Raw genomic sequence first — 72,089 nt, 5'->3', positions numbered from 1 at the left:
AATTTTAATGTGTACTTTTGTCTCTTTCCATTAGATTATGGGCTCCATGAGACAAAGATCTGACTCTGTTAAGCTTTCTTGTATATGACCAATGACTAGACTAATGCCTGACACTTAGCAAACTTTCAAGAAATTTTTTTAAATACATTAATTTACATAATAATGGAAATCATAACAATGGCTAACATGTTGAATATTTTCTATGTGCTAAGTATTCTTATAAATTTGCTATACAATTTAAGACATTGAATCCTATAAAGAAGCCTAGAAAATAGGTATTATTTTTTCACTTTAAAAATTAGAAAACATGCTAAGTTCCAAAAACTGATAAATGGATGGTCCAAGGTTAGTGGTAATTTTCTTATTTATATTATTTTGTTTTTTAAAAATTTTACATTGAATAGGTATTTCTTTTTTAACCTACACAAAATATTTTAAAGTCTAGTTACTCCTCCAGTGTTACCTTATTCAGTAATTCTTCACTCGATGCATTTAGCTGAAATCTGTGAACCTTTTTCTTATACTATTTATGCTTATTTTCTTTTATCCCTACAATTAGCTCCTGTGGTCACAACTATTTTTTCATATAAACCTCACATATTTTAATATAGTACATATTTATTGATGTCTTGAATGGATATTGGTTGACAAATATTTGGGTTTGCCCAACTTTAATAAGAACGTGTATGTTTTCATGTGTGCATTTTGAAAGAAAGTTTTTTTGAAAGTCAGAGTTATTAATACATTTGCTTCTGTTTTTTTAAATTGAACTATAGAATAATGAAGGCTTTAAGCACTCTAAAAATTCCCTAAGCAGTCCTTTAAAACATGTCAACGAAATAATACAGGATAATTATTTTGTTCTATTTTTAAAGATGGCACATAGAGGTTAAGTAATTTTCTTGAAAGCAGAACATTTACATACCGTATTTTTAATTAAGCATCTTAAAGTACTTGTGCAACTTACTCCTAAAAATTTTATGAATGTACATGTGGTTCTAAGGCTAGCAACCTGATGATTCAGAAGGCAAAAAGCTAACACATTTTTGTTAAAAAAGAAAATAATTAACCTACAACTATTACAATCTCAGGCTTCTAAAATGGCCTAGTGATATGTAATTGTAGTCGTTATTTAGATAAATTGAGTAATGGAAGTTAATTAGAAATCAGCACAGTACAATGAACAGTAAACGTTGGGTTGGTTAAAACAGTCTTTTAGAATCAAAATTCTATAGCAGATTAATCTCTGCTAATTTATCTAACAAACTAAATGAAATCTAAAAGTATTTTTTTATGTTACATGGGCACTTATTAGGGAATAGATCTCTCATAGTATTAATCTGTGCCTTCATAATGTGAGTATGTGTGTGTGTTCCTAAAATGAAGCTCGTATGAGTGGTAGTTTTTGTAAAACAATAAAAACAAAACAATTTAGCGACTGACATACTAGTAGTTTGTCTTTCTCTAACATGATTACTAAAAGTAAAATGTAAATTAATGAAGAGAGGAAGTTAGTAAGAGGACTGAAGTGATGCAGCTTTTTATGCACGATGCATACATACACAGATAAAATTTATTATAGATCTACTTCTGAAGTCTGCCCATTCTGGGCATCGTTCTTCCACTGAATTTGCACACAGTCTTTGTAGTAGATAGTTTTCAAAATGACTGTCATCATTTCCTTCCCTTTCTGGATGCATAAGCTACTTTTCATTTGCTCCTGTCTAGCCCAACAGACTGCAGTGCAAGTATCATTCTTGGTATTACAAAATGAAGTAAAAAAAGTCTTGCAGGTTCTATCTACACCTCTTGAGTGCCTGCTCTTGGGATGTTTCCTCTTTGAAACCAATTCCCATGCTGTGAGAAGTCAATGGAAGCGACATGGAAAGAACATCTGTAGCTGCTCTGGTAGGCAACACAGATGAGCTTCTAGGCATTAGTTGGCACCACTGACAACCACATGAATAAGTCATCTCAGACATTTAACAAAATAAGGTCTTCACATAAGTTCTTGTAACCACACCCTCAGTCAGAACATTGAGACTTCAGATCACTTCAGCCGCAGATTCCAATTTATTTTAACTTCATAAGGAACCTAAAGTAACAATCAACCAGTGGACACCAGTAAACCTACAAAACCATAGGAAATCACAATAAATTGTTGTTCTAAACCTTTGAAGATGAAGCTATTTCTATTTTTTAATTTTATTTTTATATATTTTTTATTTATTTGAGAGAGGAAGGGAGAGGGATAGAGAGATAGAAAAATCAGTGATAACAGAGGATCACTGATTGGCTGCCTCCTGCACACCCCACACTGGGGATTGAGCCCACTACTTGAGCATGTGCCCTGACTGGGAATCCAACCATGACCTCCTGGTTCATAGGTCAACACTCAATCACTGAGCCACACTGGCTGGGCAGGTTATCTTTTTTCACAGTAATAAATGACTGCCACAAAATTTAGTACCACAAGTTTTTTCTATCATCACAAAACCTTAAACCATGCAGTCATTCTTTGAAACTGAGAGGCAGGCACAAACTGGAGAGTTCTTAAGGAGATTATGGTAGACCTGAAGGCACTGAAGAAATTCTGTTAGAGGTTGAAGAAAAGTGACCCATTTTATAGAGTAGCAAAATGTTTGGCAATTCTCTTACTTTAGATTAAGTACAAAACAGAAAATAGGTATAATGAATTTTGATTAAGATTTCCAGAACCATAAAACTGCAACTGTTTCTTGAAAGCCATGTATAATTAGGTACAGATAGAGAGAAGGGGATAAAAAAATGAATTGTTCCTTCTTAAGGATAATTTTGAGAATATATAAAGTAGCCTGGAAATGTTGGATCAAACTGTTTCTCTTATCATACTTCACAATAACAAAAAAGCTTTCAAAATAAGAAAAATGAGCTCAAGGAAAATATCAAATACAAGGTGTTGCCAGACAATTAGGTTCAGGGTAGGGGTAGCAATTTTATGTCTGAGGGTCTGGGTTATGAGAACTTACGTTAAGACCTTATTATTTTAAATAAGAAATATTTAAGGCAGTGCTTTGTGTACCATCTCAGCTAGATGAAAAGACTTCTAAGAATCTTAAAAGTATACTGCCTAGACATTTTCAGCATGGAATTCTAATAAAGATGTGTCTTTAGGCTCTCTTTCTATAAGAAAATATTTCTAAAATCTGAATAGCACTGTGCCATAGCATCATGATTTTTAGTCCTAACCAGAACTGAATTGTCTCAAAGAAATTTTCATTATGTCTTCAGCTAAGTAAATTGTACCCCAATAAGATTTATAAGAAATATTTAACATTTTAGAAATAGTTGTTTTAAAAAATGTCATCACTTTGGAGTAAAAAAGGCAGAGGCATTTCAAAGTGAAAGCCTTCAGGCCTCCCAATCTTCTATGCTTTCTAGAAAGCAAGATGATGAGCTCCCTTCTCATACACAGGCCATTTCTCACGGATGACTTGGATTTCAGAACTAAGAGACCAGAGTATGTATTCAGGAGACACAGAAGATTCTTCCCAGGGAGTAGATTTTAAGCTAAGCAGGTAACTAGTGGTATGTGCAGAGCTGGATGTCAGAATTGCTATAGACTGCTGAGGGCTGTGTGCCACCTGTCATTTCACTCACTTTTGAAATAGGAGTGTCTGTTGCAATTATCTTACTCCTGCATCACCATTTTATATTGGGTTTGGAGGGAGGAGGGTGGAAGGGGCAGATACATAGTCTTTCTAGTTCACAGGTTTTCAGACCGAGAGGAGTCATACCTGATGACCTGGACTGGAATCTACTTTGCATGAGTATTTCCTGAATTTAGAACCAGTACTACAATGAGGTTAGTTTTAAGCTCTTGAATGGAAAATAAGTGAATGTTGCCTCTGGAAGGGACATGAATTATGGTCCCCACAGGGCAGTCGTGGAGGATAGTCTCATATGCTCATCACCAGTTCCTCCCCGTGCTATACATGCCTACAGCTCCTCACATCAAGAGGTCAAGTTCCCTCTTTCCTAAGTCTGCATTGCATATAGTGACTTATTTGACTAATATAATATGTTGAATGTGACATCCTGGGGCTAAGTAAAAGCCTTGCAGTCCACTTGAGCATCTTGAAAAACTGACTCTTAGAAGTCACCTTCTTAGAAAGCACTCACTGTACTTCGAGAAGCACAAGCCACAAAGTGTAGCCTCTGCACTAAAAACCCATCTGAGTTGAGAGCCAAAATCAACTATTGGCACTGGGAGTAACCTATCTTGGACACTGAGCCCTCAAATGACTCCAGCACCAGCCTCTGTGTGACTGCAACTGCATGAAAGATTTTAAGTAAGGATTGCCAAGGCAAGCCTGTCAACAGAGAACTATGAAAGAGCTAACAAATGAATGTTTTAAACCAGGGAATGCTGGCATGCTTATTTACAGCAGTAGATAATTGGAATACCATCATTGCAGTAATTTTGGACTAGGATAGAAGACCAGAGAGTTTATCCATGATGTTAGTAAACAAGGGGTAATTATTGGATGTTGATGGACAGGCACAAATGAAGATATGTGTCCTAAAAGAGGGCTGGTAAACCAAGAATGGATAGAGTGAAACATAGTATGAAAGGCAAATAATAGGATATGGTATAGCTACCCAATAAAATAAGAGGAATTCAAACTAAATCACAACAAATTTATGCAGTTTTTACCACTTCTTTATGGGTAGAAATGGACATTAGAACCATGTAGACACCTATTTATGCCCAGGTTAGCACTGTTGTCAATATAATCCTATTCACTAGTAGGTTCAGGCATTTTTTTCTCTCTCTCTTTCACACACACACACACACACACACACACACACACACCCTTTATAAAGTCTGGAGTTATATCTGGTAGATATTTAAGCAGAGTTGAAATAGTTTACAAATTTTATTTAAAATTGTTACTGCCTTACAAAATATCACATTGACAAGCCATATATCATTCTATCTCTGTTTACACATTACAACAGCACATTCCCTTTTCCTAACAACCACTAAGATTTCATAGTGTGCTATATTTGACTTTGTGTGTATACACACCTTGCTACAGCCCATAAGCATGCTATTAGTAATTACTTATGATTTATTTTATTCCTCTATAAGAATCTTATTTTTTTCTTACATTGACCAAAATTTCTCACTTTTCAATTCTCATTAAACTTGTATTCATGTGTATTGCTCACTTATTTGTCTTACTTCAATTGTTTTAAAATTTGACAGGCTAAAACTCATTATAGAATTGCAGGTAATACCCCCGAAAAGGGCATAACTTCAGAATTCATACATTTATTATAATAATATCTTATGTTTTAATACATCTAAATATACAACCACCTTATTCACAAATGGAAATAAATTTTAAAAGGGTACAATAGTCAATGCTTTGAAATCCTCACAATGTGAAATTTAAAAATGTAATTAACTTAATATCTTCATTCCTCCAAAAGCTTTTAAGCAATGACTTGCTATTATTTATTTTCTTCACAAAAATATATACTTTGGATATGTAATTATACAATTTCTATAGATTTTATTTAAACAAGAGTCACTTTAAAATTGGCTAAATTATGGAGATTAAATATACATTATGATTCTTAGATGAATTAGTTAGAAAGATTTATATTAACAACCTTAGTATTATTAGTCACTACTACATATATATGTATATATTCCTGTTATAGTCCATTTATAACAATAATCTTACTCTATATAATTAATAATTATTATGTCTATCCCTATCATTAGAATGTATATCTAGGAGAGTGTCTGATTTATGAAATTCTTGAGCCTAAATATTTAAAGAATGAATGCATGGATAAATAAATAACATAAATAAGTTAGTGCATCTACCAACTATTAGGTACTGAATACTATAACCAATATATGTACAGTAAACACTTTGCACTAAAAAACAAACAAAAATAAGTCCATCTCCCCCCCCCCCCTGATGTGGGGCAGCCTCATTAGCTTTGTATAACTAGGTGACAAAGCAAAAGTATCTTTTTTTCACCCATTCCCGTGACATTTTGTTATGTGATGCAGTCTAACATGTCTAAGATTTCTTCCTGTCTCAACTATATACATTTTGCTTCTCTTTTATTATTTAGTTTTCATATACTCACATCATACTTTCCTTGTTATTTCACCGCTTCTATCCCTACACTATGATAGTTAGGTTGCCTGTACTGAAGCAAATCTATTCATGTCATCATGTCCTTGGAGATAATGGACAAGATAGACAGAATCTGGATAAATTTACCCAACATCTGCAATCATTCTTCAAGGTTTTTGTTGTTTTTCCATAGCATTACACTTTGTTTCTTGAACACAAAGAACTGTTTTAATGATGAAGGATCTACGTATATTATTGAAAAAAATAGTCTCTTTGGTAGAATTCTGTAGGAATGTCTTGCTGCCCAATGGAGATTCCCATTGACTTTAAAAAAAGCCTGGTAGAAGCATCAATTATAAGATTATTGCTAATAAATATTTTCCATCTATAGAAAATATGCTCAATTTTGATAGAATTGTTTAGTAATTTTTTTTCTCTGCAATAAATTTTACCTGGAAGTAATGGTAAATGTATAATTAAATTTTAATTCAGACATAATTTAATGATGTTTTATAAATATTAAAGTTTCAAAATGTTATAGGTACCAGTGAGGGTTATGCTTTATACCTTTCATCTTAGAGAGACAGTAATACATTTATTGAATTAGTATCAATTTTGTATCAAATTAGCAATCTGTCTCATGAATATACATATGTGTGCATATTTACATGTGAATAAAACATATTGGCAACTAATTTGTACACAACTAGGCATCTTTACTGTCAAGCTTACCTAAACTAAGATAAAAGAAAAAAAATTTTCAATTCAGTTCAGTAAGTTCAAATCCATCTGGTGGCAAAGAGAAGTGAATTGGCAATCAGTGAATTAAGAGGAAGCGACTCTATATTCCAGTGCACTGAGCCAAGGCATTATTTTATTATTTCCTTAAATGTAAGGGCTGAATAACTTATTTCATTAAAAATATTGGTGCAGTAAGTTTAGACTCCCTATTTGCATATTACTTTTGCATCATGAATTAACATTTGATGCACTCCCTTTAGTCAATTTGTGAATCTGCACAGATTTTCATTAGATCTACAGCAAGCTGCTGCCTGCAATCCAAAAGTCAAAGCGTAGAGCCTTCTCTAATGGTTTAGAAGAAATCTTTAAGATTAATAAAATGTTAGTTGAGTCCTCTGGATTGAAGAATTAAAGATGAAAGAAGAAGAAAGATAAGAAAAGGGGAGAAATATTCGAGATCAGGCTCTGTGGTGAGCTTTCCGAGCCAATTAAATATTGCTCCAGAGTGGAACAATACAACGCCTAGAAAGGCTCCGAAAGTGTATCAACTAGAAATATAAAAACATTCCTCAGGAAGCCCCTGTGACTTTCTAAAATGACTTGTTTGAAAACAAACAAAATATAATACAAAGGGAGTGTCACCATTGCCCAGCGTAAATAGTTTTTAAAAAATGTTGTTTCGGTGGAAAATCAGTGATTTCCACTGGTCCTGAGTCTGCTTGAGGGGTCCAGCTGTTTCACAGAGAAAATTACCTTTCCTGCCCTATGTGCCCCATGCAGAAACTGGGCAAATTGCCCCGGCTGCCTGCTTACCATTTGCAGCTAAAGTGATGGTAAACACACTGGCTTCCTTCTTACCTGTGGACAATAGGCTTCTTCAAGCACATTTCTCATAGGATATGTGCCCGCTTAACTACTTTAAGCACTGGATAGGAACAGTTAAAAATAGCTAGTCTTCTAGGTTAAAAAATAAAGAAATCTAAAGTATAGTTGCTACTCCTATGTCCCACCTTTCCTGAAGGTGGCTTTTTTTTTTTAATGTTGCTTTAGTTCTTTCCCAGCAGAGTGGAGGTTAGAATTCACAGTGCAGTCCCACAGATTCAGTTTATCTTTTCTAACAATTTACTGAACAACTGGTTTACATAGTAAAGATGCTGCCCTAAAGGGTGACTTGCAAGGCTTAGAGTTATTAAAGCACATGCCACATGTGCACTCCATACTTCCATTCTTAATATTTTAATTTGTTAAACAGAAACCTTTTCTAATATCATTTGTGAACGGCTACCAGGAAATGCTCCACACAAGTGTGTGAGTAACTTAGACCGAGTGAGGCAGGAGGACATGAGGGAGAAGGGTAAAAAGTCACATTGTGCTGCAGAGTTACCAGGAAAAATCAAACTCCTCAAATTGACCATCTCAGCTTTTTAAGAATGGGAGTGGGCATCTAGCAGAAAGTAGCTCTGCAAAGAGCTAAACTTAGGTCCTTTCTCTGAACTGATATTCATCCAGGAATATTAAGCTTGCTTGCAAATGTAGGAAAGGCCAGAATGTGTTCCAAATTAAAAAAAAAAATTAACATAATGAATTTTGGCATACAATGTGTGCCGGGGTGTCGATAATTAGATTTTACACTTTTTACATTTTACATGAAGAATTGGATTATTGAAAGCAACCAGTAATCACAAATACAAACATCTTGAAATTGCAATTAAGCCTACTTATTTTTGTAAAGTTTGAACTTTTTCAAGGAAGAGCTCCCTTGAATATCATTGGATATTGTAGCTGTTTGAGTCTGTTGCAGCATGTTTCTTATCTTTTTTATTACCCTTTTGGGGGGTGGAGGAAACAAAAGGATTATGCAGGCTTTGGAAAGAATCTGGGAAAAACACAACAGTGCTAAAGTCCTTTCATCTCCATCTTCATAAATCTCTGGCCTGGACAGAGGTATGGCAGCTTTTCTTGCTTGTAAAGAAGTCCTAGTGAACTAATCCGCCAAGCATGGCATAAAAAGGCAGGAGCCAAACCAGGCTCTCACCTCATCCTCACGCTGTTGGATGCCATTGAAAGAAATTAATCTGAGCAGATTTAGGACTGAGGGCTTTGTGTCCATATGGATTGGCAGTTGGTGAGACCTTGCTATTAACGGTGCACAATTAATAAATAATATGTCTCTGTTTGCTTCGGTAGCTGTTCAAGCATTAAAAAGCTTATTAAAAGATTGCTTAGACAAACATCCCACATATGGGCAAGGTCTTGATCCATGCTGGACGTCTTCAATTCAGGAATCCCATTTGCATTTTGCATGGTACATCGCCTCCCAAACACCAATTTGTTATTCATTTACCAAGATGAACTAGATGAGTTGGGCACACTTATTAATAATTCCTATAAATGAATAGCATTAAGAAAACAAAAAATAACAATCATATCCTAGAATGTTGCTGCTCCAGCATGCAGGCAAAAGTTGGGATCTAAGCAACCACACAGGCTAAATCTGTGGCTTCTCAGAGGACTTCTATTCTCCCCCATGATAAGTTACCCTAAGAAATCAATTCTGATTTCAGAAGCAAATTAAACTTCAAAATTAAAACACAATTAATTTTAAATGTCTTTTGGATAGCACCTATCAATAGCAGACCTTACCAAGAAAAACTGTAGGCTTTGTGATCCTAGGAGATTTTTGACCTGATTTAAATTCTGGCACTAAAAAGATAAAGACACCAACTAATGGAGACTTCTGTTAAAATATCTCAACCAGCATAATGCTAAATAGGTTTGAGGGTGCTTTATGTTTGCAAGTTCTTAGCCCAAATTATATACAATCCAATCCATACATCTCAATTACTTTTATTTTGTATTGATAGCCACTGTGCACATGCAATGCTGCTTAAAGGATAATCTGATCACCTTACACTAATATTAACTTTGTAAATAGACTGAAATGGAAATGAAAGCACCTGAACCTTATGTCTCCAAAGATTGGCTCAGATGCCACGGACATATGTTGACATTATACAATATGGTATTATAAGGATATTACCCCATTTTCTGACTTTTTGTAATTCTTCCAGGTGAGAGTACATGCCTGAATTTCCTTTTTCTTTTTCACTAAATCTTTTTTATTTTAATTTTAAGGAAATGTGTGCTCCATTACAAGTCAAACTTTCCAGGAAAGCCCATATGGCATTGCCGTTAGATGAGTGACATTTGCAAACATTGAGCATAATTCAGTTTCCTTTGAAATTGGTCACAGTTTTTCTACAAGAAATTCAGTTTAACAGGTAGCTTGTAGTGAATCTGCAGATAAATTAGTTAGGTTATTTTGGATGTACTAAATAAAGCCCCCATATTCTCTTACACTCTTTATTGTGTTACTCTATAACACACACAATTAAGGCTAGCCTATGTTTGGAAGGAGCGCATGGTATTTCCTTTCAAATTAGTACAATAATTTCATTATTTTGGTTGACTTATTGAATTTATCCATTGCCCAAAGTGTGGGCAAATGAACAAACACATCCATTAAAAGAGAGAATGATGAACTCTGCACTTCTTTCTTTGGAGTCACACTTCCTGGTTCTTCAGCAAGCAATTATTGAAATAGTTGCTGCATTTGCTTAGAAATTACATGGTTGCATGCGAACAGACTTCATCCAGGAGTGTTAAATGCAGATTTCTAGGAGGAACTTTACTTCAACTGGGATTGGGAAAAACTATATTTTATATTGTAAAATGTGGCATGTTAGAAACCCTGTCAGTCATTGATTTACTGCTTAACGGTAGGAAAACACTTTTAAACAACACCCCCAGGACTGACAGAAGCTCTTCTTTATTATCAAGGTGTCCGAATGCTACATCAGGTAGCCACTAACCTTAAAAGTGATTTATGGTTTGAAAAACCCAACTAAAAATTAGTTTAGTTTTGTCATTTTTAAAACTACATGAAAAGATCTTTTAAATTATGTCTGTTTTTTCTGGTCTGTGCAATACAACCCACAACAGAGCAGTTAGCTCATAAAAAGAATGAACACTATGAGAACCTTCTAAATTTTCACATTTTGTTTATATTTTATTGCTTTTACTTGAGTTAACATGTGGTATATTTTTACAAAGCCTGATTGTTCACATATTTAATTTCTATGACCATAAAAGCCATATATATTTTAATACAATCCAACCAGCAGGAAACGATCAGACTCTACTAAATATTTTAATATTAGCCTGAAGTTGTGAAGTGAAATATAAAAGGGAAAGTGGTTTTAGAGCCTGTGACATTTCACACTATTCCATCAGTAATAAAGATATAAATCAACTTTTCTGGAATGTAATTTGGGAATTTTAAAATCCTAATACCAATGCTATGGAATAATTAAAGAAATATGATACATAAAGTCAACAATGAACATAACAGAGTATATTTCTTTTTGTTACTAACCCCCTTGCCATTATTAATGCAAGAAAATTTCGTTTAAAGAAAATACATGTTACACAAACAGAAATTCTGGTATTTTGTTCATTGAAATATTGTATTGTTCTTATACTTAATATATAAAATTGTTGATATATTTGAGTCCTAAATTGTAGGCATTTTTAAGAAATCACATTTCTGTTTACAAAAGCACTATTTTTACATCCTCTTTTTTCTCCTCCTTATAAATTATTTGACTTTTAAACTGTAGCTTTGTAACCATTACTATTATACACTGAGTGGAGGGTTACTGATCATCTCTGTTATTCTTTAAAGGAGGGTTGATGTAAGGAATCTGGGAAGCAGGAAACAAGCAAATAAAAAATTCCAGAATGAGTCACACTAAAGACTTTTTACTCCAACATTAAGGGCAGGCTATAGTTGAGGGACAGAACAGAGTATAAGGGCTTTTATTTATTTACTAGAGGCCTGATGCACAAAATTTGTGCAAGGGGCTCGGCCCTCACAGCCCCGGCTTCATCCGGAAGGATGTTCGGTTGTCTGGTCTAATTAGCATATTATGCTTTTATTATCATAGATTATTATTATATATTTTTTAATGAAGGAGAATCACCCATAAGTGGAGTCTTCAAATTCTCCTTTCTGACATTAGTTCATAAAAAACGTCTTTAGTAGACATTGTGCATACTATCTTCACATTGGATATTTTGGTAATAGGTTCACATTAAAGAAGAGTCCCAGCTACTGTAAGCCATTATATGGAATTTGTTTGTTCCATAAAAAATATAAACAGAAAAAAATAGCACTTACAAAAAAGAGACCCAACAATGTTTGAGAGATGCTGTGTCAAGGCTTTAAAGACAAATTGTTGAGCAATATCAGAGAGCAGGTATTTCCGTGAGGCTCTCTCCTTATTACATGGGTAGAATCCCTGTGGGTTGGATAAGGGGATAGAGAAACAGGGACACCTGAGAGAGGACAGGCTAGAAGCTTCTATACATGAATTTAGAGAGAGGAGTATTTGATAATTGCTTCTCTGCTTTTTACACCTTCAACATCTTCCTAGTTTCCTAGATGTAACACATTTATCTTGCTACATTTGGCTCTTTAACCACTTCTCTAACCACCTACCACTTCCCAAATACACCCTATACTTACAACTCAATTAACCACTTACAGATCCCAGAGTGTCGGCTGCCTCTGCAGCTCTGTGCATGCTCTGCCCCATGCTGGAAATGCCCCTTACCCCTGAGTCTATCAGGAGAACTACTCACCTTGTAGAGTTAACATGTCACTGATTTGGGAAAACCTTGTCTGACTCACTTAAGATATAGATCATTTGTGTCACCATTATGACTTAAATGGATTTTTATTATGTTTATCAGAGTTTATTAAAAATATTTAAACATATCTTTTCAACTGACTAGACTTTAAACTCTTTGCTGGAAGGGAAATTCACTTATTTTTTTTTATATGTCCGGTTCCTAACATAATGCACGATATGTGGTAGAGTTGTAATGCATTCTTATAGAATAAATGAATGGATAATGGAAGAATATTTGCTTAGGTACCACAGCTTTAGGAGATCACTGAATGAGCAATAAAAATAAATAGGACATTTGCAAATAGAACAGTATGTTACAGTACTGTATTTATTTTACACTGCTGAGACATTCTTTCGGGATACGATGAAAGAAATACTTGATGATAGACAAGAAAATTGATTGAAATAACAGTTGTGGTAATCTGTATATTTGGACTCACTTGCTTACTTTGTTAAAAAAGATCAAAGAGGATATATTATTTTCTCAAATAGTTTAGTCAAATGAACTGTACTTTTCTCTGCACATCTCTTTTTTCGACTGAACTGCTTGAATTCCATTATTATAAAGGTTATCCATTCTGAGCTTTCTACCTACTCATTCAGGCATATGCATCTAAGGGTCATTCTTCCAATGATCTTTAAGGTGGAAGGAAAACTAAATTGCCTTGTTGTTAAAGCAACAAAATTGTTGGGCTCCCAATCAAATGATGCATACATACATAACTTCTTTACAATAACAGTTAAAAATTAGTGAGCTCTCGCTTTGTAGATACTTTATGTCCAGTTTGTAGATGAGGAAATTGAATCACAGGCAGTTGCCCCAGGTCAATTAGTGAGCATTTGAGAAAATTAAGCCATAAGAAATTTATTTGGGAAAGTATGACACATGTTTTTCACATATAAACAACACAAGTTCTTCAGTGAATTCTTCTATATTTACATATGCCAATAGCTATTCTTAAAATAACTCTCCTATTTCTGAATTCAACTCTAATGTCAATTGAATGATTGCCGTATGCTATAGGGGAAAAAAAGTAAAAATCAAACACCTTTTCTAATTTTAACGGATATGAACATGTGAATCTATGCTCCCTCACCATAATCCTAAAAGAAAGCCTTTTACATTTCAAGACAGCAAGAAAACTATTGTTAATCAAATGTTAACTAATACTGATATTGAATCATATTTTTAGCTACACTTCAAAGCATATTGAGATATTTTTGTATAACCAATGTTTATTATTTATTTATTACTCTTTTGCACATATTGGACCTTAATTATTTCAAAATTTTAAAATGTTAGTAGTTATTTTATTTTAAACTTTATTATATGTTGCATATATTTATTATATACATTGCAGCCCTGATATTGTCCCTAGGTTTTCATCCTAAGTCTCCAAATGTCAGCTAGGCCACTCCAGGGATCTTTGTCCACCATTATCTAATTTTCAGTAACCCCAAAATAAATTCACTATCATTACCCAAAAACAGCTCACAACTCAGATCATTTTAATGTTATCATTCACATAATAATTCTCCCAAGAGCCTAGCTTGAAACCTTGGAACCGCCTAACTTCATTCTTAATCACTCTCTCTATAGACATGAAATCATCATGCCCTTCCTCTACTTACCTCTGCATTAGTTTTCTTTTGCACTTGACCTACCTACCTTGGTCCAGATCCTACCACAGCAGCAGAGGGCACCATTAGAAATGCACATTGACTTTCCTGAAAAACTGCTTTGACACATCTTTTCCTTAAACATTTTAAAGGCATATGGATAATTAAATGATATCCCATTTTTCAGTCTTCAACTTAGTGTCTTTGGGTATTACCACTTGGCCATTCCTTGTATCTCTGAATATATCCTCACCTATACTCTCCTCACAGTTATTCCTTTGTTCTAGCTTAATTGCATTTCCAGTTGCTCATACATTTTTTTTTCTTATTTTTGTTGTCTAAAGTGCCCTCCCTCTCCTTTCTTGCAGTCCCCTGAGCATCATCTTGTCCTCAGGGCTTATTTCAAAACTCATGTTCTCCACAAAACTCTCACAGACATGCTGAAACTCAATATTTCATTTGAGCAGTAATGTGACATTTTCTGTAGAACAGCAGTGCCCCTATTTTTCCCTTCCCCTTCCTGCCTCAGTATTCTCATCTGTACAATACTTCCTCTTCCCTTTCTAGATAATAGTGAATTTGACCAATGCCACCATCAGGCACATATACACAATCACACAGCATTGCCATTTCCTGGGTTTGCTAAAACTTACCAAGAATCCTAGTTTTCGAGTGTTGAGAGGAATGTTTTAATCCAAAAATCGGTGCAATAGGCTGAATAATGGCCTTCAGAGATACCCATGCCCTAATCTCTGGACCTTGTGAATGTATGTCACCTTCCATGGTAAAAGTCAGGACTTTGCAGACATGGTTAAATTAAGGATTGGAAGATGAAGAGATTATCGATTATCCCAATGTAATCATAAGGGTCTTTATTAGCAGAAGGCAATAGAAATACAGCCAGAGGAAGGCAATGTGCTCAATACAAGAAGCAGAATTTGGAGTGATGTAGCCACAAGCCAAGGAATGTCAATACCCTCTAGAAACTGGAGGGAACAAGAGATTCTCCTCTAGATGGTCCAGAAGAAACCAGCGCTGCTCACACCTTGATTTGAGCCACATAAGCTTCATTTCAGACTGCTGAAATCTAGAACTGTAAGAGAATGGATTTGTGTTGTTTTAAGACACTAAGTTAATGGTAAACTTATAACAATTAAAGGACACTAATACAATGAGAAATTTAAATATACTTAAGAACAAACATTGGTTCCTAGAATAATAGTAAACATAGGCAATATAGTAGTAACAATAGTAGTAGTAGTTGTAGCTTCCACTTAACTGGAATTCCATTTTTTACAATTAAATTTTCTGAGTGAATTATTCACTTCATTTAAGTTAATTCACATAATAGCACTGTAAGGAGTATATTACTATTCCCATTTTACCAAAAAAAACCCAATAAAAACAAAAACACAAAAAAGAAAACAAAACCTAGAAAACAACTGACCCACTGAATGAGTGTCAGAACCAGGATTTGAACACAGGACTGTGTGAAATCAGTTTAAAAATATGTACATTGTACAAGTAGAACACAAATTATTGAAGAGAAGAATTTAAACATGACTGAAAGAAACGTTGGAAACATGCAATAGGCAGTGTTATAGGTTGAAAAAAATGTTGGTGTCCTAATTCCATGTCCCTCAGATTGTAATCTTATTTGGAGACAGAGTTTTACAGAGTTAATCAAGTTAAAATGAGGTCATTAGGGTGACCCCTAATTCAATATGACCCCTGCCCTTATCAAAAGGGTACATTTGGTTGCAGAGACAGACCTGACCATAGGGAGAGCACCATGAGAGATGAAGGTACAGATTGGATGCTGCTTCCACAGCCAAGGTACACAAAAGGTTGCTCACAAATCCCCGGAAGCCAGAGCAGGGCATGGAGCAGAGTCTTCCTCGTAGCCCGAGGAAGACTCTGTTCCTCAGAGGAAGCACATCTGCTGACACTCTGCCTTGGACTCTGGCTTTGAGAACAGCAGGATAAGAAATGCCTGTTGTCTAAACCACTCAGTTGGCAGTACTTTGTTATGGCAGCCCTAGTGGACTAATATAAGCATCAATGATGTTGGTGGTGATAGCCATAATAATAGCACCTAAACTATGGTTGTTTTTAAAAGTCAATATTTGCCTATCATAGTTATAAAATTAAAAATGTAGTTCTTGTAAATCATATATATATATATATATATATATATATATATATATATATATATATAGCATACTTTAACATTTACTTTAAGGGGGCCTTTGCATAAAATTCTATCACATTTCCAATTTAATTAAACACCTACAAACATTATAAACAGCATTAATAAAGATAATATATTCTATTTCCTTTTTAAATATTTTACTTGTCTGACTAAAATCTTCCTGAGTACTTAAATAACTTCTAATACATTAAACTTATAAATATCTTGAATCCCAAAGTGTATTAAATGTTCCCACATTATATATAAGTGGTAAGATTTCAACTTAAAATTATAATCCTAAATCAAGTACTGAGTTAGACATTTAAATATACTCTTATGGGTTAAATTCTTTAAATCTTTCAGGCACATAAAACACCAAAAATGTACAAACTGCTTAACCCAAGTATATATAAAAGTTATGGGGTGGATTCTCTCAAACATTCCCATACTGAAGACTAAACCTTTCTCAGGCTGAGAGATATTTACAAGGGAACAGTTTATCATTCCACACCATTCTGGGGTTACCTTCTCACTTGGCTGATGTTTCCCAAAGAAGAAAATAAAATGACTGAGGTTTGAATGGGCCTGTGTCTGTGTACAAGTGGGAGTTCTAAAACTTGTTCATGGCCTGTAACAGGGACTTAAGGAAGAACATCGTCTTGTGTTCCATATGCCTGAGATTTGAGTAAAATTCTTACTTTTTAAACCAAAATAGATTCTGTACCTCCACCCATTTGGCTACACAAATTGGTGGCTGGTGTGTTTTGCTTTTTATTTTTATTATTTGGTTCTCAGAAGCAAACATTAATATGATATTAACAATGCCAAGCACAGGTATGTTTTTAAGATAAATTATTTAATCTGTGAATTGAGACTCCAGGTCCCAGTGATGGCCTCAACATCTTATCAGCATCAACAAATGAATAATGTCTACTTTGAATAACCAAAATATCCTGTAGCTAGGTGGATATTTTGGTAACAGAGCCAACATTTGTTCAGTAATCATATCTAGGATCAACACATTAGAGTTAATTAGTCTGGATATAACTAATTGTGGTAAGGAATGAAATGGAATACTCCAGGCAACAGGTCACAGTCAAAGAATACAGGCTATTCAGACTGTAATAATCCTGTATGGTACCAACCATTAAGTACTGTCTCCTTTCATACCAGCCCTAAAGCATGAGTATTGTTGTGTTTATTGATTAGAAAGTTTATTCAGAGTAGATTACATAATTTTATAATGGAAAATTTTATGGTGAATATTTAAAAAATAAATATACATAAGGGATTTAGAAGTTTGTCTCTGTAGTTTCTCCTCTTGAACCTGTAGGTGAGCAACCTGGGTATAATATGTAATATCTATCTATCTTATACTTTAATGCTTATAAAACCTCAGTTAATTCACTGATTCTTACAAAAGTTTATAAGACAGCTGGTCAGAGAGAACCAAAACTATGATTCAAACCCAGAGCTGTTTGAGTCCCAAGATAATGCTATTGAATGCTCCATTGTTCTCCCTGCCCAGCGCTTTAAATGGGATTTTAGCTTCTTGCATTAGGTTTTTGAATAGGACCTCTGCTAAACCACTATGTTCTGATTATGTGGATTTAAAAAAAGATAACATGAGAACTTGGTTAAAACTATTCCTCCTCTGACTTAATCACAAATTATGAATAAAAATGATAATCTTTTGTGACTAGGAATTAACAAATCAGAGAAGAAATTAAAAAAACACACACACACTAGATATATATGCTTACTATATTTCCTTTGGGTTGGAGGGTGGTTTATTTCAGATGAAATATAGGGAAGGGAGGGGGAGGGGCGTTGAATTTGGCATCCCAAGCTATCAAACTTGAAAAATGGCAAAGTTTCTAATCATTATCTCATAATGGCTACAAATCTTGGTGCAAATATTCCCATTTTATACAAAGATTTAATACAGACAACACCCAGAAACTTACATTTTAATAGGATGACAATTTATTGCTAGAAGTAATTTTGTTTAAGCTATTTTTACTTCTTTTTCCCCCTGTTGTGAACTATTGAAAATACCCCTATCAGCATATTCAGCCATTTCCTTGTTATGGAAGTGTTATAAACTGCTGTGGTTTGTAGCTTTCCCTTTGTTTAAGATTAGAGAAAAATTTTTGGATAATTCATTTTTATCATTGCCTTTCCAAGAGACTGTATTCATCTTTAAAGCAGTTAGCTCTCTTTTCTTTTCTGCCAGCCAATCCACAAATTATAAACATATCACACAAAAATCTTGAATATAATGAATCCATACCTTTTGCAAATTAAAACCAAAATTTCGGTTTACAACATTGTGGAAAAGCGTGATCTCTATGTTTATTCTTTTAAACTTGTTTTAATTTAAAACATTGTCAGAGTAAACAGCTAGCATACTTCAGTGCTACCCAGACTTAATTTTCTCCTCCCAAGCAGGCTCTGATCTTGCTCCAATTCTACCTTGAAGCAGGATCAGCATTTGGGGGATCCTAACTCCGCAAGATACTACACTTGTCACTGAGGACTCCATGGGGAATGAGACATTTAATAAAGTGCGCCTGTGTGTACCCCAACATCTCCTGTGAGTTCTATTAGCCACTTTTCCTCCCATTTCTCAGATACAATGGGGCCCCCAATAACACATTAAATGATTTTTTGCTGTAAACAATTTTGAAAGGATTGTTACAGCTTTGCTTTTGAAGTTATTTATCAAGAAGCGACTTACAATAAAATCACAATTGGCTCTAAATGTACTGTATGAATCATGATAATGCATTGATTCTTGCAAAGTGAGAAAATGTAACCAACATTTTTTTCTCATATATCATGGTTTTTTTTTAGAATTCAAATTTTAACAATTAATAAAGTTGACATAGGTAATGTATTTGTGGAGATTTAATTAAAATATAATTAAATATTTATTTAAATACTTATTTTTCACTATGCAGTTTTTTTTTCTGTGTTTTGTAGCCAATGCTTCTCTCAAGTCTGACATACAGATCTGTAAGATCCTCAGCATTATGCCCTTGAGTGCTAGTGGGTAAAATGCCCACACTTAGCCCTCAACTAGCATAATGTAACCAGAAAAACAAAAGCTTAATAATCTGTAGAGTCCCTGTAATACTCCTAGCCCCTTTGATAGCTACACACACACACTTGCACACACACCACACACATACATGTTCATGCACATATACACATACATTTTGTTTTCATGTATGCCTCAACATCATAAGAAAATGTAAAGTTGGTAAGAGCAAATCTTTTATATGAGAGGATGCTACCTCTAAAAAAAAAAAAAAGTGTTTTTCTTGTGTTAAAAACCTTCTCCGCAACCAGTAAATATTCCCAGCTCTCAGCAAAGCTACATAAGCTGCTTTCCCACAATATGTGGGTCCGTCATGATTGGAGAGACTCCCTGTGGCACAGGAGGAAGAGCAAGGTGGGGCCATCGCAGCCAGCAGTCTCGCTCTCCAACACAGCCTGAACTGGACCAATCTTACCACTGATGTCCCCTTGCCCCCTTGCCCAAGCCATCAAGTCTCTGTCTGTGCTATTCGGTGGCCTTCTAATTGGTCTCCTGCTATATAGTTCTTGCTCTCCTTCAGTCAGTTCTCAATACACCACCAGAGTGTGCTTGCTCAAACTTTCCCTACTAGACTATCAGTGCCAGCAAGCAGATTTTTTTGGTCTGTATTGCACAGTGCTGGACCCCGGATGCCAAAAGCAGTGCTTAGCTCATTTTACATGATACTTTAATAATTGTTCAATGAGTGGGTACATAATAACTTCCTTCTTAAAACAGTCAATGAGAAGATTAACCTGCTATTTACTAGTAATATCCAGGCTTCTACCACCTCAACACTCAAAGGCTCTTCCCCTATCCAATGCCTAATTTCCTTTGCAGGAGGGTGGGCCGGCCCAACTATGAAGCCATTTTGGAGGAGGGTTTTTCCCTTGGGTTGGCAGTTTCTACCTGGAAAAGATTCATGTTCCCTGCTCCTTCCAGGAACCCCTCAGCAAGAACCAGGGTACACTTGTTCCTGTCAGTGTTAGTCAATTCTGTGTGATAAACAAACTACAAATAGAATTCATAAAGGATAAGGCCTAGGAGATGGCACTTGTTTTCTACCTGGGTCCACATTTTACAAGACTTGAATCTATTATGAGGCCCATGATCAAAAGTCGGGAGGGTATCTGCTTATCGTATTCTACTCTAGACCCTTGCCTGTGGAGGACTGAAGTTCATGGGTGAGCATCACTTCCTGTTCCCCAAGTCTGCACCACCACAGCCAAGCTGACAGATCTCATGCTGTGTAGAAAGCACATGCATCTCCCTTTTTTTCTTCTCCTTGTTCTCTCAGAACTAGGAGAGCTCAAGAAGTCGTTGGTGACATTTCCCAGCAGTACAACCACAGTCCACAAAAACTTCTCACACAGAGTTCTGAACCCCTCAGGCCAGACTTTTCAAGTAACTCTCACTAGCATTTTGCCCAGTAGAGTCCCTGTAATTCTCCATAAAATTCTCCTGTCTCAGGGCCATCCTTTTTCTTTGGTCATGCAAATCTCTGCTGCTCTTTTAGAGGGTTAGTTAGCTCTTCCCATGGCTCATCTGGTGAATGATTTAAACACAACTCAAATATTTCTTCTGGTCCCTGGTATTTCACTCCCAACATATGACCTGTCATTTCCTGCTCTACAGTCTGCATAAGAAGATAGGAGACCCTTCAGTTCATGTGACTGGTGTTGGCACAACCTGGCATACACTATCTGAATCACTAAGGTCTCTCAGACACTGGGAAAAAAAAAGTCAAGAATGCCTGAAAATAGCTGTCATGCTGTTAATGGCCACTGGATGATTGAATTAGAAAAAAAGTGGGTGTATGTGTGTGTGTAAAATATATTTATAACATTTATAATTTGGTCTACACATTTATTTATTTAATTAATGATTAATTTATTATAGTAAGTATATCAGGAGTCCCAAAGAAAACATGGCATATTTATTATAAGATAATTTGAGACATGTTATTCACAAGAAGGTAGTTTACTTCAAAAGTGTGGGTGTAGTGGAACCACAAAGGAGATTGGAGTAACACAGAGCTAGTAACTGCCAAGCTGTTACCACTCATTGGCCTGAAGGCAGCCTGGAAAGAGTATAAGTTGGCTGCCTCGCCAGGAACAGTGACTTCTGGTAAGTGTTATAAGGGAGACAAGGGAACAAATACCCTGAACACGTTTTCCTCTCCCTCGTTTCTTCTGCTGGGATTTCCATTGGCCCAACACAACTGGATGTCCAACAACATAGAAGTCCCCCTATTTCGGCCCCTTGGAATAAAAGGGAGTATGGATGTGGAGGGCCAAGTACAATGAGTTTGTCCCAATTCCATACACTCTTGGAATTCTGTGGCAATTCATCATTCTCCAGACATTTATGTCTCTCACTGCTGTGCAAGACTATACCTCAGAGAAGAGGTCCTATACCTGCACTTTTTGCCATTTAATGAGACTTCAAAAATAAATGGTCCTTATTAAATGTTTGTTATTAAAACATAAGGGACATTCAAGAGAGCAAATAGAAAACACACTAGTGAGCATTTCTCATAACAAAGAATTAAGAAGATAAAAAACCCTACAGAGAATTTCTGAGGCTGAGATTTTAACATGCATTGAATCCATCTGGAGGTTGATTTAGAAGTGTTTATGTCTAAAATGTTTTTTCATTTAAAACTTTCATTCAGGTTTTCAGATGTTGATGTATTGCCTGCAGGAAATAAACTGCAATCCGCATGGCAGTAGGCTGGCTGCAGACTCTGCAGTCTCAGGTCACATGACAGATACCTAGACTTTGGATTTGTTAAGAGGATCCTTGTGGAGATTCGTGGTGAATTACAGGTTTCTCTTTGCATTTCAATAATGAGCACATAGATTTCAAACAGATCTTCAAGGATGTTCATATTTTCCATATGAAACAATATGTATTAAACACATTAAAGTCCTTTTAAAAACCAAATATGTTTTTTTAAGAACCATTTAGTAAAATAAAAAAAGAATCACAATCTAGTTAGTATGAGGACAGTTTTTAAAAAAAATTGATAAGATTAAGGAGCTGTCAGAAATTATATAATGGGCACTTGGGGAGGCTATTTTTAAAAGTCATTTATAATTACTTTTTAATTGGCAGACTTCATATTTTTATAGTGTGTGTGGATTTCTGTGTGCCTTAGATTAGTTCAGATGAAAGCCAACTACAAAAAAGCTGATGGGTTTGTTTTACAGATGCATTTTTAATTTGTCTCTATATAAATAAACAGATATCTATCTTTAATTTCATAGCATTTCTAGTTCATGTTTTGATGAAAAGACTCACTTCTTTGGCTTTCCTATTAACTGAAGTGCTTTTATATTAACTTACTTGAAAATAATAATAATAATAAAACAGACTTTATATTCTAGAGAAGAAATTGTCCAAGTCAAGCTTCAGAGTGATTCTTTGAGCTTGTAGCATAGACAATTTTTATAACAATGTTGCCAACCCAATGCATTTAATATTTTTAAAGTGAATAGTAGCACTTTACATATAACTTTGGGTGTAAATTTGCCAAGATATCTTAGTAATATTTCTTTTTTTCAAATCTGAAATTGTCTTTAGTATCTTCTACTTTTGTCCTATTGGAAGGGATTGCAGTCAGAATACAACATTTATTCTTTTAGAGATGTTGTTCATATATCAATAATGGTTTGTTTTAACTCTTCCTAATTTTGTTTGCTTTGATATCAAATTTTAACTTTGGCTATTTAGTAACACATTTATATATATAAAAGGCTAACATCCTAAGTGTCCATCCGGGTAATGACATCTGATAGAAATGCCTGGCTTCCTCTCCCTAGCAACATCTATATATATAAAAAGCTAATATGCAAAGTGTCCCCTCAGGAGTTCGACTGGGAGACCAGGAGTTCAATTGCTTGCTATGATGTGCGCTGACCACCAAGGGGTGGTGCGGAATGAAGGAAGGCCCCGGCTGGCAGCCAGAAGGCTCCAATGGGCTCTGATCACCCACCAGGTCTAGGGACCCTACCCATGTACGAATTTCGTGCACCGGGCCTCTAGTATATAATAATTTTCATGATTTAGCACTCAATTGCTAATTCTATAGTTTGATGCTTTTTTGTGAAGAAAAAAGATTAATGACATTAGTTTAGGGCTTGGGGAGTAGTTTTTAAAAATATAAAGGGAAAGTGACAATTTTTTATACATTTTAATTAAACACTATATATATAAAAGACATGATTAATCAAATTAAATATAGGGATAAGACTGAGAAGATATATTTTATTGTATATTACATATAAAGATTTACTAACCAGAGTATATAACTATTTTTACAAAGCAAAATAAAATATATCAACAATTCAATAAAAATATAAGTGATTAATATAGGTAACTTAGAAAAGAGGGAACAGATTTCCTAAAAATATGAAACTACTAAATTTCTATTAATATTAAGGAAGTGCAATTTCAAATAATGAGTGTGCCTTTTAGCTATTGAACTGGCAAAAACAAATATCTAATAGCAAATTTCCATAAAATTGTGGATAGCAGGAATCCTCATATTCTCTTAGTAGGAGTGTACAATGCCACAAAAGTAGGCAGAATCCAATCTAATTTAATGAAAGACAAACATGCAAATTGACCGTACCTTCACTACGCCTTAAGCCATGCCCACCAGCCAATCAGAGCGACTATATGCAAATTAACCCAACCAAGATAGTGGCCGGCAGCCACGGAGTTGGAGCGAGCAGGAGGCTTGGTTGCTCCAGTGATGGAGGAAGCCAAGCTTCCCACCCGTCCTGGCCAACTCTGAGCTCCACTAAAGGCAACAAAGTTTCAATTAAAGAAGGTAAATAAATCTCAGAATAAAAAAAGGAAAAGAGGAGAGGCTGGGAGCTTCCATCGCTGGGGGGCTTGGCCAGCCTGAAAACGGCCCTCAGCCCCTCACTCAGACTGGCCAGGCACCCCAGTCAGGCCCCCCTACCCTAAAGGGGGTGTGGCCAGCCTGAAAACAGCCATTAGTCCCTCACCCAGGCTGGCCAAACCTCCGTGGGGTGAGGGTCCCCACTGAGGGGGGCTTGACCAGCCTGCAAACAGCCATCAGCCCCTCACCCAAACTGGCCAGGCACTCCAGTGGGGACCCCCACCCTGAAGGGAGTGTGACCAGCTGCAAACAGCCATCAGCCCTTAACCCAGGCTGGCAGGCACCCAGCAGGACCCCCACCCTGATCCGGGACACCCTTCAGGGCAAACCAGCCGGCCCCCACCCATGCACCAGGCCTCTATCCTGTATAATAAAAGGGTAATATGCAAACTGATCCTAACAGCAGAAAGACTGGGAATGACTGGTCACTATGACACACACTGACCACAGGGGGCAGACGCTCAATGCAGGAACTGCCCCCTGGTGGTCAGTGCGCTCCCACATGGGGGAGCTCTGCTCAGCCACAAGCCAGGCTGCCAGCTGCCAGTACAGTGGTGGTGGTGGGAGCCTCTCCCGCCTCCTCAGCAGCACTAAGGATGTCAGACTGCAGCTTAGGTCTGCTCCCCGTTGGCAAGTGGATATTCCCTGAGGGCTTCCGGGCTGCCAGAGGGATGTCTGATTGCCAGCTTAGGCCCAATCCCCCGGGTAGCAGGCCTAAGCCAGCGGGTGGTCATCCCCCAAGCGGTCCCAGACTGCGAGAGGGCACAGGCGAGACTGAGGGACCACCCCTCCCCCCCCCCCCCGAGTTGTGCACCGAGCCTCTAGTAAAATTATAAATGCTGTTGTAGGCAGAATTCTAAGATGGCCCCATGATTCCATCCCTTGAGCACTAGAGCAAGAGAGTGGACCTGTCACTGTGTCTAACCAATAGGACACAGTCAAGAATGTTACTCATGATTAAGTTATAAAGTACAGCCAGTCCTTGCTTTGCACAATTCTGATCTGCACAAATTCCGTTTAACATAGTTTAGGTAAATAGCACCAGTCTCCTAACTAGACTAGTGTGTTTCACATTTCTCTTATCATTGCAAATAAGTTGTAATTGCAAAAAAATAAAAACTTTGCTGCTAGCTCTTCAGTCTACATATCACTATGTATGTAACAGATGCACATGATGATCAGTGACCAATCAATAGTTTTCTTTCAAAATCTGTTGGTATTTAGTAACTATACATATGTTAGTCGCTTCATGCACAGATAGCAAAGCATGAAGTTGTACGGTCCCAATGTCTCCCTGAAATAAATCATGTAGAACTTTATATAAATGGATAATTGATAGAGGGAATTCACTAACAAAGAGAAAAGCTCAGCAAAGAAATGAAAAGTAAAAACACTGGGAGTGAAATTGGATTTGATTAGAATATTATATTTGAATATGAGACAGCAAATTGGAAATAGAACAAGATTTTCCCGGCATCCAATTACTTTTTCAAGAATATTTTAATAATATTGAAAAAGAACAATAAATATATTTTTAAAGGCAAAGTTATTTTAATATCTTCAGTTTAAATTGCACTAGGAATGGAGGAGTGTTAACTTCCACTTTGGATAAAAGACTGTACTAAAAAAATTCCAATCAGTTTGTCTAACATTCAGGCCAAAGCACTGAATTAATTTCCTCTTTGAAAAAAAAAAAGCAAAAAAGAAAAGAAAGTAATTACTGGAATAACTTTTACTGCTAATAAAGGTTGGTGTCATTATTTCAGAAGTAGCATAAATTGATTTACATTAAGCTATTGGGTGAAGTTAAAAGAGCTAATGAGAAAGCAGCAGTGAAAATTGCACCGAGATTCCAAATATTGATTAAGATGGTTGTAATGACTGTCACATGTTTAATGTTGATAAGTCACCATTGGAAGGCAGGCCTTATTAATAACTTATATGAAGAAAGATACAGATCTGCAAAGTGGCCATTAAAAAGAGACTCTAGATATATACTCTGAAGAACTAAGTGAAGATGAACTTACTGACATAAATGTTGGAAGTGGTTTGGAGGAAAAGAATAGAGATATCCAGTAGAAGAGACTGGAAGAACACTTTCCTTTAGTCAAACCCTTGGATACATCTCATGATATTGATGGTGCAAAGGTTAAAATGTTGGAAGCTGACTCAAACTTAGATAGGACTATGGCATTTCACCAACTCATAGAAAACATGCTTGTTCCTGCAATTTGTGGGACCTGTCACTTGTGTCTAACCAATAGACAGTCTATATATATATAAAAAGATAGAGACCAGAATGCAGTAACGACCTTAACAACCAGCCTCTATGATGCCCACTGCGGTCAGCGAACTGGCCAAACTCCTGTGGCCCCTCCCCCTGGTAGGCCCCGCCCCTGATTGCCCCTCACCTCAATGGGGGTGGGGCCAATCAGCCAACCTCCTACAGCCCCTCCCTCTGGCCAACTTCACCCCAATAGGTCCCCCCCACTCCGATCAGGAGCAGGGCCAGCTGACCAACCACTCATGGCCCCTCCTCTAGGCTGCTGGCCTCCAATCGGCCCCCCACCCCATTTGGGGGTGGGCCAGCTGACTCACCACCCACAGCCCCTCCCTATGGCTGGCCCCACCCCCAATCAGCCCCCAGCACCCTGATTAGCCTGTGGCCCCTCCCCCCCAGCCAGCTCCAGCCCCGATCACCCCCCCACACCAATCGAGGGGGGGGGCAGGCCAGCCACCCTCCCACGGCCCCTCCATGGGCCACTGACTCTCATTCGGCCCCCCCTCAGCCTGGCCCTGATTGGGCCCCAATCAGGGCAGGCCAGCTGGCCAACCTCCAGCCATTTCCTCTTCCCAACAGGCCTGGCCCTGATTCGCCCCAGTTGAGGCCAGGCTGGCCAGACCCCACCCATGCACAAATTTGTGCACTGGGCCTCTAGTTTTATATAAAAGGCTAATATGCAAATCGACCAAACGGTGGAACGACCAGCTGCTATGATGTGCACTTACCACCAGGGGGCAGACACTCAATGTAGGAGCTGCCCTCTGGGTGTCAGTGCACTCCTGAGGGCTCCCCAGCTGCCAGAGGGATGTCTGACTGCCAGCCTAGGCCTGATTCCCTGGGGAGCAGGCCTAAGCCATCAATCGGACATCCCCCGAGGGTTACAGGGCTGCAAGACAGTGTAGGCAGAGCTGAGGTTCCCCACCCCCCCCCCCAGGTGCACAAATTTTGTGCATCGGGCCACTAGTAAATTATATGATGAGAAGACACTCACTGTTTAAACTACTGTCGATAAGTTCTTCAAACAAAGAAATCAAACACTCATCCTATTATTTCTACTATTTGAAGTCACAGTTCTAAACATACTTTATTATTTATAACTTTCTATATATTTTCCTCCTATGGTAAGAACATTTTTAATATTTTGACAAAAATTTTTACGTCACAGAAAAATAGTAATAAAAATTATAATTCCTCATTAATTGTTAAGATTGTTCTGCATGGTTTGAGCTTCTACCATTATTTTTATATTCCCACAGTGCCATATGGTACCATACTTGCAGATGGGAGTGGGATATGGGAATGCAATGTGTGGTGTCAAAAAATAGGAATTTCAATGTTAATTAAAAGTTTTTAATAAAAAATTTAAAAAATCACAAAATGTCAATAGTTGTACATTAAATGGCAGGTCCACGGGTATTTATTATTTGTGATTTTCTATATATTTAATTACTAAAAGGGAATGACTATTAATTCTAATATCTAGCACACATTTAAACCCTAATTTATAACTAGCCGCAGCAAGATGATGAGGAGTTGTAAGGAAAATGTTAAAAAATGTTCTGTTAAAAGTGGGAGAAATTAATTGTTGAGTCCTATGGAATAAAACCAAAATTGAATGGATTCTTCCTGCCTGCTCCAGAATAGTTGCTGTCTGTATTTTAGGGACAAAAAAAACCACACACACACACACAAAAAAAACAACTTTCCTTCTCAGTCTCCTACTAACTACTTGCACCTATTCCTAGGCAATGGTGAGACTCAGCCAGCTTCCCCTGGGAGGAAGCTCAAAAGCACTTTAATGTATCTCACTAGATAGATATATTGTGATGATCTCTTCAGAATCAACTGGTGCTTATTAATGAGACAGATGCTTGCACCTCAACACATTTACTGAGTACAAATTTCTGGAGATTATGGTTAAAAATTTTCATTTTTGTAGGAAAAAGATTTTACAAACTTTCTAGGGAGTTCTTATGCATTACATTTAAAAATTATTGCTTTTAAATAGTAAAATAGAATTCATCAAAATGTTTACAAATTTAAATATATAATTATAATAAGGATAATTGAGCAGCTTTTTATTGAACGCATCTTTTGGGGATATGAACAGGGAGCATTTCTGATAACCAATTAAAAGTGTATAATTTTCCCTTTAACCAACTCCACTCTCAACTTTGGGTAATGTCCCAAATAGTACTTTAGGTTCAAGATGAACAAAAGTAACCTACCCCTTGCTCTTCCCATCTTTCTTTGACTTTTAATTTTTAAAAATTATAAAAGAATTTTAAAATTACCATAATACTTTAATGAACTTTCTTATTTTCTTCACCCATATTCACCAATTGTTAGCTTTGGTTACATTCACTTTGTGTGTGTATACATATTTTTTTGTTGAACAATTTTAGAGTAAATTAAAGATATCATGAATGTTTATCCCTAAATATTTCAGTGTGTATACCTCTAAAAATCAGAACAGTAAAACTTAATATTGTTAAAGTACTATTATTTAATGTGCCATTCATATTCATATTTTCCCATTTGTCTTGATAAAGTCTTATACAGAATAGTTTTCCTAATCCAGTCTTCATGTCTTGTTAGTCTCATTTATCTGGAATGATTTCTCATTTTTTTGGCACTTCTTAAGAGTACTAGCCAGTGATTTTATTGAATATTCTTTAAATTTTTTTCTGATTATTGTCTCACGAATAGATCTAGGTTATGCAATTTTGTCAGAACTACAAGTAACTTCTTATCCTTCCCAGTGCATCACATCAGGAGATACATGAGTCAGCATGAGTCAGCCTATTTCATTATTTGTAATGTTAACTGTGGTAACCCTCGGTACGGTGTTGTTTGGAGGGCTTCTCCACTGAAAAATTACCATTTTCCTTGTAATTAATAAATAATCAGTTATGACATATAGTGATATTATAAATATTCTATCCCCCATCAATTTTTTTTTTAGTTTTAACATGTATTAATACTTTTTTCCTAAATCAATTATTTCTATGGCTATAAAAAGAGATTTTTATGACTATAATGCCTCCATTTTATTGTAAGGAAGAGATTTATCTTCTCTTTTTTATTTAGTATGTACATGGACACACATATTTTTTTCTATAGATACTAATCACCATCATTATTTATTTTGATGCTTGAATTATTCAAGCTTCAGCTATTGGGAGCCCTTTCTGATTTTGACATGCTTCTGTCATTTTTGGAGCACTTTGAAACTTTGTAGCACCATAAGACATTCTAGAATATTTTGTACTTTCCCTCCGTTGGCCTTCGATTAAGCATTTCTTCACAGTTCCTTGATTCTTTTTAGTAGGAAATGGTATGTTACAAATAAAAATGTGCTCATATGTGTTCATAGCTTTGGGTGTCTATTTCTCAGCTTTCAGCAGGCAGAGCTGTTACTTATGCCTCTCATTTTGCCCTTCCGGTTTTTTCCATACCATATTTATGATCTCCCTTCTTTCCTGGTAAGAATGCTGGAATGTAGTCAATTTTGAGAACCAAAATACTGCAGGTGAATGCCTAAAGGACAAACAGAACTCAGCATATGACCCTTGGGAAGCTAAGGGGAATATGTATGTGTTTTCCCAATTGGTTCTGTGTTGTTACACTGTACAATGCTATCCAATGACTAGAGAACATTACTAAGACATTTTTCATTTATACTAGAAAGGGAAATAATGGACCACTGCCCTGTGAAAGAAGTATTCTGGGTAATCAGAGCTTGAATTTTCTTAGGCCTTTTTCTTCTCCCCATTGAATAGAGACGGAGTAAAAACAAAGGTTGGTGTGTATACTATATTTTGTACTTGACTATATTTTGTAGATTTCTTTTTTAATTGCAAATTACACTGCATGAGAGCAAGGTAAATATTATTCTCCACTGTCAAATAAGGTTTTAATAAAAATCAGAAAACAGATCAAAAATGAAAATAAGTTATATTACCTTATTGGAAATCTATCTACACAGTTGAAGAATGGCAAAACTAATAGTAAAAGTGGGATGACATTAATTTTTTTGAAAAGTATTTCCTATTTTCATTGCATGTCAATATACATAATTTTATTTATAGCTTATACTTTTCTGTTTTTTAAATACAATAATAATAATTGCTAATATTTATATATTAAATGCTATAAAAAGCACATCAAATGAATTATCATATTTAAGTCTTGAAAAAATCACAGATAAAAGAAATCACTATCCCCACTTTATAAGCACAGAATTTGGAGTTCAAAGAGCTTGTCCACATCCACAAAGCTAGTAACTGGTTAAATCAATATTCATCCAAGTCTGTCCAATTAAAGCCAATATAAGTTGATACAATATATTAACTAAAATGTGAAAGTAAATAATTTCAATTTTTTAGAACTAAAGAGAGTAAAGCTCATTTTTTCTCTTGATAATTTATGGAAATGTTAACTTTAATTCATTATTTCCAGACAACTTAATTTCTTTGAATTTAATAGCTGAAAACATAGTCAAATATGATTTCCTATCTTTCATTGTCCTATCATAATTATCTAAACATAGAAAGAAAAATTATATTACATTGGATTGAAAGTACTCAGCATCATTAGAAATCACTTACAAAGATTCAAAAATTATTTGACTATATAGTGTGTATTCTAGAAGTTCAGCACTAGGGTCAATCTAGTTTAATCTATCATATAGATTACATTAAGGTGTAATTTCCTCTTTAATTATTATTAAATTATTTCTTGCACTTGTGCTTTAGAGCTTAGCTCTTATATAAAATTATTACACAGAACTCTTACAAATCCATCCTGCTCTTGAAGGCATTACCTTTTCAAATAGCCTTTTGTAACTGGAGTGAATGCTAGCTATTCTTTGTCCTATAAACTAGTAGGTCACTTGACTAGTTACCTGGCCAAGAGGAAGGAAATCCTCACTCACCAGTCTGGGCTGGGAAACCTTCTTAGATCTGTTTTAACTTTGCCTTGCAAAGTTTTCTAGAGGTGATATTTTACATTTAAACCAGAAGTGAGCATAAAGACTCTTCTCTTAGGGATGCAGAGGAAAAGAGTCCCTAGAATTGGCCATCATCCAAAATGATAACCTTTCACCTGGCTAAGGCCTCACCATAAATTATTTAAAAAGAAAATGAGCCAAGATCCCTATTCAGTTCTTTATACTATACAGAAATTAATACAAAAATAATACTACTTTTCCATATTAAGTTAGACATATAGAAACATATTTATTTCAGTGTAAAGAATATTGGGAACTGGGAACTGGCTCTCTTCTGTAGGAGTATGAGTGTGGTATAAATACACTTTACTTATTTGATATATACTTTAATTAAAGAAGAGGTAAATTCTTATAGAAATATCATATATATATATATATATATATATATATATATACACACACACACAGTGGGGCCTTGACTTACGAGTTTAATTTGTTCTGAGACTGAGCTCATTAAGGAGCTCGTTAACTCAAACTACTCTATCAACTCAATGCAAAAAATCTACCGAGAGACAGCTGGTATCTCAAAAAACTCGTTAGTCAGGACACTCGTAAGTCAAGGCCCCACTGTATATAAAAGCTTAAGCGACCAGAACAAGCAGAATGACTGGAACAACTGGTCACTATGACACACACTGACCAACAGGGGGCAGACACTCAACGCAGGAGCTGCCCTCTGATGGTCAGTTCGCTCCCACAACCTCCCCTGGCCAGCCAACTTCCCAGTTCCTTCCCTCAGCCTGCAGATCCTGAATGCCTGATCGGGGCTGGGATAGGGAACCGGGGGTGGGTGGCAATGGACGCGGCCCCTTTCCTAGGGGGGCCAAGGGCTGGCTCCCTCCTCGGTGCCAGCAGCCAACCTCCTGTGTCCATCTCTCCCCCCAGTCGGCAGGCTCTGATAGGCACGCCACCTGCCCTCTGTGGTGGAAGGAGGGAAGGAGGAAGGGGGGAGGCAGGAAACTGTGTGGTGGCAGAGCACCAACGATGTTGGCTTCGGTGTCTGGCATCTGTTTCTTCCGCGCCCAGCCTGGCGACCGCCGCCTCCTTTCCGGCCCAGCCATGAGCGGCCTGGCCCTGATCGTCCCTGATTGCTTGCCAGGCCTGGGGACCCCACCTGTGCACAAATTTCATGCACTGGGCCTCTAGTTTGAAAAACAAGAAGGAATACAAATGCTGAGGAGTCAATATAATATAATATAATTATAAACCACACAATATGATAATAGGTAAAACATACACTTTAAATAAGACTACTATTTACTATGCACAATTTAAATATATATGTATATATACATGCACACTTTACATGTGTGTACATACATATGACATACTATATATATATATATATATATATATATATATATATATATATAATTTCTGGAAGAAAGCCACTTTTACTGAACTCCCCACAAATTGCATAGCTTGATTTGGGTATTTATTCTCTTTTAAAATATATTTTTTATTGATTTCAGAGAAGAAGGGAGAGAGATAGAGAGATAGAAACATCAATGATGAGAATCATTGATCTGATGCTTCCTGCATGCCCCCCACTGAGAACTGAGCCCGCAATGCATGTGCTCTGACCAGAAATCGAACTGTGACTCCTGATTCACAGGTCGATGCTCAACCACTGAGCCACACCGATGGGGTGGTATTTATTCTTTTAACATGTCTGTTTCAGTGTGTTTTAACAAGTGTGGTTCAGTGGCAGAGCAGGTGGGAAAATGCAGGAGGCTCCCCGACCAGTACACATTGCTCTATATGATGACTCAACGTCCATTCATTCTTTCTACTCTGGCCTAGCTCCACAAGCCTTGCTGTCACATACACAAAGCACTCTCCGCTCAGGACTTTTGCACTTGTTGCTATGTCTTCCTGGACTTGTCTTCCAAAATACTCACAGACTTGCTCTCTAACATCCTCCAATCTTTGCTCCTGTAGCACATCCTAATCAGAACTTTCTCAAGCTCATCTGTTTAAAATTGCAGCCAAATGGGAGCCATTCCATTCCATCACTGCCTCATATCACTGATATTTTAAACACACAGAAAAGCTATTGTTTTAGAGGTGTTCTTAAATCCCTGAAAAATAGACAAGGTGTTGAGCAGATAAAAAGGAGTGGAATTAGTAGTTTTTCTGTTACATTAACATGGTGATTTGTGGTTGAAGAAATGTAAAAAAGAGCATTTCAATGAATTGAAATATCAACTCAAAGTGTGGATGAGTTTATTGGGTATTATGGTGTGATTACAAGTATTGATTCAACCAAACCTTGATTATGAATTTTTGTTACTTATATCACAATGCCTGTGAGGGTGGCTTTGGAATTCAGCAGAAAAAGAATCAACTGTGGGCTCACAAAGAGTCCCTGTTTGCTCCACCCCCTCATTAGTTGTGAGAGCTCAGGTAATTTGCTAATTCTCTGAACTTTGGAGTCATCTGTTGTAAAATAAGGATACTTATAACTGGCTTTTAGAATTGCTAATATACATGAAATACTAAACACTATGTCTTCACATAGTAGATACTCAACTAATGGCAGTCTTTTTAAAAAAAATAAATATTTTTATGATTTCAGAGAGGAAGGGAGAGGGAGTGAGAGACAGAAACATCACTGATAAGAGAGAATCATTGATTCGCTGCCTCCTGCATGCTCCACACTGAGGATTGAGCCCACAACCTGTGCATGTGCCCTGACTGGAATCAAAACTTGACCTCCCGGTTCACATGTTGACACTCAACCACTGAGCTATGCCAGCCTGGCATGGCAGTCCTTTTAAAGCACAGATAAGCTCTCAGCACACAGTGAGTGCGTAAATACTGTGTCATGTAGAGTTCTGCATGAGTGGGCTGTACAAATAAGACACATTACTAGTATGAGGTAGCTTTCTCTTAACTTTTCATTATCTGGAGCATGAGGTGAAAGTGATTTTCTTTTTATCTCTTCCCAACCTCATAGAATAACAACTAAACTGTGGACACATTGATAAATGACTATCTCTTGGGGAGGTCTACCCAAAATAGTAAAAAAAAAATATTAAGCTGGGTCAAGCATGGTGTTCTCCATACACCAGAAGTTCAATATATATTTGATGGTCAGTTAACTGTCACCCCTTTTTTTTTTTTTAAATATATTCCATTAATTTTTTACAGAGAGGAAGGGAGAGAGATAGAGAGTTAGAAACATCGATGAGAGAGAAACATCGACCAGCTGCCTCCCGCACATCTCCCACCGGGGATGTGCCCGCAACCCAGGCACATGCCCCTGACCGGAATCGAACCTGGGACCTTTCAGTCCGCAAGCCGACGCTCTATCCACTGAGCCAAACCGGTTTCGGCAATGTCACCCTTTTTTAACTGATTATTTTTTTAGATTACAGCCTTTTAACCTTTATCTTAGGGTTCTCTGACTCTCTTAAATACTTTTACATTGCATGTGCTTATTTTTTTCCATTTAAAAATTTTGATGGTTTCTAATTCGACTCTATTTCAGAATCATCCCTGTTGTTAAGACGTTTATAAAAGACAGCTATCTCAGTAGCCTCTGAAATTATGTCAAAAATTGTAATGATTCTGTACACAAATACATATTAAATAGTCATTTTATATTTGACTAACTTAAAAGAATTTAACAAATTAGTAACTAACACTAATTGTCCAGCAGCTGGGAATTTTACATAGTGTGGTCCGGATGACGTGGCCAGTCACCTCAATTCAGATGAATCATTCTGCATGTACATATATGAATGTGATAACAGTGCTGACATTGGCAGTTGGAATTTTAAAACTCAGTCAAAATTTTAATCAAATGTTGTTAGTAAAACAAACAAACAAATGTTAGTAATGATAGAAAATTCATATAAACACTAAAGAAGTATTATAGCCTCTTCCAATGTATATATTGCAAATTTAAAATATTCATTTCTATTATGTCAAAAAGAGTCCTGTGTAGTTTTGTACCCTTACTCTATTATTTTTGTGTTTTCACTCAGACATTAGAAACTGTTTTTATTTCTTAAAAATACACAAAGTGTTTAGGCAAAAGGATTGTTACATGTGGATCTACCTTTAAAAATCTGCTTTAAATATGTTCTCAGGAATATTAGAAATATTGAAGCAGTGTAAACAGAAAATAATCATCAACACAGAAAATAACTCCCTGTGCTTATTGGACTTATATTGTTTGCAGAAAGTCCCCACTTTCTTACTGTTCTCATCAATTCTGCATAAGAGGTTCATGAATATCACTTTCACATTTCCTTAAATTTGTGACTCTGCTGTAATCCTGATTACTTTTAATAAATTACATCAAATTTTAAAAATTAACTTTACATAATTTGTTTTTATCTGATATTTGATAAACCATCAAGATAAGCAACTTAACTTTTGGTTTTCCATACATTCTTGACTATTTATAAAATGAAGCTACAAAATAAGACCTCAATGGAGTAAATACATAGACACTTTGCTGATCTTATGTAAATAGCAGACAGGAAGACTATATTAGGGTATGAGTCACATGAGTTTATCACAAATAAGACAATAGTCATATTTCCCAAAAGCAAGTACTTTTCTCTAGGAACTAATTCAAAGATGAATTTCTGAAAGCATAGATTTCCCCAATAAATCAAAATAAATTTTGAAGTGGAGGCCCTAAGCAAGTCTATTACATTAAGTATTTCCCTCAACTCACCTTTATGTTAAGGCAGCTGAAATCATCCTGTGAAGTATCTAGACTATCCTTTCTCTTGGGAGGATTTTTTAATTGGGAAGGGGCTGGGCTTCATACAGAGGAGACCCTTTGGAAAAGACTGAGTTGTCTCCAAGTTCCTGAGGGTCTCTATTATGGGGCTTTGTCAGGTCTAGCAGAGCTGCCCTAGAATTTCAGAATGTGAGTTTCAAGGTCTAGATCCATTACAGTGGACATTAACAAGTGATATTTAGGCACATGACACTGTTTTGACATGTCTGTTTCATCAGGAAGACTTGGTTATCAGGCGTTTCCAAGGTAATTTATACAAAGCACCTCTCTACAGTGCCAGTTATCAAATCTGAGTGGAACAAATATGCAATCAAATTTTATTTATTTAGCTTGAATATATGAATTAGTTCCTGCTGTTTTAACAAGTATCCAACTGGCATTTATTAGAATTAAATGATGATCTCCAAGTGAGAAATATAGTATGTTGGCAACCATTAGCATTTTATTAACCAATTTGGAATCACTGAATAAAACTGATATCAAACAAATAACTGTTCATATAGTAAATAAGAATAAGAAAAAAGAGCTCTCTCCTCTCTGGTTCTGTTAATTCTTTTTAAATGTTTAATGAGGAAATATTATTAGGAAGTCAACAAATAGCCTACCTATCAGATTTAGCATTAGCTCCTGAAGGGCACAGAGCCGAAACCCAATTATTGAAATTCTTAGAGGTTTCCAACTCTGATTTTATACTGGAGAAACAGCATTCTTAAAATTAACAAAATTGAAATGTGCAATATTTATGATCTCTAAGTTGTTTCATTTTGTTTACATAGATAATGTTACAAACATTTGCATAAATATTTGAATTATTATTTTTCCAAGATGTGCATTATGCTTTATGAATACTTTCTTTAACAATGAATCTCTGTTCGGGGATACTACAAGAACATATAATGTGTCCAGAATTTTCTTAAAGGTGTTGGATTCTGAGGTAAAGTGGTTTTAGAGCAGTAATGTGTTGTAAAATTACACTGGGACAAGTTAAATAAAAGAGAGGAAAGAAAGGGAAAGATGGAAAAAGCTAGAGTTCAGGAATTCATAGTGAGAACTTCTTTCACTAGGAACATTACATGTGTCCTTTCATTAACTCCTTACACTTACTGTGAACAAAAAACAGTAATCCAATTTTAACATTAAAACAAATGAGGCCCAGAGAGTTTAGTAACTAGTTAGACAACTAGCAACTCAACCAGAGGAAGGTTTAGAACTCAATCCTCTCTTAAGCAACAGTACATACTTTTTCACTTATTGTGGATGGCCAATATGTCTCAAACTTAACAAAAGGAAGATAAACAACCCAATCAAAAAATGGGCAACGGACCTAAATAGATACTTTTCAAAAGAGGATATAAGAAAGGCCAAGAGACATATGAAAACATGCTCAAAGTCACTAATCATCCGAGAGATGCAAATTAAAACAAAAATGATGTACCATCTGACACCTGTCAGAATGGCTATCATCAACAAATCAACAAACGACAAGTGCTGGCGAGGATGTGGAGAAAAAGGAACCGTCCTGCACTGCTGGTGGGAACGCAGACTGGTGCAGCCACTGTGGAGAACAGTATGGAGTTTCCTCAAAAAATTAAAAATGGAACTCCCATTTGACCCTGTGATCCCACTTCTAGGAATATATCCCAAGAAACTAGAAACACCAATCAGAAAGGATATATGCACCCCTATGTTCATAGCAGCACAATTTACAATAGCTAAGATTTGGAAACAGCTTAAGTGCCCATCAGCAGATGAGTGGATTAGAAAACTGTGGTATATCTGCACAATGGAATACTATGCTTCAGTAAAAAGAAGGAATTCTTTTTTATTATTATTAAATCTTTATTGTTCAGATTATTACATTTGTTCCTCTTTTTTTCCCCCCATAACTCCCTTCCTTCCAGTTCCCACCCCACCCTCCGCCCTCACTCCCCACCCACTGTCCTCATCCATAGGTGCACGATTTTTGTCCAGTCTCTTCCCGAATCTCCCACACCCTTTTTTCTCCCAAGAATAGTCAGTCCATTCCCTTTCTATGTCCCTAATTCTATTATAATTAACAGTTCATTCTGTTCATCAGATTATTTATTCACTTGATTCTTAGATTCACTTGTTAATAGATGCATATTTGTTGTTCATAATTTGTATCTTTACCTTTTTCTTCTTCTTCCTCTTCTTAAAGGATACCTTTCAGCATTTCATATAATACTGGTTTGGTGGTGATGAACTCCTTTAGCTTTTCCTTATCTGTGAAGCTCTTTATCTGACCTTCAATTCTGAATGATAGCTTTGCTGGATAAAGTAATCTTGGTTGTAGGTTCTTGGCATTCATCACTTTGAATATTTCTTGCCACTCCCTTCTGGCCTGCAAAGTTTCTGTTGAGAAATCAGCTGACAATCGTATGGGTATTCCCTTGTAGGTAACTGAGTTTCTTTCTCTTGCTGCTTTTAAGATTCTCTCTTTGTCTTTTGCTCTTGGCATTTTAATTATGATGTGTCTTGGTGTGGTCCTCTTTTGATTCCTTTTGTTTGGGGTTCTCTGCGCTTCCTGGACTTGGAAGTCTATTTCTTTCAGCAGGAAGGGGAAGTTTTCTGTCATTATTTCTTCAAATAGGTTTTCAATATCTTGCTCACTCTCATCTTCTGGCATCCCTATAATTCTGATGTTGGTACATTTGAAGCTGTCCCATAGGCTCCTTACACTATCTTCGTATTTTGGTGTTCTTTTTTCATTTTGCTTTTCCGGTTGGGTGTTTTTTGCTTCTTCGCACTTCAAATCTTTGACTTGATTCTTGCGCTCCTCTGGTCTGCTGTTGGGAGTCTGTATAATATCCTTTATTTCAGTCCGTGTATGCTTAATTTCTAGTTGGTTCTTTATCACAACATCGAGGGTCTCATTAGATTTCTTGTAGATCTCAATAAGTTTATCGGCGGCTTCTAGACAGTTCTTGAGGGACCTTAAAAGTGTGGTTCTGAACTCAATATCCTCCATTGACAATTTTGTCCTGTTTCTTTGTCTCCACATTTTTTATGCTTTCTTGGTGCACCCCCTAGTGGTCTTTGTGTGCAGTCTTGTAGTTAAGCCTTGATTGTTGTAGTTAATACTAGGGGGATTTGACCTCCAGGCCAACTGGCTGTGAGAATCAGCTGTGTCTGCAGTGGGAAAACTTCTGTCCTCTGGGGAGTTGCTAATATAGCCTTTGCCTGAGGCTATCCAGCAAATGGCTCTGCGCAGGGCTTGGGCAGGGCGGGCTCACGGGATCAACAGGGCAGGCGGAGGGAGCAGTTATGGCTGCTCTCAGTCCCACCCCCAGAGGCTCTGCCTCTCAGCGTCCCAGCAACCGCTGCAAACCTTGGAGAGAAAGCTGCCCTTGAGTTCCTACTGATGCCAGACAGTCCCGTTTCTCCCGTTTGAGTCTGGGTCCCTAGAGACTCGCCCAGAACTGGAGCTCAGAGTCTGAGACTCCCTCCCGATTGAAAACGACAACCGCGCCCTCAGCCACCAGCCCGCTCCGCGCACCTCTGCACCTTTGTATTTTCCGCACTGCGCCTTCTCTGAGTCTCAGTATGTTGTTCTCTTTCCTTCTAGTTGAAGAATTTCCCCTCAGCCAGCCTTCCTGTGGTTCTAGGTGATGTCCGTTCCGTCTTTTAGTTGTATTTTTGAAGTGGTTGTGCGAGGCAGCAAACTCCGGTGTTTACCTATGCCGCCATCTTGGTTTTCCTACCAAAAGAAGGAATTCTTACCATTTTCAACAGCATGGATGGAACTGGAGAGCATTATGCTAAGTGAAATAAGCCAGTCAGAGAAAGATAAATATCACATGATCTCACTCATTTGTGGAATATAATGAACAACATAAACTGATGAACAAAAACAGATCCAGAAACTGAGAAGCATCGATCAGACCATCAAACCACAGAGGGAAGGTAAGGGAGGGTGGGGGTAAGGGGGGAGAGATCAATCAAAGGACTTGTGTGCATGCATATAAGCCTAACCAATGGACACAGACACCAAGGGATGAGGGCATGAGTGGGGGGATGGGGGGAACAATGGAGGATAAGGACACATATGTAATACCTTAATCAATAAAGAAAAATGGCAAAAAAAAAAACCCTCACAAAACTTTATTCAATATTTTGCAGCTCCCTAGACATTTTAAACCAGGGGGAAAGCCTGATTACAAAGGTTGCAGAGTTGCAAAACTAAATTGCACACTCTCACCAGGTCTCTTAATAAGTTAATAGTGGTGCTTCAGAGAAACCAGGGCCCTGAGCTGTGACTTGGGGTAAACCAGACAGACACAGAGGAGGCTGAGAATTAGAATCTTCAAGTCTGACTGAACGTACCTTTCTGTCAGAGCAGCCCCTTCTACCAGCCTTCCTCCCCAAGCACTCACTCCCGCCTAACTCAGACACTCTTCTCTCACATTCAAAGCAAAACAAAACAAACTTTAAGTGATGTTACCTGGGGAAGATACTTCCTAAGGAGATACTTATTCTCTTCAGTGTCCACACTCAGCAACCCTCATTGACCCCATGCCCCAAATGAGAATTAGATCCAAGCATAGCACAGACAGGTAAGTCAAGGCCTCCTCCAGGAGCACATTGCTGCTATGAGACAGTTATCAGGCTGTAGAAATTCTCTTCACTACGGCATGAAGGAGTGCATTGCTGAGGGGACCACCGGAATTCATCAAAAGGCTCTAGAGATTGCTTTCTATCGGCTGGAGGAGACATGAACTGTGCTGCAATGGACTTAGGTTTCCCTCATGGAAATGATGGGATCCCGGAGTGATAGAAGTCAGGTGTTGGCACATATCCTTAGAGATAGAGTGGACACAGTTACCATAAATTAGCCACAGAGGTTTGTAACAGTGGCTAATTATTCCCAGGGCTGTGGGAATAAACATGCTGGGCAGCTTTCTAATGTGCTATTTGACTTATATAAGCAGAAAAATTCCAGATCTGCTGAGCATAAACAAGAATTGAAGAACTCTAATGGGGTTCCTGGTCTCTTATTCAATTCTAAAACTTTAACTATCTCACAGACACAGAATGAATTGATTGGCAGGGAGGCCAGCCTCTTTGAGTAAACAGCCTTGAAAAAGGGCCTCAACTCTTTACTGTGAATTATCCTCCAAAGCCTCTCTGTAAGCTATAATCCCTTAATAATGTGACTGAGACAAAGCAAATAACCAGACTTACATGGTTATTAGATACTAGCTCTGAACAGAACCATGTGGTCCAGTGGTCCAATTAGGGACTAATGGAGATCAGGTGAGTGATGAAGTCTTGGTAAAGTCAATGTTACACTAACATTATTGGGGTTTTTTATCCTATTTTCCTAGTTCTAATATATTTGGAGTATGTATATGTATATATTCTTAGTAACTGGCAAAATCCTCTCATTGGTTCTATGTGCTATGGAATGAGAGCTATTACTGTAGGAATGTTTCATACAATTTCCTCTCCTGGTGTCTTCCCCCAAGATACAAAACAAGAAGATACCCAATCAAAAGCAATACCACATTGCTGGTGGATATTGCAGACATTAGTGTCACCATCAAGGACTTAAGAGATAACTGGATGGACATTTATCCTTTACATCCATCTAATTTTCCTATTTACAGCAAAGTCAGAAAGATCTTGGAGAATCACTGTGGATTCTAAGAACCCTAATTGGATAATACTACAAGTGCATCTGCTGTTCTGCACACGGTGCTTTCACTGGAACAAATTAATATGTGCCCTGGACCCTGGCATGCTATTACCCTAAACAACCCTGTCTTTGACTACCTTCTAATTAACATAATTAGAAACAGGGATCTTCACATATCAGGGGCAGTGGCTCTATTTGCCATCTTTGTTCAGTTCTATGACAATTCTTTTGCTCTATGTCCTAAGCAAGTATGGAACAATCTTCTTTGCTTATTTGTTTGTGGCACTCTATAGCCTACATGCTGATTCATTGATTATATTAATTGAAGCAGGTAATAAGAAAGCAACAACCACAATGGTTGCTTTAGAAAGATACATGTGGGCCTGCAAAATCCATAAAGTTTCTTGGGGTCCCTTAGGTGGGGCATGACTGGGATACTCTCCTAAAGTGAAAGGCTGGTTGCTGCACTTTTGACTACACTCTGAGAAGAAATAGGGATCACGCTTGGTTAACCTCTTCAGATTTTGGAGCAATTACATAAAACGTTTGGCATGCTGTTTCGATATATTTACCAGGTAGGCTTCAAGGCTGAAATTTTGAGTGGTGCTCAAAGCAAGAGAAGGCTGCACAGCAGGTCTAGGCTGCAGTGCAAGCTTTCCAGACATGGAGCAGATGGCCCAGCACACAATGGTCTGAAAGCAGTTGTGGTACATAAAGATGCTTTGTGAGGTCTCTGGTAAGTCCAAGCATGAGAATAACAGCAGAGATCACTTCAATTAAATCCATACTCTATTTTTTGCCAAAAACTATACTCCATTTGAAAATAGCTCCTAGCATATAACTGGGTCTTGGTAACTTCTTAATGCCTAACCATGGACACCAAGTGATTTTGTGACTCAATCTTTTGCCCAATACGGACAAAAGAAAAGAACAGATACTGAGGAGTACAATGCCGAGGGGTAAACTCTGATTATTCTGTGTATGTTCTTCCAGGTCAGCTCTTCACTCTTCTCCTCCCTGTTGTGTTTTCTGAGATGCTAGAGTATCTCCTGGGCCCCCTTACCCTGTTAGCTTCTAGCAATGGGAGGTACAGAATGGAGGGCAGTAGGAGGCTGATTATTAATTCATTCCCTGTACTTCCTCTTTGCTGAGCCAACGTTTCGTAGTACATAGTTGTATTACCCTCTCTACGGCTCCATTTCCTAAGGCTATAGCTCTAATATCCTGGAACTGCTTCCAAATAGTGTGGACTTTCCCCTGTTGCTAGTCCTTGGGATATTTAATATCCTCTTTCTTGCTCTTGACCTTTTCCACACCTCTATATATAACTCCTTTATGTAACTCTCAACCACGATTCCTTTAAGTATACAATCATTGCCCCCACCCCGCCATCCCCCCCAGAATTAATGATGGAACAGAAAGATGATCAAGGAAAACATCAGGTCATATTGTACTGCATATTTACGGACTTTTTAGTAAGAGGTTTTTAAAAATCTATATATTTTATAGACACTGTTATTTTTGGGGTTTTCTATAATAGGCAGCCAAGCATAATCTTCGAAGATATAACTCCTCCCTTTGATAACTCCTCCCTTTGATAACTTCTTCTCGCACTGTCTGGAAAGTGCTGCCTTATTGGACTCATCCCAGCATCTACTGCATCCCATGAACATCTCTCCTCTGAATGTCAATAGACTTAGTGTCTTTACCACTTTCTTCAGGCTGAGAATATCTAAATGCATCATTATCTACCATCTTCTTACCATCCACTGTCCCTTAACCAAAATGTAGCAAGCATGCCCTGACCTCAGTAAGTAATCAATGTATGTTATTGATAAGAATGATATTCTCACCATTTATTTAGAAAGAGTCCAATTTCACAGCCTTCCAAGTGCAGAAGACTGATAGCTTAAGTATTTTCTTTCTGGATTCTTGCCATTAGTCTCTCTTATGACAAGCTGTTTTTTTTTTTTTTCTTTCTTTTTTTTCCTGACTGCCTGAAAAGCAGTGTGAAAGAATATCATTGAGGATGCTTTAGAAAAGAGAGAAGGGACACGGCCAAGACCCAGGCCCTATTTCATCTTGCTCACGATCATGTGCTGGGGCAGCCTTTGGAGTCAATAGCTCCCAAAGACCTTTCTGCAGGTCGTGGTCCTGCCAACTGCTGCTCACTTGACCCACGTGAAAACTCCTCTTCCTTACTTACACCGTCCCTCTGAGAGCTGCAGAGAAGTCTGCCAGCCTCTCGCTGAGGAGTGATTTTCTCTGTGCACGTCTGACTGTCATGTATCTTATGAGATAAAGGGCACTAGAAGGGCCAAGACTTTTCTTGTCTTGGGTATTTTTGAATCCTTAGCAGCTAGCACATTTTTGGCTCATAGTAGAAAGAAAAAGAAGGCATTTCAAACAAAACTGCAAACACATCTTCAAGATCTCACTAAAAATCTAGCACAGTAATTCATGAAACCTTTCTTACTATCATTTTTCACCACCTTTAAACATGTGATACCTGATAGGATTTACTCCCTCTGTGGGTCCACAGTAATTTGTGCATGTTTCTCATAGTGTTTTTCATGCTACCTCACAAGTATATATATGTATTTCCCATAAGCCTATGTAACTATCAAGCATAGTAGCTCTATAGCTGAGTGTCTAAGCCTTGAGCTCTGGATCCCTATTCTGCTAGTTCATAGCTATATTATCTTACTTTAGTTGCTTAAAATATCTGATTCAATGTTTTATTTGCAAAATGGACATAATTCATTTATCCATGTGTTTATTATGCATCTATTTATTATATGTCCAGTGCTAATCTGGTGATAGAGTTAAGAGAAGAAAGAAAAGGACAGTAAAGAGAGGAGGAGGAAAGTAAAGGCAAGAAGAACAAGGTCCTTGCCCTGATGGAGAGTACATTGTTGACTTCCATATCCATATCTCTAAAACCAACAATGGGATTTCATATAGTTACTAGAGGCCCAGTGCACAAAATTCATGCACTTGGGGGGGGGGGTCCCTTCACTCAGCCTGCACCCTCTCGCTGTCCAGGAGCCCTTGGGGGATGTCTAACTGACAGCTTAGGCCATCAGTGGGACATCCTTAGTGCTGCCTCGGAGGTGGGAGAGGCTCCTGCCACCACCGCTGCACTTGCCAGCTGTGAGCCCGGCTTCTGTGAGCCCTGTGGGAGTGCACTGACCACCAGGGGGAAGTTTCTGCATTAAGCATCTGCCCCCTGGTGGTCAGTGCACGTCATAGTGACCGGTCGTTCTGCTATTCAGTCAATTTGCATATTAGCCTTTTATTATACAGGATAAGTACTTTAAAGTAAATACATCAAGGTAAGGGAATTACCTTGAGCTGGCAGAAATTTTTGAGTTTATTCTGGTCACTGCTATGAGGATTGAAGAAGACCCTCAAATTATTGAGACTGTGCACACATGGAGTTAGGCATGGCCTAGTAACTTGCTCTGGCCTGTGAAAGCTGGGCAGAAGGGAATCGCACACAGAAGCTTTAAGAAGAGCCAGTTAAGGCTTGCCACATCTCCTTCCCTGCTGGAAATATTATGGAAACACTTATTAAGAGGAGCCTCCTTCAGGTTATGCCTTCATGTTGACTCATGATGGACAACACCCATGATTTGGGGATTATTTTACTAGAGCATAACCCACCGCATCCTTACTTGTGCAAGCCCTATCCCAATGCGTTGTTTTTTCCTGACACCCAGAAAGCATTGGTACATTCTTATTATCATTTAATATGAAACTAAATACCCACTTTTTAAAAATCATTTGTCTCAAAGGCATAATAAATCTAATCATGAATATGAAAAACCTTTGAAAACCAAGTATTCAAATTAAAAATGTTAAGTAAAATACTATTAGGAACAGTAAAATTTGTCTCAAAATGTGAATATGAACTAGCAATTGTTATTTATTTTTAGGCAAAAACATGAAAGAAAAAAACAACAACTAAGTAACTTAACAGCAGAAAGTTCAGTTTGAAGTGAAATATAGCTCAGTTTCTCTTAAACCTTTGCAAGAGAGCTATAGGGAAAAAATATATATTTTTTTCTCTGGTGGTAGAAATTACTAACAGCACCAGAGTAAATCTGCTGTTTGTGAAACATGTAAGGACAGATCTGAAAGGGTGAGGGAAATGCAAAACACATCCCAAGCAATTTTTCAGTGGATAAAATTAAATCAAAGGAGAAAGCAAGTTTACTGGAATATAAATATATATGACAAAATGAGAAGTACATTTTCTGAAATAAGGATGTGTCCTTTAAATAATGTTTCAGTGGTATCTAAAAAATAAATTCCAGGACTTAAAATTCTATAAATAAAACTCCAAATATCCCATTTCTGATGTATACTATAAACTAGTCAGTTGAGTATATATATATATATATATATATATATATATATACTCTTAGAATTCAGTATCTTCTACCACAACAATAGCTACAGCAAAAGAATTAAATTGAATTTGGATCACATGTTAGTAATGAATCCAGTGCAATTGCAATAATAGCTTTAGTAGGCTTGCCTTGAAATAATGTGCTTTAATAGGCTTGATTTGAAAATATGCAAGTAATGCTTTTTCTAAGTCATTAAAATAACCAATGCAACTTCCTCTGCTCTGGGAAATGAAGAAGAAAAACATTATTCAATAGCTTTGAACATAGAGTATACTGTACTTTTGATTTTCCTATTATTCTATAATATATATTAACTTAAATAGAACAGATTTTTAAAATGTGTTCTAGAAAGAATGAAAAATTTCCTTTTGCTTCACTTTGAGATTTTATTTCTATATTGTAAGCTCACAATACTGCTTATGTGACTATTAAAAGAAGCCTTAACTAATTAGCCAAGTTTTCAGCAACCAGTTTGTAGGAACTACATGATTCTATTTGCAAAGGCATTAAACACACACACACACACACACACACACACACACACACACACACACCACAGGCCCATACATAAACTATCACATTAATGCAATTTATCTAATTTTTAAGTTTGTATTTAATAAATATTTTTTTCAGTTTATCTTTATGCCCATTTCACTTGGGGGCAGCTTTTAGAATAAAAAAGTTAAATATAATAATCTTTTAGGTAATAAATCATAAAGAAAAATAATTATTTTTCAAGGGTAAAATATGAATATGTATCTAATATTAAGTTATATATACATATAACGCATGATTTAATACACATGTACACATGCATGTGTGTATGTGGCTTAAATTTTATAGTTTGTGCACTATATTGGAAACAATATAAATAAAGTTTGAACTAATTTGAAAAGGAAAACATCATGGTTTTTTTCTCTGTCCTAATGTGAAAAATACAGATCCTGTCTTTTTCCTGAGTTTGCTGAGATAGTTTGACACTACTGCGTTCACGGGGGTAGTCAGACTCCCCTGACTTTTTAAAATGCATTAAATAAAAGGCTCTTCCAATAACAAATTCCACTGGAATGATCAAATCTTCACCACTGAAGTTTAGTCATTAGGCAGATGGATGGGTTTTTACCCCTCCCATCATTTTTAATTGTCATGGAATTACATTTATCCTCCCTAAATCAGTACAATATATGCTGTTCTTGGTTCAGTTGAAAGGGATGCACCCTAGAAAAGATAAATTATTTCATTATCACCAAAACATTTATAAATGTCCGTATGTTTGGGAGGCAGTACTGGGTGTTCTAAGTGGGAATTAATTAGGCTCACTTCCTGCCTTGCTGGAGGTTAAAGTGTGAGATGTCCAGACAGCAGTGATGCAGGCATTTTAAGATGATGCATTAAACAGGGGGAAAGAGATGAGTTAAGTGAGTTTTTACCATAAACATTTGCACCCTTGAGCAAAGTGTCCCAGTGATCTGGGTGAAAAAGGAGACCCTTAGGAGAGGCATGTCATGGTGATTCATGACCACTCCAGCAGTCGTGAAGGAGAGACTACCACAGAAATCCCCCACCTGAGTGACTGCCCTTCAAATGAGAGCATGATAAGAAGGGGTAGGGGCAGTGGGTTTTTTCCCTAAACTTTCCATCTCTTATCTCAGAAATTACTAAACAGAAAGGATTACCAGCTTGCATCTGCTCTACCTATTATTAAAATGCTTCATGGGCTTTGGGGATAAGGGGTCAAATAGGAAATAAACTAGCTATTGGCATATATGACAGAAAACCACACTAAAGCCTTTCATACTGATAGAGTTTTATGTACATGTTTAGAGAATTATATCATTTTTATATGTCAGTCATCTCTAGTAGATCAGCATGTTACTACCTCTTCTTTACTCTCAACTCTCCATGGTTACCTGATCTTATTAATTCCCTCAACTCAACCCTTTATCCTTTCAGGACAACCAAATTAACATAGATTGCTAATATTTTCTTTCTGGATAATTGTAAGAACTTCTTAATCATTTTTCTTGATTTCTACTCTCCTTTTCCATAATAGGTCCTCTTCATAATAGGGCCTGCTAACTTGATATTTATTTTTCAAAATTATACATTAACATTATGCATGTTTTCACTTAGAAAATCCAAGAGCTCTGCATCAATTAGGCAATGAAATCTTTACTCATCAGATTTTTCTTCAGCCACCTCTTTTTCCTATCACCTTCCCATTTCCCCATCTCAGCCACAAGTTTGGTGAACTTGTTGTAATTTTTTTCATGCTTATCTATATAAGTATATATTGTTTCCTCTGTTCAGAATTTTGTTTTCTTTCTTCTCTCTCCAATACCAAGTCTAAATGTTATCTCTTCTGTGTAGTTCCCTGGTCTGTTCCAAGGCAGCTAAATACTCCCTACTGTTTTCCCCATAACATTTTATGGGTTGGATTCTTCCAATAAACCAGAACTCTTAAAAGGCAGACAGAGTCTTGTTCATATATCCTCACTCATCAGCAAGATCAGTGAATTGATTGGTTGTGATTTTCATAGTTCTTTCAAGCACATTGTTTCATTTAATGTTTTCAATAAGTTTGTAAAGTATTACACAGCAGATATTATTCCCATATAACAGATAAGGACATTGAGTATTAAAGCCAAGACATAAATAAGAGTTTTAGTTTGGGTTTAAATACTTGCTTTGTTTTGTTTTATTTATAGCTTAATGTCTTTCTGGTATATCACAGTTTTTGTTATAGAAACACCATATTTAACCCCATATATGTGCGTGTGTGCTTGTGTGTGTGTGTGTGTTTGTGTGTGTGTGTGTGTGTGTGTGTGTGTGTGTGTGTGTGAGAGAGAGAGAGTGAGAGAGAGAGAGAGAGAGTATATATTTCCCTGGCTGTGGGTAGAAAGAAAGAGAAACTACCCCTTTGTATGTACATTACTTTTTTAGAACATTTACTAAGAATCAGTATATTATAACCAAAGAAAAAAAATTCTTAGCCTTTATCTCTTTTATTTTGACTTTAACCTCATTGTGAGATGAATTATGGCTTGACAGATGATCCAACCAAGGTATTATAAAACATGTTAGATAGGTGCTTTAGGAAAATGATTTATGAAATAATCATTGAGGTCAACTTCTATGAGCAGAGCATTCCAAAAGTCTTAGTATAAAAGTTCCAATAGATCAGACCCTTTGTGCATCTTAGGGGAGGTAACCATACATATATTTTGGTCACATTTATGTCAGTCAATATGTTTAATGTTTCTTTTATGCAAAAGACAATGTAAGTAAAAACCTATGAGTAATAGAGCCAAATACAGCAGGAACTAGGTAATGTCCCTATGCTTCTATATTGAAAGTAAACCAGATTTAGTTTTCATGCTACCTGGGAGGGAGGGGAAAAGGATATTAGCCAAATATACAAACTCATTTTTTTTTCAGAAAACAGCAAGATTTAAGAGCAGAAATAGGGAAAATAATATGAAGAAGAACATTCAGGCATTTTTACAACTCCGTAAGAAAAAGCAAATAACAAGATAATGGGTTTTGTGGGATAATTCCATGTTTTCCCATATAGAACAAAGCCATTCACACAGCTTTCTGTGGGGCACACTGCTTCAATGCTTCTCTAAGTGGCTGCTGTGGTTTTGCTCTGTTCATTCACATTCAGTCACTCAGCTCCTTTTTGTGTGCAGAGCCCTACATTTATGAACAGATGCCTGGGATCTGTAAGTGACCTTCTGCTGACCAACTGTGTGTGTACAATTCTCTCTTCTTATCTGGACACTTAGAGTAAAGTTTTGTAAGTAGTGTAAGATTCAGGAGGGAAGACATAAATCAAAACTAAAATCTTGATTTCAACGCCTTGAACTCTTGCTATATATTTTGTCATTCTTGGGCCTTAGTCAAATGTTTAATGAGACCCAAAGTATTTGAAATACATGTCTTTAAAATCTAAGTGGGATGCAGCCACATTTGAGTAAAGGGCTATTAAAATGATGAAATCATTATATTGTATCCAAGGATAAAAGACATTGTAAATATTTAGTCTTTCACAGTCACAAACCACTTAAATGGATGAATATAGTCTATATTCATTGGTTTATGGTTCTAATAGCCTCCAGGAAATGTCAAATTCACATGCTCTCTCAGAGCACAAGATTTAGCTTTTGGGTTTTTAATTTAACTAAAAGATGTGTAAAAGCAGAGTCACTCAGCTCCCTATTGGCTACACATCTGTGTAGGATTATATGCAAACAATATTTGAGCAAACATTGGCAGTCACATAGACTCACTAGCTTGACTGTAATTAAGTGTGTGTGTGTGTGTGTGTGTGTGTGTGTGTGTGTGTTTAAAGAATTGAAGGAAGACAATTTGGAGAAGAACTGTTTTCAGCAATAATCTTACATATGAGGTAAGGCTCAAAGTTGCCAAAATGGAATCTGGAAATAGAAGATCCTTCAGCCTATGTCTAAAATAAATCATAATTGTTCTGAAAATGATTAACGCTGGGTGACAGCCAATGTTACTTTGATAAAATAGTACTTAGTCTGATCCTACAATTGAGTAGACAGGAAATGTCTCACCTTTTGGAAATGAATTAATTGTTTCATAGAGGTCTATAGTAATTCCAAAATATAAGCCAGAAAAAATGTCTAGGATGCCAGGAACTTAAACAGAGTTTCCACGTGCAGCAGACAATTGCTCTTTTTCTATCACTGTCTCACACTCCTCTTATGTTTACTTGTTTGTTTCTTATCTGCAGAGTTTGGTGGACAACATACCTATTGCTCAGGGAGCTTTTTAAAAATCCTCTCTGTTAATTCAGCTGCATGAAAGAAGTTAGTAAACAACGGCATGGCATCATCACTTCTTGGTGACCTTTCAGTTTGCCAAAGTCACACAAAATATTTTTCAATACATTCTAATATGCTGGGACACAGGAAGAACAAATTCCCACAATTTGTCAAATGTAGTTCTTACAATTGTAATAAGATCTTGAGGTGTTCTGATTCCTGGAATGCAGAAAAGCTGGGTCTCTCAACCTATGATGTATTTAAATGCCTCTTTTAGACACACATCTCCCTGTTCAACAGCACACTCCCTATCTGCAACATAGCCAAGCCCAGGCTCTCCCTTCCCAAGGGCATAACTTAAATCCATCCAGAAAATGATTTGATCTGCAGAATTCATATCATTTTAAACTGGAAAGAAGAATAAAGCCTTGGAGACAGCACAGAATGTGGTTATAATAGTCCAAGTTAAAAATGACCAGAGCATCAAAAAGGGATTTGGCTGCTAGACTAGTGTGGTTATTAATGGACAAATGCTCTTTCCTCAACCGGGGAATGGCTTCTATTCCTCGTGGTTATGGGAAGAGGAAATGGAAGGAGACAATACTTTACTGGCAGACACATTACTGACCCTGCAGAGGCAGCAAGAATAATGAGCAGAGAAGTTTTAGAAAAGAGCCAAGCAGAATAATTGCTGCAGGAAATGCAGGACTCCTTGGACATGATGGTGACTGGGTTGGATCACCCGCTATCAGAGTAGGATCCATCAATCAAATACATTGGTGAATCAGATCATCCTGGAATGTCGAAATCACTGAGTCAGAAGCGAAGGCATCCTGATTCCTGTCCATTTGTGAGATGTAGGTATTTGAGGGAACCAACTATTCACTCCATTCATGACACATATGGACAGCCTATATATCTGGGATGATTCTGAGTTCAGATATTTATTCTCATCTGAATATGTCCTGATTTTTTGCTTACAAAAATATGGTTATCAAAATAATACAGAATGCAATTTTCAGACTTTTATAACTCTCCAAGATAAGGCTTAAAGGAACCAAAACGATGAGGGTATTTTTCTTAATTGCAGATTTTAGTAAATGCTTTTTTGTTAGAAAGAAACACATATTAAATGTGTGCTTTTAGATTTGAAGTTTGCTTATTTCACATCTTAAATCTGTTTACTTATAGCAGAATCAACTTTCTATGAAAACCATATTTGAAACTAGAGTCAATCCAATATAATGCGTAAAACAGGTGAAGGAGAAATAAATAATGGAAGAACATAAATAAATAAAATTAAATGAGAAAGAAAGCCCTGTTACTGTGGCTAAATAATATTTAGAAGTGACCCCTTCTTACGAGCAGATATTCTGTTTAGTGTTTTCCTTCCTTACTCTTTCATGTTGACTCAGGGAGCCAGAGAATAGCTTCATCTGGGAGCAAGAGCACAGTGAAAGAGTCAGGCAGAGGGACAAACCGGTATTGATCCCTGCCACTTAGAAATTGAGACATAAGTGGATAATTCCTGAAGACGGCTTTTGCAGAACTGTATTTTTAAGATGCTTAAAATTCTTCCACTAACAATACATTCTTCCACTTGTGATGTATTATTGAATTTTAAAGCTGGAACTTATCAGGGCTTTGGGGGCCTCCAAAACACAATTTGTTTAAATGAAACTCCTCCTGGAAATGGTCATAACATTATTGGCAGGCATTTGGGCAGTTTTCTTTGTAATCTTGTTAGAAAACCTTGCTTGCTGGAGAGGGAAAACAAGACGATCCTCCAAGAAGCGAAGAGAAAAGGCAAACCGGTGTCTCCTCTTGGAAGAAATGGGAGTAGAAGGTATCAGAAATGGCCCCCCTCTGGCTCTCGGCCTTTTCTGCCATTTGCCCCACTCTGCGGTACAAAGGGGTCCAGCTCCGGCTGCTCTTCCCGGTGATATTATTGGCAGTCAGCTGAGTGTCTGCACAGAGAATGCCACAGTCACGGCAGTACTGTTTCTGCGTTGAAAAGGCAGACCCAGCTTTTTGGCACGCCATCAGAAGAGAGGTGATTTCCTCACAAAGACAGAATGCTCAATCAGAAGAGATTTTGGAAGTTTGCCCTCTGCTAGGAAACCTGGTGAATGGTTTGAGTTTTTCCAAAATTGCTTAAAATTTAGCTGCTAGGAGGCTGTGCTGATCGCTCCAATTTTCCTTTCAATTTTGCATTTTGTTGGATGCTTCCCTCAAGTATTTCGGTGAGGTGCAGTCATTAGTCAGAGCTGGAAGGTTTAGTATTTGTTTTGACAGTCACCAGCCTATTTTGTCAAACAGTACACACTACTGCTCCATTTGACAGGTGCTACTCTTAAAATCTTTCCATTCCTGGGTCTCCCTTTGAATGAGGCTCCTAGATCTGCTGTTTTGTTTACCTTCCCAAAGGAAGCACAGTGTGTCTTCTGGTTGATAAAAGCTTTGTTTTGTTGCTACTCTTCAGTGGCAGATTAAACAGCCATTGGTCAAAAACTTTTTTCTTGACTTAATCTAAACTTTGGTGAAGTGCTTAAGCTGGGATCTAATGGGAGATAGAGATAAAAGAACAAAAGATAAGATAGTGAACACAATGGAAGTAGAGGCAAGAAAGGACTGCCATTTCACTATGATATGCATTTCTTAAGGTTAGAAAGGTCAAACCAAGCTTTTGTTTTAATGGTATGAGGTTTGGTTTAAAGGGAAAAAAAGTTGCATAATGAGTTCCATACTCTCACAGAAGAAAATGCAGGGGGCTCTGGCAACACAGAGGCGACCACTAGCCCAGATTAGCGAGACAGGTAGGTCTTTCTGGAGAAGACGACGTTTGAATAGATTTTTAATGATAAATGGTAATATAGACAAAAGAAGAGTTGGTGGAAAGGGAGGAAGGATGATGAATTTGATTTTAGGTATGTCACTTATCACATATCATGCAAACATTGGGAAATTATTTTTTTTTCTTGGTGTTTATGGCCCATCCCTGTTTTCCATTCAGTTCTTTAACTTTCCTTTCTGCTCGAATGTCACCTCCTTACAAATCGTTCTCTGGTCCCTGAAGGCAAACACTTCTCTATCCCCTTATTGTTACTCTCTATTTTTAAGTCTTGTTTTATGTTTCTTAATAGAATGTTTTATTATCTATCAGGAAGAAACAGACAATATCGCCAGTCTCTTCTCTTTTAGCAGTACTGTGAAACACCGTGCCCTGACATTAAGTGGGTAAACTGCAATGAGTTTATTCATCATGATTCTGGGTTCAGGAATTTGAGTAAGGTTCATCAGAGATAATGTATCTTGTATTGTGTCCACTGGTCTCACTCATTCAGGTGGTGGCTGGGCTGGAGGACCAAGGGTGGCCTTACTCACATGTCAGGCACTTGGTGCTGGACTGTTGGCTGGGGCCTGAATCCCTAGATGACCATTTTCTCCAGAGGGCAGCCTGGACTTCTTTATCAGGAGCCTCAGGATAGCAAAAGAATGAAAGCAGTAGTTACCATGTCCCATAAACCCTGGGTCCTGAACTAGTGCAGCATCACCTCTACCACATTTTGTGGTCAAATCAATTCTAACACCAACCCAGATTTAACTTGAGGAATTGCATAGACATACAGGCCCAGGAGGAATTTTTATAGCCCCTTTTGCCTACTATTCATCACACATTCTAGAATTTGAAGTTACATGGAAAAGTATTCTAGTTGTGTAGAATCAATAATATAATTGCTTTTCCCCCCCTCATTATCTACTTTAGAACAACGTTGAGTAACATACCTACATCTCTGACTCTGATTCTGTTTAACTGGAATCTTTTATCTCTATTTCTTTATTGGACATTTCTCCTTATAATCCACTATCACTTCAGAAACTATATATAACAAACAAATTCATCTATCTTCTCATGCCATTTTTTTCTCTTAATTCCCCAAATCCTTAGGGCCATACACATTTTACACTTTTAGATTTTGGAATATGATAAAGTATGTTGATTAACTCACATTAGCATTAATTTAAAAAGTTTAAACACCAATTTGGGGGGCATAAATGTCAACTTACTGGCTTTATTGAAAATGAAGGAAAGTATATTACATAGCTATGTCATTGTTTTTGTTATTTTGTATTCTATATTATGCTGTGTTCTTTATAAAGTGAACTCTATGTTAAAAAAAAAGCATACAAGAAAATAAGAGGGATGAAATAAAGGACTACTGAATTTGATAGCCAGATGAAAGTTTTCAAAAAATAATGCTAGAAGCTGGATCAATCTTGGAAATCATATTCCTTTCAGTTTTACATTAAGATCTTTATACCTATTTTTTTTAAGTCATAATATTGCAGCAATTACAACTTTAGGCAAAAACATTTTGGACACCAAATACTTTTTTTCTCCCCTCTCTCCAAAATATGATTATTTTAATTACTGGTAGCAACAATTAATCACTAACTGATTCATCAGCCTGCAGCTGGGATTAGAGAGCTGACTTCCTTTTTTAATTCCTATTTTATGTTCTACTGTGCTCAGCAGGGAATGAGCAACAGCAAACTAATAACCTTTCCCTATCCTCAGTACCTTTTCTGATACCAGCAAAGAAGAAAATTTTGAATATTTTCCCCAACTACATTTCCACATACACACACACGTCTTAAAGGAACTTTAGAATTACAAATTTTGATCCATTTTGCTGTAAGAATAAGGCATTATAGAAAAATGTTTAAGATTTGACCAACTATTCTTTGCTATTTTTCATTAAACAACTCTTGTTAGGAAAATGGCTATATAACTGACTCCAAATGGATAATGATTTTTCTGTTTCTTGGCTACCTGAAATCTTGAACTTCATGTGAATGATATATAAAATGCTGCATTAAAGTCCATAGACAGAGAACAACTACAAGCAAATCTATTAGTTAGATAATGTAGACATATTTATACATTGGAATAAGTTTTTTTCCCTCTACTTCTAATGTACAAAGTAAAAATTAGTTAGAAATGTATTTGAGTCATCTGACTCTAGATATACATTGTATGACTATATACCCATCTTCTCAGTAATAGATCTTCTAATATTTTAGTGTTCTGATGATCATTATGTTGTATTTCCTAGAATTCAGTGCAAAGAATTGCAACCTATTTAGGTATTTCCTAGGAGGTGCCTCTACTCCAGAAGAAGTGTACTTAGTGAAATGATTCTCAATTAAACAATCTGTAGACTTCAAAGTATCTACAAGTGTTGAAGCACAACTTGTGTCATGTGGGCATTTCCCCCCCTTTTCATTAGTTTAATCCAACATATTAAAATAACCTCCTTCATGGAAATCAGAAGTTCTCTTCAATGTAATCACATTCATTCATTCATTCATTCATTAACATAATTATTGTAAAGTTCAGTATCCCTTGAAAATGTTAGCTTCAACTGTTTTCCCCTCTAATTTTCCTTAATGTGACTGAAATCATAATTAGTGTGCATTTGTAATATTACACATACCAAAAGCTTAGCAGGGTCGGAGACTTTATTCTACTTGTGTGCCAAGTTAGCTTGTCATAGTTTCATGGGGGCTAACAGAAGACATGAGACTCCTGAATCAGAAACAGAGGACTTCATTACTCACCACAATAGCAGCAGTCAGCATTTATGTTGGTGTCCCACAGGACGGCATTAAGTGGGCCAAGTGGCTGCTCACACACAGTGGTTTGTATTACAGGAGTGGAATTCCAACCTTAGGAAACTGAATCTTTTATAATATGTAGTAAGAAGGCCTAATTTTTGCCCCAAAGGGAAGCATTATCTTTGTCATTCTGAACAATAAACATGAAGACCTATGGAGAATTGTCTACTAACAATATGCACCCCTCAATTGAACACTGTCTTGTCTCCTTGAAAATATCACTGTGAGTACCCCACTCTGTCAGTCATATTCATTAATCTGACTGATAGAGATTAGGATTAAATCTATTCCATTTGTCTCATACTACTTTAAATTAAGGATATTATCAATAGGACTTGACCAGGAGCATGAGGAAATATACAGTGTTAACATCAACTGCCTCAGACCAGACCACCTAAACAAACTTTATAAACCATCTAGACTTACCTTAGAAATCAAGGTGTGCATCTACAAGATTGATCCAGATAGTTCAACCAACATGATTTTTTTCCACAAGCTGTGGTCCTAAGGATAGATGTCTCTAATCTGCCAGTCTAGTCTAGCGGGTAGCAGAATAAACAGTTTAAACTGCTGAAAACAGCCCAAGAGACAGTAAACATAAAATAAAGTTCATTAAAGAGAGTATTGCTCTACTGAGTTGAACAACCATGTCCATGTCCAGCTCTGCATGGCTGGTGCTGTGGGTGAACAGTGTGGCCCAGTGGACACCAGCAGCTTTCAGCTTAGATGAGCCATCAGTGAATCAGGACCAGGCATTTAGGGCAACCTCTGTGAATCAAGGTCCCTCTTATGCCAGCAGCTTTGCTTCAGTTGGTGGAATAGAGCACAAAAATGTCTCCAATAAGATGATTATCTTTTTTTTTTATTTTCACATAAAGCAAAGATGCTATGGGGGTCAAGCCAGCAACATTACTGACTATATCATTTCAGCTTGACAAGTAAGGATGGTTGAAACCTTTCTTATTAGCCTTTGCTAGTCATTGAATCTAATTCAACTCAACCCCAAATGGTAATATTAGATTGGAAAGTCACAAAGCCTGCATGGGTCAGGTATTCAGTTTTGACTAGTGTCTCATGGCAAGCTGATCACTGCTTTTAAAGGAGTGCACCTAGTAACTGTGTCAGGGAGGCTACAAATCTAAAACCCAAGGGACATCTCTGGGTATAGGATGCCTCCCTTACCAGAGATTCCAATGAGCAAATCATCAGTCACAGCAACCGGTAGCTGGAAGAGGTCAGTAGTGTAGAGAACATGCAACACTCTTTAGACAGCTTCCAACATACCCTTTAAGTCTGGGTCTCAGTCCAAGAATGCCAATATAACGTTCCAAGTAGAATACAAATAAATAATATGATCATTGATAAATTATAATATAAGAATAAACTCCGTGTTTAACAAACCCACAACTGTAAAACTACTTTTGCCCACCCCTGTTTACAGTAAGTGGCAAGATCATCCTTGCTGACATCATCTGTTTTAGCTTTGAGGACTCCTTGGATCAACTGCTATAGTCACATTGCTTTCTGGTTGAGCTTGTGTGACTTATTCCCTTTGACCAATTTGGATCTGACATACACAGGGGTAACATTTTTTAAAGGGGTTTCACCTTATTCTAGGGCCACTGCAGTGTCATTATTTAAAAACAAATAAAACAAAAAACAAAAACAAGTCTTAAGTTCTTGCCTGGTTTTAACATAAAGCCTTGGGGAGTTTTTCAATTTGTTACTGAACAAATTTATCTAGATTTACTTGGGTCTATTTTTCATTCATTCACAGATCATTTTTATCAGCATTGCAAAGAGCATCCAGGGCAGTAAGAGGAATCTGTCTTTTTCACGAATATCGCTGAAAGGGCTGAATCTCCTTCATAGAAGGCATGAGCCACTGAAAAAATCTGAGACCATTTACTGTCATCTTTGAAAGGATCTAGGGATGACATGCTAGTCTGCAGAAGGGACTACGACATAATATGCCCCAATAATAGGCATCATATGCCCCAAGTCAAGCTTTATATCCCTCCGGTCTCATCTCCCAAGTTAACTAACCAACATTCTAATGGTTTGCCTGGTCTCTGCCTACAGTGGTCACGCACATCCCTCTCTTCTTCCTCAGCATACCTCTTTTGAATGAAACGTGGTAGAACCTTCTGCCACCAAACCTCAGGACAAATCTTAGCACAGTTATTGCAGGCCTGAGGATGACCACCAGATGGGAGCATTCATTCCCCAACTTACAACAGCCAGGGCATCACTTGGACAGTTAGTTATCTTTACTCCTACTTCCTAGTGTTTGGCCTGAAACCATCTCCTCAATTTCTCTTAATTAAAAGGCACGAAAGAGAAAGACCCTTTTTCACCCTCTGGACCATACATGAACTCCCTTTTATGTCTGTTAGTCAACTCATGAAACCCTCTATTTTCCCCTTGAGGAAGCCTTGTCTCTGTTGGCATCACCTCTCGCAGGAAAATGAAAGGGTTTGAGATTTTTACCCGACTAACAAGTTATTCTGCCTCTCTTTCGTGAATCTTCAAATAATAATAAAAAAACAAACAAACAAACCTCTTGGATGTACACAATGGCCTTTATTATTTCCAATGTCTGTAATAGTCAGAGTGTCAGTGTTCATACTGGTTCACCAAGCTTCCGTTCACACAGAGGAGCACATCTTATGCGTTACAGTACAAGGGAGTAAACATGAGTTAGAGAAACCGAGTTCTTTGTGGTAGGTAGAATGCATGCCTGATTTTTACCAAAAGGGAAACATGCTTTTATTATACTGAACAGTAGCAAAAACAAACAACAATGATAAGAACAAAAAAAAGGAAAAATCTGACAAAAAACAAACAAACAAAAAACCCAAAAACAAACAAACCAAAACCAAAACACTGCTCTTGGCTCCAGAAGGAGCAACTATATGTTTCTCCTGAGGCCATGCTAACATCCTTAAAGCAACAGTCCAGAACAAAGGCTTGTATCTCTTCTCATAGGGCATGCAGACATAGGAAAAGACCCAGGGAGAATTGTATACTAACAACATTACTATGTAAAAACGCATAAAAGCCAGTGTTCTCCCTCTGGCTTTGTCTCTGTCTCCATCTCTCTCCTTCTCTCTTCTTTCTCTCTCAGAAAGAAAATTCTGAAGAAATGTTTTTGAGGTGTCTTACAGCTTTAAAACGTTTCCTAAAATTTTTTAGGATTTTCATTTGGTGTGAACCTAAGAATTTCTTTAACAACTGACAGGATTAAAAAACTACGTTTTCAGTAATTATTAAATGGGAAATAGAATGAATTCTAATCATATTAATAAAATAGATAAGAAGAATGACTGTATAGAATAAATGGGAGACTGACATGTGGGGATATTGAACATCACAGAATTAGGAGCATCATGTGTAGCTAAGCAGATAATCAGACTGAGGAAATCGGCTGGAATGAGAAAGTCTGGCAAACATTTGACAAAAGAAAACAATTTGAGTTAAATTTATAAATGAAAAGAAATCTAGTCAGTTAAGGTGATGGAGGAGTGAGAGTAAAGCAGTCCCACTTTACTGAGCAAGGTAATAAGTCTGCTCGGAGTATTCTGAACCCTGGAATTTTAGAGACTAAAGATTTAAGGTGGCTATAAAAGAATGAATTGTGGTAGTTGACATAGGAAGGATGAATAAGGATATCAATTGAAGCCTACTCAATGTTAGAAAAATATGGCAATGTATCAGAGATGATGATAGTCAAAACTATAAATGGAAGAAGAAAAAATCCTCTTTGGAATTTTTCAGTACAGAAGTCGTTGAACTCACTTGGAAGTGGGGTGTGTTGGACAGCCTGCTATTTCACAGGACATAAAGATCTTCTCTAGTGGGAGGTAACAGATCAAGCCCTCCCAGCTCCTGTCCGAAGATGTATGCGGCACAAGCTTAGGAAATGCTTATTATTATATTATTTTTATTGTACCATAAATATTCATAGCATCATACCACAGAGGAAAATTGTGCCAAAAGAGAGATAGAACTCCAACATCAATGAGCTTATGGAGCAATGTTATATGCAGGAGGAACAGAAGGAGAAATGTGATATACTGGCTTTTAATTTTTATTTGAGGCTGATGCTCATGGCTATCTGGAGCCAGCCTCATTAGTAGAGGAGAAAAATAAATTACATTCCTATAATAGGGAAGTGCACTACAGATTCCAAACTCTAGTTTTGGCCAGCTTATTTATTGCATAAATATGAGGATGTTATAACTATTACCATTTATAATTATGCTTTTAAGTCAGGTTTTGTTTTCCCTTTTATAAAAATAAACACACTTAATGTCCAAGAGACATTGAATTAGGCCAGTTTAACTATTCTCTCAAGAGAAAATGCCTTTGTATGGTCAAGGGTTTTACACAGGGTGTACACATGAGTACTTCCTTTTGATATTTCTATCTGGGTCTGTCTTGAAACTGAGAACTAAAAGGGGCAAATGGAGAAGTTAACAGATCAAGAATTAGTCTTTCTAAAATATATTTTGCGTCTCAAGTGTAATTCCTTAATGAAATGCATTTCATTTGTGCTTAGCTATCTCAGAAGCCTCCTACTGCAATTGCCTCAAATCTTGCTGCCTGTGCAGTCTATCTTGCAACAAAATCTAAGTTAATTTGTACCTGTATTATAGAAGCTAAACACACCTGAAAAGTAGTCCAGCGGAAAGGCATCTGTGTACATTGTCCTGTATACAACAAAGCAGATCTGCTTTGCATTGCAACTTAGAAATCCAGTTCTATCTGTACCTTTGTGCAGACATAAGCATATGGTGAAATTGGCTGAATTCTAGGAGTGTGGGTTTGGTTTTATTTTCCTTGCAACATCTCTAGGGAAACCACTGAAGGAAGTTGTATTGTCAAATAAATAATATAATAGCTAACATTTATTTAGTCTTTTCAATGTATCAGGCATAAAATAAACATTTGTTTGCAATTTCTTATTTAATTCTAACCACAGTCCTATGAGTCCAGTACTATTATCTATTATCTTCATTATAAACACATGAGAAAATGCAGGTTTAGATGGTCGCATAGCTGTTCTGAACTCTTAAGCCTGATAAATGATATTATCAGTACTTAGGCCAAGTTCTCTATGACCTTGGAGTTCAAGTTCTTCATCAAGATCTGTGCATAAAAACACCCAAACACAGTCTAGGATTCTGCCAAGGAATGAATCTAAAATTGATTAGAAAATAAAGATGAGGCATGCAATTCAGTTAACTTGATTTGTTCGAACATATTATTTACAAATGTTTTCTCTTACATTCTCCCATATTGGAAAGTTATCTTCATCAAGAACCCTGGGGAGCAGAGTGGAAATCCAATTTGGGAAACTGCCCTGCAAATATCAGCTGCTGCTTCGAGTGGGACCTGGCACCTAGTGGGAGGTTCAGTGTGAGACATCAGCCCTTTCAGAATCTCACACTCAGTCCATGATTGTAACCCCAATGGTGACTTCAGAATATCAACTTTATAGCTGAGTCTCTCAGCAATAGCTTTTAAAGAGAATTTTGAATTAGCAAAATACCTTAAAAAGATTTTAAGTTAAATATAGAGTCCGTGTTTAGGCATGTCATTGTGTACACAGCAGTCATACTTAGGAATTTGATATATATTAATGAGAAATACATTTTAATCTTATGTAGTGATTTACTCAATAAAGTGTTTAAATTATCTATATAATAAGTGCAGGCAAAAACAGAACAATTATGTTGTTTAATTGTGCTCAATTATCTTCTTGAGAAAATAAAATGAACTGACTGATGAAATAAATTATTATCACAACTTTGTATGAAGGCTAAAAGACAAAAGTATTAAATATAACTATAACTATAATAATTTGTTAATATATACACAAAGTAAAAGACATAAATTATAAAATAAAATATATAAATGTGTGTGGAGGTTGAAGAGTAAAAATGCAGAATTTTAGTATCCATTAAGATTATCAGGTTAAAATAGTTATAATCCTAATATATAAAAAGCCAGGGGCAGTCATGACCAAAACAACAGGATGGATGACTGAACAGCAGGCTGCGTGGTGTGACCAGGCTGGCAGGGGGGTTAGTGAGGGATGACCAAACGACTGAACAGCAGGCTATGTGGGGCAACCAGGCTGGCAGGGGGTGCAGTTGGGAGCGACCAGGCCAGCGGAGGAGGTAGTTGGGGGTGACCAGGCCAGCAGGGGAGGCAGTTGGGGGCTACCAGGTCAGCAGGGGGGGCAGTTAGAGGTGATCAGGCTGGCAGAGGGTGCAGTTAGGGGCAATCAGGCAGACAGGCAGGTGAGCAGTTAGGAGCCAGCTGTCCCCCATTGTGAGAGGGATGTCCAAATGTCAGTTTAGGCCCAATCCCTGGGATCGGGGGGTCCCAGATTGGAGATGCTGCAGGCTGGGCTGAGGGGACCCCTCCCCCCTGCACGAATTTCATGCACTGGGCCTCTAGTTATGTTTTATGTAAGCCTCATGATAATCACAAAGCAAAAACCTATAGTAGATACACAAAAAATCAAGAGAAGGGAATCTACACATACCACTACAGAAAATTATCACATAAAGCAGGGGAGCAAAAGAAGAAGAATGGAACAAAGTAATTATAAAGCAGCCACAAAACCACTAACAACATGGCAGTCATAAGTTAATATGTGTCAATAATTACCTTATACCTAAATGGACTAAATTCTCCAATTCAAAGACATAGAGTGGTGAATGAATAAAAACATACATAAGTATATGCTGAGGATACTAACTTCAAATTTAAGGACACTCACAAACTAAAAGTGAAGGGATCGGGCAGGGGTAAACTTATAGTTGTATCAGAGAAAATAGACATTAAGACAGACTGTAATAAGAGACAAAGAAAAAACAAAACAAGATGGGGATCTACTGCAGGATCTTATAAGAACTGCAGGCATCACCAAGGTCAGGAGGGCCCTTGGAGATGACCTGAAGGCACTTAAGACAGAATTTACAACAGGAATGATTTTTACCAATGGAAGCTATGGCAATCCAGAAACTGAGTGATAATACCTCCCAGCCCTCACCTCTAATAGCATTGATCATAAGAATTCCCACTGTGGCACCGCAAGTGATGGAACTATTTCATGCAGCTATTGAGCATCTTTACTGTGAAAGATATGATAAAAATTTTTCTAAATAAATAATATGGGACTGCAGTATTAGAAGCTGACAAGGGAAAAATTTCAAATGTTCAACAAGAATACCACTAGTGAATATATAGATTTCTTAACAGATGAAATGATTGTCATGATATGGAGATGTGGGAACTGGCCAGAAGAACACTATGCAATGGTTGCACTGATTTTTATTTATTTTTTTGCCTACTCCAGTGCAAACAAAATTACAATTGAAATGTTAATGAATTCCTGTCTGTGAAGAAGAGACTATAAAATTCTGTTGGCAAAAGTAGCATTTTGAATAAATAAAAGGTTTGCTGCAGCTGACCACCCTAAATGGTCAAATAGTTAAAGGATTTTATAAGGGCATTACTTTGTCTAAGTAGAAGTGTCAAGTTTACGTCTTTTCTATTGTTACTTTTAAGAAAACAATTTATATTGGATGAAATCCATGAACTTAATATAGAATTTAAAGCATTGTTTGAATCTTTACTGTGACAAGATTTTGCATTGAGTTAAAAAGCAACAAACAAGCTAAAATTAGGTATTAGCCTTACCTCTCATAGATATTCCTCTGGGAAAACATTGAGTCCCTGACTACAGAAGTTGAATTTTATCAAACTAAAGTTTGTTCTAGCATACTCACTCTCAGCTGTAGTTTCAGTTTATAAAGACAAAAATAATTAGCATATTGCTACTATTCCTTTATTAAACAAAACAAAAATATGTTTATTTTTTCCTCTAAAAGATATTTTTCTTATATTTTGATAGAGAAGTTCTACCTGACCTCTCCATAAGTTTATTTGAAAAGAGCACCAACTATCAATCCAAAGTGTTCTGCTAAAAAGGCAGGAAACAAATTAAGCACAGTGTTTGCTTAAAAGTTCACACTACAATTTTTATACAATCCCTTCATTCTTTATATTCTGTAAACCCTGGGTGGATATCGATAATATATATTTTCCTCCAAGTACTGCTTTTACAGCATCTCACAAATTTTGTAAGTTGCATTTTCATGTAGATAAACATATTTTAACATTTCTCTTGAAATTCTTTCCCCCCAATACTACTACTAGTTAATTAACACCTATAAAATACAAACTATGTGCTGGATCCTACTCTGTTTTTTATATATTACTCAATGTTGCCTCATGACATTCTCATGAGATATATATAATTACTATCTTCATTGTAGAGAAGATGAACCAGTCACAGGGAGGATAAGTGACTTTCTCAAGGCCACATAACTGATAATTGCCTGTCATAAAAGATATTGGATGAAGACAGCATGTTAATCAACTGTCTCTTAATATCATTTCCCACATAATCTCAAAGAATCAGTGCCTCTATTACATTCCTCTTCATCATTGACAGAAATGAACATTTTTTCTGCTTTTTTGTTGTTTTGTACAATTTCTCATGCTTACCAATGATCTGTAGTTGGATTTATGCCCTTTATATTTATCATCTGTCTTTTTCTGGTGTGTGCAGCAGTGATAGGATCCAGCAGCAGATCTGTGTGATGGCACCAGTGGTACCAATGGGACATCCAAACAACTGTGATTTTTCAACATAAGCTTGGCTGTGGTTCCTCTGACAAAGCTTCCGTTGTTTTCTGCCCATTTTCCTAGTAGGTCTTGCATCCTGCCAGCTAATTCTGTGAGCTACCCAACATTCTCTCCATGCATTTATTTTCTTCTTTTATTAGCTAGAGCTGCTTTTGCTGCTCACAACCAAGATCTGTAACTGAACAGTTGTTACCAAGGAATGGAGTGCATTAGCTCCCCGCAAGGGATTGTGGGGATCACCAATTGTTTATCTGGCATAGCTGGGTCAAAAACTAGTCAAAATCTTGCTTAAATGCCAAGACAGGAATTCAACAGCAGTAAAAAAGCTAATCAAATCATTGCCTGTGGTCACCTGGCATCAAGTGCTCATTGCAGGCATAACTTTGGGGAATTGAGTTGCTCCAACCCCAGAACAGAAGGATGTACACAAGGAATTTATGGACTTACAAAAGGGGCAGCAGCTTTGAACATCAATGGGCAGCTTAAAGAAAGAGAATGACAAGTTAAAATCCTTGAATTCTAGGCTCATAGCACTGACTGAATCCAGGGAGTTCCTAGGATCAAGATAAAAGAACCTCTTATCTTTTGTTGCTGCAGGGACTGAGCTGGTTAAAAACAAAATGTGGTCTTAGAGATAGTAAAAACACTACCAGTGGAATTCTGAGTTTTTCGTTCTCGCTTATGTAAAAATTAGAGAATTGGTAGGAAAAGAGTATGTTGCCATGATAGCCTAAACACAAACTCCCACTCATAGTCCACTGTCACTGGAGAACATACGGAGAATTTCCTCATACCTCTCCCTAAAGACACCTGTAGCCAGGGTGCGGGTTCTCTGGGGATAGAGACATGCACAAATCTTTGGGAGATGCTTATACACAGATCTTAAGAATCTGTGAATCCATTGTGCCTAATGGGATGATTTTCTTCCTTCCTCCCTTCCTTCCTTCCTTCCTTCCTTCTTTCCTTCCTTCTTCCTTCCTTCCTTCCTTCCTTCCTTCCTTCCTTCCTTCCTTCCTTCCTTCCTTCCTTTCTTCCTTCCTTCCTTCCTTCCTTCCTCACTCTCCCTCTTCTTTCTGACCTACAAAGCCACTTGTAAAGCTCATGAAGCAAAATAATGTCATAAGAAGTCCAGTTTTCTCTAAGGCTAGTATATCATGTAGTAGAGCTTGACAATTGTTTCACATTGTGTCAGAAAAGGAACTAGCAGAATCTATGTGAAGGGATTATTGACTTTCCTAGGTAATAAGGAATCTCACAGAAACTGAACTTGGGGATTAATGACAAGGACTTGGGGGAGAGGGGAGAAGCAAGGATGAATTACTTGAAATAGGCTTAGAACATAAAGAATATCCATGCTACATGTTAACTCAAAGGCATTCCCACTCATAATAATTAGCTGGGAAGAGAACCTGCTCTCTCAATGTCAATGATCCTTCTGTATAAACTTCAGAATTTACTTAATGAACAATATGGCTATGGTGATAAATATGGGTGCTACTTACAAGTACAAAAACATAAGATTCCCCTTACCAGTATATTAGAATGTATTTCCAAAAATAGTATATCAGAACCTACAATATTGTACTATATGTTTGAATGTTACTTTTATTTTTTATTACTTTTGTCATGGAGGGTTTTTGTAATGTGGATTAGATACTTATTCTGTACTTCAATTTATATTTGATTTTCTTATTCATCGTGCCTCAAGTCAGCATTACCATGAATGTCCTAGACAACTGAATGCCTTATTCAACATCATTACATCGATCACAATTTCTTCCAAATGAGAAGCTTAACTTCCCATGGGGGAAAACACACACACACACACACACACACACACACGAAGAGATAATGACCTTAGGTTAGTTTAGTTTTATCAGATACCTCCTTGTAGAACCTATATGGCACCAGATCATAGGATGCTGCCAATTATTTGAAACTTTGATTTGTATATGGTAATATTTCTTTTATAGTCAGTATGCATTGATCCAAAAATGAAGGAATAGAATTGGAATTAGCACCTCTCCCAAATAGACATAATCAACCATTCCATTTTTTTTTTATTCCCACTTCTGAAATTATGGGAACTACTGGTTTAGAAATTAGTAATAACCAAGTGAGAAATGTTCTTCCAAGAGATTCAGCAATGGATGTAAGCAATGCCATCCAGGTAATTTAGAGTCTCATGACAATGTGTCAGTAGGTAAAAATGGAGATATAGTATATTGGATGAGATAATAGATCCAGAAAATCTATAGGGAAGAGTGTTGATGATGCATGAAGGCATCAAAGAGGATGTGCATCTGGCTGATTCCTGGGGAATTTTCGTACAACCATTTCTAGTTGTAAAATACGGAGACTCTGTACAGATAAGAATAGCAAGAGCTCAGAATCCCTAGGCACCCAGAGCAGGGCACTGACCTAAGTTACACCATCTGGATGCCCAATTTTTAATTTTGAGAACATGTTACAAATAAGGATTTGTTAAAAATTGATTGACCATAGTTGTTTCCATGACAGCAGTGCCCAGTGACAGCACGACTAGTATAGAAGTATCCAGGGGCCACCGAGCAGGTGGCACCAGGGAATTCCTCTGGTGAAACCTACTTGATGCTTAAGCCTGATACGTAATTTTTGATTTTTCAATATGTGACTCTCCAATTTTTATTCAGCTCCAACCTCAAAATATCCTGCAATGGAATACTTTGTCCAACCCTACAGAGCTCTTTACATGCCACTCCTAAAGCTGATATTATCCCCTCTTCCATGGTACTTCTCATATCATTTATAATTACTCTCTTTATTATATTAACTGTCCTATTAGAAACTGGACTAAAACTTTCCTGTGGTTAAGACAGTGTAGCCTCACTCAAGGCCTGGTGTAGAGTACGAACCCTGAACTGTGATTCCACTAAATGTGTATCCTTGATTTTCTGGACATTGCCCTATGCCAGTCAACAATGTATCACCTCTGGATGCAAACTCTCTTCTAGACTCTGCTTTGTGATGCCGGGGCTGAAAATCTGCAAACTATATTTTGCTTTGCTAGTTTCCTCTCTGCAGATCTTGGCCAGGAGAAAGCAGTAGAGGGAGCTGTATGGATGGAGGAGGAGGAGGGCCTTGCTCCATCTTCTTTGCATGTGTTGGCTTCCTGTTCACTGGCCCTCCCACTCAGCATTGGCCTAGCCCAGTGATGGCGAACCTTTTGAGCTCGGCGTGTCAGCATTGTGAAAAACCCTAACTTAACTCTGGTGCCGTGTCACATATAGAAATTTTTTGATATTTGCAACCATAGTAAAACAAAGACTTATATTTTTGATATTTGTTTTATATATTTAAATGCCATTTAACAAAGAAAAATCAACCAAAAAATGAGTTCGCGTGTCACCTCTGACACGCGTGTCATAGGTTTGCCATCACTGGCAGCTCATCTCACCTCTTGCCCTTGGCAGCCGCAGTTTATTTCAGTAACATGTTGAACTGAGTTTTCCGTTTTTCAGCTCTTGCAGAACCAGCCTCGATGTGTTCCTGCAGAATTTTTTGCACCTGCTGCTGCTGCTCAGCATCCCACTTCAGAGGTGTGGGTCCCAGTCCATGAGGTTTCCCCTCCAAGAGAAGAGACACCAGCCTAGATCCAGCAGCACCTCTTTTCCACGGTCTGAGTTTCAGCCCACAGGATCCCTCCTCCCAGTCAGTTTCTACATTCTCATCCCGGGCCCCAGGATGGGGGCTGAAGCTTATAGAAACTCCTCATATAATAATTTAGTTTTTCTTTTTTCCTTTTAAATTCTTTAATACCTAGTTAATCATTTTTATATAAAACTATTTCTGTTAAAATAATTGATTACTGTCCTGAGCAGAGCTGGACTGGGACAAACTCTTTCCCAGGGCAGGAGGCATAAAAGCATGTGTGAAGGTACCCTAAATTTCTCCTTTGGCCAATTTAAATCCTAAGCCCTGAACGGTGCATTTTCCTGATTGTGCTTCTGCATGTGATATACTGACTCAGAGAACTAGAAAAACACAGGTGCTGAGGCCAATTTGAATTGTATTTTCAGTATTCACAATCAAAACAGGTAATGAGGATATCCGTGTGTCATTCTCTGTGTTTTTGTATTGTTTGAATAATTTACAAGAATAATCATGTATCAATCAAGGTCCTGCAGAAAACAGATTACATATTCAAATTGAGTAATTTGAGATGAATTTAATTAAAGAAGTTTTTACAAAATCTAGGGCAGGGTATAGGGAAATCAAGAGAGATAATGCCGTACCCTAGGCTGAGTAACGGGGAGAGACCTGTTTCCACCTTTACGTCTGAAAGGTCTGAAGCCCTTAGAGAGATCTGTCAGCAAAAATCACCTGTCAGGAGCTGCGACCTTTGGCTGAGGTACAAGTGAACCTGAAGAGAAGGAGCTAGGGGAATAAATTCCTCCACCCACCTCTGATCTCCTGCCAGGGATCCCCATTAGCCCAGCTCAACTGGAAACCCAAAGTCCAGAGAGAATTGCTTGGGGCTGTTCACAGAGGCCAGTCTCTGGGGGTCCAGCACTGTAGAGATGAAAGGACAGAGGAGCTGGGGGAGAGAATGGGGGATATCTTGCACAAATGGGTTAATTGCAAATGTAATTAAAATGTTTTTAATAACAGCGACACATTCAGAGAAAATCCTTTTGAATAAATGAAGAAAATATACTGAGGGCAGGGAGGGGGAGGGGTGGGGAGAGGAGAGAAGCACATTTACAAAACATTTCTGGAAGCACTTAAGTTAAATGTCAAAGAGAAGCTCTCCGTCATCTGAAAAGATGAAGGAAACTGGAAATATAAGGGTTCTCAGTAACATTTTTATTTTTATCAATAAATACAGATTTTTAACAAACTTATGTCTTGATTCAGGAAAGCACGTTAGTGCTAAAAAGTATAAAGAAACGCTGAAATAGTTGGAAAAATACCTTCACATATAACACACACACACACACATACACACACATATGTTTAACATTTCAAAATAAAATATGTGATTGCAGAGCATTTATAATTAATTAATTTGTTTTCATAACCCTCTAGAGCATATTTCTGGGATAGATGACTGCACAATGCTGTGCATGATTTATTTATAAACTACTAATGAAGACATATCTAATCATCATAATTAATTGGTATTTTTGTGCTTTGGGGCTAATCACAAAATATTTCATATTCTGGCACAAAGTAAACCTGGCAATGGGGCAGACATTTAGGACAAACCCTGCTGTTGTTTCTAATGTACAGCTCTGTTGTATTTATTTATTTATTTATTTATTTATTTACTTATTATTTCTGGCTGTTATTATACAACTAGAGGCCCGGTGCACAAAAATTTGTGCACTGGGGGGGGGGGGGGGTTCCCCAGCCCGGCCAGTGCCCTCTCCCAGTCTGGGACCCCTCAGGAGATAACGACCTGCTGGCTTAGGCCTGCTCCCGGGTGGCACAGGGCAGGCCCAATCCCTAGGTGCAGCCCCTGGTCAGGCTCAGAGCAGGGCCGATTGGGGAGTTGCGGCGCCGCCCCCTGTCATGCACAGAGCAGGGCGGATCTGGAGGTTGCGATGCCACCCTCAGTCACACTCAGGGTAGGGCCGATTGGGGGTTTGGGGCACCGCCCCCTATCACACTCAAGGCAGGGTCGATGGGGAAGTTGTGGTGTCACCCCCTGTCACGAACAGAGCAGGGCCAATCAGGGGGTTGGGGCGCTGCCCCCTGTCATGCACATAGCAGGGCCCATCAGGGGGGTTGGGGCTCCGTACCCTGTCACGCACAGAGCAGGGCCGATCAGGGTGTTGAGGAGCTCCCCGCTGTCACTCACAGAGTAGGGCTGATAGGGGAGTTGGGGCACTGCCCCCTGTCACACACAGAGCAGGGCCAATGGGGAGGTTATGGCTCTACCCTGTCACACACAGAGCAGGGCCGATCAGAGGGTTGGTGTGCTGCACCCTGTCAAACACAGAGCCGCAGGGCAATCAGGGGATTCGGTAGCTCCCCCCTATCAGGCACAGAGCAGGGCTGATCAGGGGGTTGGGGTGCCTTCCCCTGTCACGAACAGAGCAGGGTGGATAGGGAGGTTGTGGCCCCGCCCCCTGTCACACACAGAGCCGCAGGGTGATCAGGGGGTTTGGGCGCTGCCCCCTGTCACGCTGATCCCGGTGCCAGGAGCCTCGCTGCTCCCCTGATCCCGGTGCCGAGAGGCATATTACCCTTTTACTATATAGAATAGAGGCCTGGTGCACAGGTGGGGGCTGGCTGATTTGCCCTGAAGGGTGTCCTGGATCAGGGTGGGGGGTCCC

General features: G+C 37.5%; 1 pseudogene; it reads left to right on the top strand.

The window, feature by feature from the left end:
• Window positions 1-57,689: 57,689 nt before the first annotated feature.
• On the top strand, window positions 57,690-64,587 carry LOC139012847 (activator of 90 kDa heat shock protein ATPase homolog 2 pseudogene; annotated as a pseudogene).
• The last annotated feature ends 7,502 nt before the right edge of the window (window positions 64,588-72,089 follow it).

The sequence above is a fragment of the Myotis yumanensis genome, unplaced genomic scaffold (assembly GCF_028538775.1).
Source record: "Myotis yumanensis isolate MYYU_CA2020_CCGP unplaced genomic scaffold, mMyoYum1.0.hap1 SCAF_6, whole genome shotgun sequence".
Lineage (NCBI taxonomy): Eukaryota > Metazoa > Chordata > Mammalia > Chiroptera > Vespertilionidae > Myotis > Myotis yumanensis.
This window is presented reverse-complemented; position numbering and strand designations above follow the sequence as displayed.